The sequence below is a fragment of the Microcaecilia unicolor genome, chromosome 3 (genome assembly GCF_901765095.1).
Source record: "Microcaecilia unicolor chromosome 3, aMicUni1.1, whole genome shotgun sequence".
NCBI classification, from domain to species: Eukaryota; Metazoa; Chordata; class Amphibia; order Gymnophiona; family Siphonopidae; genus Microcaecilia; species Microcaecilia unicolor.
The window spans coordinates 252,560,406-252,631,872 of NC_044033.1; the positions used below are offsets into that span (position 1 = coordinate 252,560,406).

A 71,467-nucleotide genomic window follows, 5' to 3' on the forward strand; every position below is an offset into this window, starting at 1 on the left:
GGATGCACGGTTTGTGTCTTGGCATGTCAGGGGGACCAGTGCACTACGAATGCTGCCTCCTCCCACGACCAAATGGCTTGGATTTGGTCGTTTTTGAGATGGGCGTCCTCGGTTTCCATTATCGCCGAAAACCGGGGACGACCATCTCAAAAACGACCTAAGCACGACCATCTCTAAGGTCAACCTAAATTTCCAGATTTGGGCATCCCTGACGGTATTATGGAAACAAAAGATGGCCGCCCATCTTGTTTCGATAATACAGGTTGCCCCGCCCCTTTACGGGTTGTCCTGCGAGGACGCCCTCATGACAACTTGGGCGTCCCGTTTGATTATGCCCCTCTTAGTGTCACCAAGCAAGGCATACGACTTATAGGGCCCGATATTCAGACCATGGGAGTTAGCTGAACTTCCTACTGCGGTCAGCACTGAGCAGGGATTGAATATCTGGTTTACTTTTGGCTGCCGAGTCCGAGGTTTGGTGCTGGCCGGCTAAGTTCATAGCAGCCAGAGCTAGACCTGCTATCGATGCGGCCAGATTTGGCTGCCGAACTTAGCCAGCGATGCACTGAAAATCGGCGAATAGCTGCTTATATCGCGCAATATAACTGGCTAAGTGCTAACCGGGAATATTCAGCAGGAGGCATCCGGCTATCTTCTGCTGAGTATCGGTGGATAGTCGGCTAAGTACCATTTAAACGGCCAGGTTATATGGTTTTGAAATCAGCCAGATACAATCCAATCAGTTGTGTGCAATGCGTGCTAAATTTGTCCAGCCATTGGCATGTTCTAAGCGAGCACATCTAAATTTTGGAGCATCAGTGTGGCTTTCTGCTAGTAATTCTATGAAGGCCCTGAAGCCTTTATACAATTGATGCTAACACAGCCTATTGTTGCGCCTACATAGGTGCCAGTACTCAACTGCGAGGCCACCCTTCAGGGGTGGTGTGATCACTGAGGGACCCACCCCACAATAGCCAAGCCCCCTGCAACCACAGAATCTATGACAAGGCAGAATTGGTGTGTAGAGCCTGAGCTCTTTCAATTAAAACTTGGGGTCCATGGGTCAATTTTAGCAGACAATGGAAAAGGTGCCGGTACTCAGTACCCCTAAGTACCCTCTCAAAAAAAGTTGTCATAAAATTACGTGTTCTAGAGTATATGTGCGGTACATGTGACTTGCCTTAGTGTCTTCACATGTGCCTCTCTCTGGTTTGATGTGGGGTATGGAGGGTTTATCCCCACTGTTCCCCATATCAAACGAGACTGCCAACAGCCAGGCAACTGAGAGCCAGAGAGAAGTGTTCCCTCCTCCCAATTGCTTTGCTCAGAGCGTTCTTTCTGCGTGGAGATCAGGAAGACTGACATCTAGATGTGGGAGGTAACACCCTTCACATGTTCCCTCATGTCTGACATGATCAAGGAAAGGGGCGGAGCAGAACATGGATTGAGCTATCGGTGGAACAGAGGTGGGAGCACAGGTATCCCCTGCCTGCTGGGTGCTCTTTCTAACAGAGAGACGTCAGGAGGACCTCTTCTGGGAGGTGAATCGTGGCCTTCTGGGAGTGGATTCAAACAAAGGCAAAAAAATAATTCACACAGTCGTCACCCCTCTACAGATGCTGTAACTTGTGGGTGGGGGTCAGGATATAACTCCAGTGACAATCGAGGACTTGGGACTTTTATCCAAGAATGTACGCACTTTTTACTGGTTACGTTCATGGATTGTCACCTTCTACATATGGAACACGTCTGCTTTGATTTCTTCTGTCCACCCAATTTTGGAATTAATTTTTTTGAAATCACTTGTGGATTTTGCAAGAATCATGTGACACGGAGACAGCAGCCTGCACACCGTTCCACCTGTCCTTTCCTTTCCCCCTGTTCGATCCTTCAAGGCAGAGACTATAATTTCCTTACATGCTTTAAAGAAGGAGTGAAAAGGTCCAAGGCATCAGAACCGTAGGTTATAATGGGCCATCTCTCTCCCCCACCCCTAGATGCAGTCAGCAGAACTGAGTATGGACCATCTGCCTTCCGAGGTGTCATGGAGCACATCCCTAACCGTATTGTCATCACCCGTAACCTTTCTACCAAACAAGCAAGGGCATAGATGGGGAAATGAATGCCACCCTCGGCCCAGTTCCTTCTGTTTCAACCAACGGCAAATGGATGTACAAGCAGGCCAGGCGAGCTGATCCATGGCTGGCTCGGATTACTTTTGGGACTTATGAGAACCAAGGTTTGGAGGCTGGCACTGTAACGGAAGTTAAACAGGGTTGATATGTTGAGAAAAAGACATGATTGGGGGGAGAGGGGGAGCTAGTCTTGGCGTAGAAATAGACATTTTTAGAGGCTCACATACTGAGAGTGGTGAAGGGCCAGAGAGGAAGAGAACTGGGGCCTTTCCGATCATCAAACAGCAATAAACTGGACATCATATAAAGCCTGAGAAAGGACACTGCATGGGGGAGAGCTACACAAAGCTTAAATATGTACATAAAACAGAGAACCAAGGGCCAACGCTCTGCCAATTACAGGGAAGTGTGCCAAAAAAACAGGGTGGGGGGAGGGGGAAGGGAGTTGCTGTGATTTTTTTTTAATGCATTTTTGTACAGAAACAGAATAAGAGCCTCTGGGGTGATCAAAAAGCCTGAAAATCACGGCGTTGGGGACCGTTTTCCCCAGCCCGCGGGACACACACATTAGCACAGCGAGGCGGGGATGCATTAAGAGGGTGAGAGAATGGCTGTAGTCAACGATTCTCTGCCCACTCTTGCTTATTTTTTACATGGTCGAAGCCGGATGTATTTTGCCAACGTTGCCTGTACATATGAAAAAAAAAATTTACATTTTGCTGTGCTAAAGCGCAAATTAAAGTTAAAAAAAATAAAACCCACACTAACAGTTTTTCATTAAAAACAAAATGGTGTGTACCAGTGCCAAAAGACTTGTCTGCCAGAAAATAAAAAAAATATATAAACAACTGGATCTGAATAATTGAAGTGAGAACTCTTTTTCAGAATTGTGATGTCTCTAAAGTTCTGCTAATTGTGTTGTGTTATGTTATACCTCTTGCCTGGGTAGAGCGCCTCCTGCTAGTAACAGGGGGAAGCTCCATGTTCTGGGATTCCCGCTATCAATTACTCCCCCAGTCCAGTGAGAATGACTTCTCCCAGTCTCAGGGACACACCTCCCACTGCCTTGTCAGTGTTTCTTCCCACCCCCCTCCCCACAGCAGAACGTCACCCTCAGGTTTTGGGGGGATATTTCCATTCTTCGACAGGCAGCGTGAATTAACCAACTAAGTGTAAGGCATTACCCGACAGCCACGCCACAGACCGGTTCTCAGAGCTCAGATCTAGAAAATCTTTTTGGGTGGCGGAGTAGCATAATGGTTAGTGTAACAGCCGGGGAACCGGGTTCAATTCCTACTGCGGCTTCTTGAGACCCTTGGCAAGTCACAACCCTCCGTTGTCCCAGATACAAAATAAGTACCTGTATATAATATGTAAACCACTTTGATTATAACCACAGAAAGGCACTATATCAAATCCCATCCTCTCTACCCAGTGATATCTCGCTGCCTTTTCTCTCAGAAACCATTTTAGACATTTTCTGTTTAAAAATAAATCTGTGCCAATTACATCCACAAGTTCAATCTTGTTGGTTTTCATTCCTGAGACTGACAAATCATCACCTTCATCTGCACAGCCAAAAAACGCACCCAGGAAAGACTGACTTCATGAAGAAGGTTTTTGCCCTTTGGCTGTTGTAGTCAATTTTGGAGGAATATTCCTTTTGTATACAAATCAGATTCCTTCAAAAGAACTTCCCCTAGAAAGGTTTAACCGGTGTTGGTTCTTGTTAACAGTAAGGTATCTCGGTCAGAGGAGCAGCCTCAAGTTGCATTTTCCATCTGGTGATACATCGTTTTCCTCAGATGGAGACTTGAATGAGGAGAGATCATGGGTCTACCGTCTTATCCATTACCAACTCCAGAAAGAAGCATCTCCCCCAGAAAAGGTTTCTCTCGTTCTTATTGCTGAACCTTGCCCCGACATCTTCAGCTTATTAAAATGCATTGACGTTCGTAAAGACTCCTACAAGAACTGCAACCCAAGATTACCGTTAAAGTCCTCTCACTTGAAGACTTCATTTGAAATAAAAAGTCCAGCAGTCAAGGGGATTCAAGAAAGTTCAGCGACCGCATCAATCAGTGATGAGAGAGCCTACTCTTCCAAGGAGTGTTCCGCAGACCTGTGGAGGAAGGACAAGACCCTGGACCATATGGGTAGAAGAGTTTGCAGAGTACCATGCTATCCATCCAAACTCCTTCCCTTCAACACAATATGGTTCAGGACATGCCTGACTGCATACAATTCAACCAGTTTGCAGAGTCTGCCTCTTCCACACCCCCAGATGATTACTTCATCACTACGGTGGCAAATCTATCAATTGGTGCCTCCTTTTCGGCACCACATAGGGGTGTGCTTACTGTTAATTCTATAATACCTTTACGAGCATTATAAACTACTATCACAAAGCTAGTTAGGCATGCCAACATATATGACAGGTGAGTGGTTGGTGTTAAGTAGACATGCCTAACTGCTCCGTGTAACGTGCATAACTCATAGTATTCTATAAGTTGTGCACGTCGCTTGGCGACAGATCAATAACACCACATGTATGTCCTCTGACAATTTGGTCAGGCACACATTGAGGTGTATTTTCAAAGCACTTAGACTTACATCCATAGAAACCTATGGAACTTTGTAAGTGTAAGTGCTTTGAAAATGAGCCCCTGACTATCAATTACACACATAAAAGTTACTATTTTATAAACTAAGTGCATTACTGGTGCCGCCGCTGGCTTCTAGAATTGCCCTTCACAATTTAATTTATCTTTCACTCTGGAATGGCGATCGCCATGACGGATTAATGTAAGCCACATTGAGCCTGCAAATAGGTGGGAAAATGTGGGATACAAATGCAACAAATAAATAAATAAAATGAGACTGGTTTATGACACATCTCTACTAGGGTTTCATTGACGAGCAATGGGAGGAAGCTGAGTGGCTTCCCTCTCTCTAGCAAGAAGATAATCATGGATGTGCCTTGTTCTAGACATAACAGCGGACATTAACAGGAACCAGCATACAACGATATAGACTTTATCTGCAGTAACATAACAACCAACCAAAAAGATTCATATCGTAGTGATTGAGACCTCTTTAGTGCCAGCCTTGGAAGCACAGCCATTATAAATGCTAATATCATCTCCCTGAACAAGTTTGTTCAAAATGGTTTCCACAATCACAATCACAATCACAGATTGAAATACAAGAAAATGGACAAGAAAAAGAAAGATAAAAACTAAACAGAAAAAAAATTTACAATATGAAGAGAACCTCTTCTGAGGACAGACCTCATAAAAGTTTCGATCTCTCCAGGCAATATAGTAAGTCCTGTAGCTCACATTTCTCCAGATCTATCTTTGGGGAAAGTCTACCCCATTGCAGCAAATGCTAGACTGGGTTCTGAAAGGATGTTCCAGAAATAGCTGTGTTTCATCACGTCCCTCTCTACCCCCATTCACCCCTTAGGACATGCAGTCAACAATTCTGTTTGCCAAATCTGCTTCTTCAAGAAATTCAAGTGTTGGTGACAGGTGTCATTGCAGGAATGCACTAAGGGCTTTTATTCAGCGTTGCATGATTTTTTATGTGCTGATGTACTGTTTTAGTTGGTGGGATAAAAATGAATTAATAAAAGTACTTCCTCATCCCCAAAATTCAGGAGTCTATCAAGCCATTTTGGTTCTCAACCAATCTCTGAAAAAGAGTTCAAGATTAATTCATTGAGTACTTTACTTCTGTTTTTCAACATGAGCTCGTTGTGCTCACTAGAACTGAAAGGATTGATCCCACGCACAGGAAACAGTATCATCTTATTTTCTTTTTATGTTTTATTTCTATTCATTGCTCGTAAAATTAAGAAACAGAAGAATCGTGATTCTCCGAGTCCCTTCTGCTTGCATGCACACATTATCGGGAAAGACTGCTTACTCTTATCGGTGAACATTTCATCGCAAATGTTCATAAGGAATGGGAATAGGTACCCTGTTCCTGCAGTTCACTCAGTCTTCTGGCTGAAATGTCTGCCATGAGAAATGCAGCTTCCTGTAATAAAATCTGATGAGATCGGTGGCTCCCAAATAACTTCATGAGATGAATGGCAACAAAATTCAGATCCCAGGAGACTGCGAAGGCTTGAGATGGAGTAGACTCTTCATGAATTGAGATGCCAGGTGATGCAGCGTGACTGGGTGACCTTCTAGCTGGATGTGACAGACAGATATTGCATTCAAGAACACTGTGGCAAAATTAATTTTCAACCCAGAATTGGACAGGGCAGAGAATACTGTAAAAGAGATGTGGGTGCCCATGTGAAAGCCGAGGATTTTCTCATACATTGTTTTCTAGAAGCCAGAAAACCCCTCAAGACTTCAAGACATAGCTGTAACACTCCAATTAGAGAACCTTTGACATTTGAGCTGAGAGCAGGAATGTCCGAAGTGATGACAATGTCTTCATTCTCTGCCGTTCTGTCAGGGTCGTGAGCCCAGTGTTTTCATTTTAATTTTAGCCTCTAGCGTTTGAGTACTTCTACCTTATTGTACCTTTCTGTTTTCAACTCAGCAGCGAGATACACAACTGCTTCTGATTCTATGCAGCGGAATCCGTATTTATCTCTTGTCCTGGTTTCCTCTGTGCCATCATGTTCGTAATCTCATGTCCTGTGCTTCATCAGGCTCTCATCTTTCGATTTAAATTCACCTCTCTTTGAGCATTTCCTGCAGAGGATAAAACCTCATCATGTATCGGCCATTTGTAAATTTGCACCCGAATAAGTGAGGCAGGCCAGTAGTGAAGTCTATGAAAGTGGACTGCAGGCTAGTCAGAACAACCCATTAAGTAAACTCTCCCCACATGAAAGAACAGCGGCCGCAGTACCTCATCTTCATCCTGCATCTGCAAAGCAATTCCTGGTCGCAAGGTCCCACTTTCACATTCCAGGCGCTTCGTCCAGAAGGAACAGTAACTTGGATCACTCTGTCTTAATAAAATCTTTTTACTTTTTAATCCAGTTCCTTCCCCAATCCTTCTCTCAATGGTGAGTTATTGATAGCAGTGATGGTTCCCCAGTTCTTAAGAACATAAGAATAGCCATACTGGGTCAGACCAATGGTCCATCTAGCCCAGTACCCTGTTTTCCAAACAGTGGCCAAGCCAGGTCACAAGTACCTGGCAGAAACCCAAATCGTGGCAACATTCCAGAACCCCAAAGAGTAACAAGATTCCATATAGAATCTCAAAGAGTAGCAACATTCCAGAACCAAAAAGAGTAACAAGATTCCGGAATCACAACGAATAGAAAGATTCCATGAAGAATCTCAAAGAGTAACAAGATTCCGGAATCATAACGTATAGCAAGATTCCATGAAGAATCTCAAAGAGTAGCAACATTCCAGAACCAAAAAGAGTAGCAAGATTCCAGAATCATAATGAATAGCAAGATTCCGTGAAGAATCTCAAAGAGTAGCAAGATTCTGGAATCATAACGAATAGCAAGATTCCATGAAGGATCTCAAAGAGAAGCAACATTCCATACTACAAATCCTAGGGCAAACAGTTGCTTCCCATGTCTGTCTCCTTAGTTTAAAACACTTGATATACTAGTCTTCTAATACAAGCCAGAGTGGTTCATGACCCAAATATAAAGAGCAGAAAGGACCACCAAAACATCATGGGATGGTACCCATTCATCAACTCATCCATCAAAGAATGAGCAAATACCAGCAAACCATCACACTCCTCAGTAATCCTGCGGGTCTCTAGTGATAAATACTTCAGTTAGCTACCATCCAAACGCTTGCCAAAAAAGAAATAAGTTGTCAACTTTATTTTAAATTGATTAAAAGAAGCTTCCCCACCATAACTCCAGCGGGAGTCGATTCCATAAAGAAAGAGCACACCAAAAAAACCCGCACTCTCTCGTGCTACCGTAAGGCGAGCCTGCGATGTCTCAGGAAGTGTCGATAATAGAGTATTGGTAGACCTCAAAACTCTTGTAGGAACATATTAGAGGAACCAAATACGATGGACTCCCCCTATATAATACCTTATGTGTCAAAATCGAAACCTTATGCAATGACTTATTCTCCACTGGCAACCAGTGATAATGAATATACAGTGAAGTCACATGATCTCTCGACTGTCCACCCCCAATCATCTAATTCCTGCATTCAGCAAAGTCCTTAATCTCCTCCAGAGATAACGAGCAATTCCCAAATATACGTTTTTCAGTGAACAGCCCTCAGGATGGGATCCCCTAGTGTGTCTAATTGGTTCTGTGTGTCGATGGAGAAAGCAGTGTTGCTTACCTGTAATTGGGGTTCTCCGTAGACAACAGGATAAATCAGCTACATGTTCCCTTGCTGTTCCCCCCCCCCCCTTTCAGGAGCTGGAATCCTAAATTTCCCCTTCTTGGGCACAGTGAAGAAGCTTCCTCAATATTGGGGATGCTCAGCACCTACTGGCTCCTATAGTAACATAGTAAATGATGGCAGATAAAGACCTGTACGGTCCATCCAGTCTGCCCAACAAGATAAGCTCATTTTACTTGGTATGTGATACTTTATATGTATACCCGAGTTTGATTTGTCCTTGCCTTTCTCAGGGCACAGACCGTAGAAGTCTGCCCAGCACTGTTCTTGTACTAAACGTTCTGAAGCTAACGTTGAAGCCCCTTAAAATTTACACTCCAGCCCATCCCTATCTATTCAGTTATGATCATGGTGTAGACTGAAGAAGTCTGCCCAGCTCCCATTTTGTTTCCCAATTACTGGCTTCACCACTAATCTCCGCTATGATTCCGTAGATCCATTCCTTCTAAACAGGATTCCTTTGTGTTTATCCCATGCATATTTGAATTCCATTACCGTTTTCATCTCCACCACCCTCTCCATGAAAAAATATTTCCTAACATTAATCCTGAGTCTGCCCCCCTTCAACCTCAATTCATGTCCTCTAATTCTACTGCCTTCCCATCTCCAAAAAAGTTTGTTTGCGGATTAATACCTTTCAAATATTTGAACGTCTATATCATGTCACCCCTGTTTCTCCTTTTCTCCAAGGTATACATGTTCAGGTCAGCAAGTCTCTCCTCGTACGGTTTGCAACGCAAATCCCATACCATTTTCGTAGCTTTTCTTTGCACGACTTCATTCTTTTTACATCTTTAGCAAGATATGGCCTCCAAAACTGAGCACTCCAAGTGGGGCCTCACCAATGTAGAGGGGCATCAACATATGCTGGTTATGCCCCTCTCTATGCAGCCTAGCATCCTTGTACTGTGTGAATGGAGTTTGCCTGAAAATGCTAGCGATTCATAGAAACATTTTCTAGATCTTTCTGAGTTCGGAGAGAGCTGGTCTGTGTCGGTGCCATCAGAAGACATCACCTAGTTGTGTGAGTGTTTTATCCTCTCTACAGAGAACCCCTGCTTTAGGTAAGCAACTTCACTCTCCCTGTTCCCAGCTCTGGGCCCTCCCCACCAATCTGTGCCTCTCTCAGCTTGGTGTGAGCGCCTCCTACTGGTTCCAAACACTCAAAACACAAATGACCTCTTGGCAAGGACTGTGACTGAAAAAGAATGTACTTTAAATTAGACATTTATTAAAAGTTTGGCTCAGGAGATGAGTGGGGAGTCACACGTATGCAATACAATTCTTTTTAGTACTTCAGGGAGGGCTGGCTTTCCCCAAAGGTGCAAGAAGAAGAAAAATGTTAATCTCTGGAATGTCACCCAGTATTTGAAGCTGTATTTGATCAGTTCACATGTTTACATCTAGACACATATATGGTGATACGCAGGCTGGATCCTGTACACATGCTGAAAATGAGAGCAGCAGAAACTGAAAGAAAAACCAGGCGTGATAGTCTGTCAGTCTGACTTGATTTCTGGAGAAGGAATTTGTATTTCAGGGTTTTAACATGTTCTCTTGGTTAAGGGGGCTCACTAATGAGTGTAAAGCCTGAATACAGCATGGACAGCTAAAAAAAACAGGTGTATCACAGAGCCTCATGCAGGCATGACATTGAAACATGTAAAGCGTGAATACAGCACGGACAGCTGAAGTGTGGATGTCCATCGGAGCTTCTTCTGTGTGCTGTCAGTCGTTTCTAGACTCTTCTCTCTGTAGGTTAATAGATGATTTCCTGCCCCAGAGTCTGCTGGGTCCTGAGGATCTCTTTGTGTCCCATCCTGTGTGATCATACAATCATTGGGCCCTGGGAACCTCCTGATCCACCTTCCTGGGTAATTATACCATCAGTGGACCCTGGGGACTTGATGCTTCATGGGATAATACTGTTGCCGGACCCTATGAAATTCCTAATTCCCCACCTTATCCCCGTTTGGTTACATTAGGACTAGGTTTCGGGGACCCCATGATCCCCCTCCCTTCATCCTGTGTGCTAACACTGTAACTGAGTCTTTGGGACCTCTAGGTCCCCCTGTCCCCACACCCAACCCCATCCTGTGTGATAATATTGTGACTGGGGCCTGGGAACTTTTTGATTCCTTTCCTCTTCCTCCTGTCTTCTCTACCCCATCCTTCTCCCCTCCTCTTCTTCCCTATGTCTCCTCTCTCTTCTCATTCCCTGCCTCTTCCCCTTTCTTCCCTCTATCGCTATTTCTCTGTTTCCCTAATTTCTCTCCTCATTCTCTTTCATTCTTCATCTCTCTTACCCCCTTCCCTTCTCCACACCGTAAGCTGCAGCAGACAGATGAGAAATGTCTGGGACTTTCTGAGGAGGTGCAAGTCTCACCCTCCCTTGCTTTCCATGCCAGCATTGCTAGCTTTCTTCAACATTGCTCCAAGTCCATCTGTTCCAGTTCATTTCTTTTCTACTAGTAAGTAGCAGCCTACTGGTGTCGTCCGTGTCTTTCTTCTACCCTCCTCTACTCTCTGTCTGCCTAATCTTCTCCCTCTCTGTAACATTTCACCGCATTCCTACTTACTTTCCTTCTCCCTTCTTCCCTCTCCGTATACCCTTTCCTCTGTCTCTCTTCCACTTCCCCTTACCTGCTTCATCATATTTACTTTCGTTGACTTGAGGTGTCCTCTCTCCCTCCCCCCCACCCCTTCCCAGTTGCACCCATGCAGTTAGGGCTAATCCTCTAAAGTTATGTGCTGGGATGATGCATGCTATGCACAGAGCCTATATCCACTGTTATGCACACAATCATTGTTAATAGAACACTGGTGTAACTCCGCAGTCACGCACCTAACTTCAGGCGAGAGCACTTACGTCAGCTCCATGGCTGGTGTCAATACTCGCGCATAGGTGCTGGACACACCCATGACCCTCCCAAGCCCCTCGCAGCTGCAAGCTATGGATTTTGCGCAGTCAATTTGTAGAATACTGCTAATTAGCATTCTAATTAGTAGAATAGAAATTCTACCAAATAGAATACTGTATTCTACTAATTTGGGAAATTAATTCTGCTAATTAATTAGTTCCAATTAACAGTTAATTGTTCAATTAAGTTACACACATAACTGACAGTGTTTTGTAACTTGCACGTGCAACATTGCACACTGACCCCTAATTCTGTATAGGTAGCCCAACGTTGGGCGCTGAGGCCAGATGCGTGTGTAAACTAATTAGTCAGTTGGGTGCTGTCAACCAATTATCGCCGTTCATTGGAGTTGATTGGCACTAATTTGGGTTTATGCATGCAGCTGTCTTGGGCACAATCCAAAAGGGGGAAGGGGCATGGGTGGGTCAGAGGCATTGCAAAAATGTAGGCGCAGTGTTATAGAATACCCGGGTTATGCGCCAAATTTTCACACCACGATTTACACCAAGTGTCAGCACGCATAAGGAATCCACTGTCGGCGCTATTCTACAAAGGGCGTTCAGCCCGGAGTACCCATTATAGAATTTACCCCTCAGGGTGGAATTGTATTAAGGGGTCACTGTTTCCTTCCATCTCAGCTTCGTCAGATGGTGGGTGGAGGAGGAGACACGGTCATGAAACATGGTTAGAAAAACATTCGTTCCTCCTATGCTAAGAAATGGCAGGGGGGGGGGGGGGTATGCTGCAAACCCCAGGTAGTGTATCAGAAATATGGGCAAAGGCTTCAGGTGCTGGAAACACACAGCCCACTGGTCCCTGACTGATATAAACATCCAGCAGCTTCAGCTGATCCAAAAGGTAACTGAGTCCTTTCCTGCTTCACCGATGCACCAGAGAGTAGAGAGGGGATTGTTAAGGCACACAGAAAGGCTTCCCCAGATCTCACCCCCAGTGCAGGGTCCTCCGGGATGGGCGGTTCAGGGGACAGTGGTCACTAGATCACAGGAGCGGAGCGATCGTTGGTGACAGTCCGTTTCAGCCTGATGTGAGCGAAAGGGTTGTTTCTGAGAAAAAGATAGAATACTGAAAATCAAAGGGGGGTTTGGTGTTGTAGAGGTGCCATGGGGGTTGAGCCTAGGAACACGATTTGGTGCTGAGTGAAGTGCGACAGCTGTTCCCCTGTCTGCTTAGGTCCAGTGGCTGCACCTATCCTTCCTCACTTGAGCTCAGTGTTTCACTTAGAGGGGCATAATTGAACGAAAACGCCTATCTCCATGGGCGTTTATCTCCGAGAACGGGTCAGTGAAGGGGCGGACCGAACCGTATTTTCAAAAAAAATAGACGCCCATGTTTTATTCAACAATGTGTGAGCTGGGCGTTTTCAGCGATAATAGAAAATGAAAGCGCCCAGCTCAAAAACGAATAAATCCAAGACATTTATTCGTGGGAGGGGCCAGGATTCGTAGTGCACTGGTCCCCCTCACATGCCAGGACATCAACCGGGCACCCTAGGGGGCACTTTTACAAAAACAAAAAAAAAGGTCAAAGAGCTCCCAGGTGCATAGCACCCTTCCCTTGTGTGTTGGGCCCCCCAAATCCCCCTCAAAACCCACTGCACACAAGTCTACACCATTACTATAGCCCTAAGGGGTGAAGGGGGGCACCTACATGTGGGTACAGTGGGTTTGGGGGGGTTGGACGACTAATAAGCATTAAGCAGCACAATTGTAACAGGTAGGGGGGGATGGGCCTGGGTCCACCTGCCTGAAGTCCACTGCACCCCCTAACAACTCCTCCAGTGACCTGCATACTGCTGCCAGGGAGCTGGGTATGACATTTGAGGGTGAAAATAAAAATGTGTGAAACATCATTTTTTTGTGGTGGGAGGGGGTTAGGTACCACTGGGGGAGTCAGGGGAGGTCATCCCCGATTCCCTCCAGTTGTCATCTGGTCATTTAGGGCACTTTTTGGGGCCTTATTCGTGAAAAAACAGGGTCCAGGAAAAGTGTCCTAAATTCTAGCTAAAAACGCATACTTTCTTCCCATTATCGCTGAAATGCGCCCATCTTTGTTCGGCAGATAACCACGCCCCAGTTCCGCCTTCGCCACACCTCTGACACGCCCCCATAAACTTTGTCCGCATCCGCGACGGAGTGCAGTTGAAAACGCCCAAAAATCGGCTTTCGATTATACCGCTTTATTCGTTTTTGTGAGATAAACGTCCATCTCCCGATTTAGGTCGGAACTTGGGCGTTTTTCTCGTTCGATTATAAGCTGGTTAGTGTGCTAAATTTCAAAGCCCAGAGTGGAACACCTATCCCGGCAGGTGCCGTGGCTCAGAGCGAGACCTCTTGCTGTGACACCTGTCCTGGCAAAAGCTGTAACTCAGAGCAACACACCTATCGTGGCATGTGCTGAGACTGAGTGTGAGAATGCTGTTTCTGTGCAGCCAGGCTTGGGTGTGTGGATGGTATTAAAGCAGTGGCTCCTTTCTATCTCACACTTTCACACATTCAGCTCACCTCTCCAGTGCCCCCCCCCCCCCCCCCCCCCGAGCCTTCTCTTAATGAATTTGGCCATTGGAATCAAAGCCGAGGAGCTGCAAAGTTCCTCTCACCTGGAAGGAGATGATGCCGGACTCCCAAACTCATTCACTAACTGGGAAAAAGAAAAAGAATGAATAATGTATAGACAACTTGGTAAAGCGAATTTTATAATGACAGATTTCACAGACAAACACTACGTGCTCTCCGGGGACCCCTGTGCCCTTAACACCCTGTTACAAGCAAATAACCAAAGGATCGCTGACTCTCAGGGATGCAAACCTACCTCCTCGACTCTCACCTCTGAGAAAGGAATATTTTCAGTCAAAATGTAGCATTAAATGTACAGACCCCAAAGAAGGCCTGAAGAAAGCAGGGAGGCAATACTGCACTGTTATACTCCTCAAGACCCTCCTCAGCCTCCTCCCCAAAATAAACCTCGCATCAAACGTACCCCCATCCATCCCCAATGGCCCCCATTACACATCCTCCTTCCTCCTTGCAATTACGGTGTTTAGAATATCTCCCATATTTGCTTATGCTGGTGCTCCAGAGGATGTCAATTATCTCGTGAATATTCAGTGCTAAATCCCAAAATTCTGAGCCCGGGGTCTGCTTGAGCAAACTCACAGAATAGCACACCACACACATACATCACCTCAACACACCCTCCCCGACATAACCCCCAAACCACCCTTAGAATTTGAGACTTGTTTTGTTCTGGCCTACAGTCTTATCTTGCACTAACACTAGCCATTGAATATTCCTGTGGTGTATTAACACTAGCCGATGACTGTTCCTGTGGTGTATTAACACTATGACTTCCCCCATGGAGCACCCTGCACTAACCTTTCCCACAGGTTCTCCTGGAATTCACACTGCCTGATGAATCCCCTCAGAACATATCCTAGACTATGACGTCCCAGTTAACAGGTCACACCAGTAAGACCACTCACCTGTGACAGGTCAGGGTTGATCATGCTGTAGGGGCGCTGGCGGAAGGTGCTGGTGTGTGGTGAGGGTGTATATCGTGAGCTGTCATTGCGGGTTGCCTCAGATCCAGCCGGGAGCACTCCCACATTCACCAGATTCCCTGTGCTGCTGCTGTTCAGTTTGCTTAGCTGGAAGAAACTGATCAAAAAATTATGATTTGGGGTGGGGGCAGGGTGCCAGTGGTTCGTGCATCCCAGGCCCTCCTCTAAAGTTCCCAACTAGCTCCAGATTTGCCTCACAGGGATGACCCAGTCCTGGGTTTACCCCATTGTACGCAGGGACCTGTAGTCTTGCTGAAAGGATTGGCTGCAAAGGTTAAGACTGAATCAGGCATGGACGTTGTTTAAAAATGCCATTATGGAAGCCCAGACTAGATGTATTCCATGTATTAACAAAAGTGGAAAAAAGAGCAAACGACAGACAGCATGGTTAAAAGGTGAAGTGAAAGAGGCTATTAGAGCCAAAAGAACATCCTTCAAAGAATGGAAAAAGGATCCAAATAAAGAAAAGAAACAACATAAGCACAGTCAAGCCAAATGCAAAGCACTGATAAAGAAGGCTAAAAGAGAATATGAAGAAAAACTTGATGCGGAGATGAAAACTCATAGTAACATATTTTTTCAGGTATTACAGAAGCAGGAAGCCTGCGAGGGAATCTGTGGGACTGTTACACCAGGAAGGATTAAAGGAGCACTCAGGGAGGACAAGGCCATAGCGGAGAGATTGAATGAATTCTTTGCTTCGATCTTTATGGAAGAAGCTGTAAGAGATCTACCTGTACTGGAAATGGTTTTCAGGGGTGACAATGTGGAGGAACTGAAAGAAATCCAAGTGAACCTGGAAGATGTACTGAGCCAAATCGACAAGTTAAAGAGTGATAAAGCACCTGGAACAGATGGTATACACCCCAGAGTATTGAAAGAACTCAAACATAAAATTGCTGATCTGCTGCTAGTGATCTGTAACCTGTCGTTAAAGTCACTGTCACGACTGTGGCCATGACCCCTCTTTTGACTCACCTTTTCTGCCGGTCAGCTCATGAGCTGGCTTCTTATCTGCATGGTTGTGTTTGTGTTCCAAGCCTCACTTCGATGTTGAGTGTGTATTTCCTGTCACTGTCCTGTAGAGTTCCACTTCCTCTGTGGTTCAAGCCTCACTTTGGGTTCTCTGTGTATTTCCTGTCTCTGTCCTGTTATAAGGAAAAGGAAGTGGTTCACTTGCATTCAGGGCTTTGCAAAGCCAAAGGTCTCCAGGTTAGTCTGTGTGCTTCAGAGCACTTCTGCCTAGATCCTTGTTGCCTTGTTCTAGTCTTTGTGTCTGTGGGCATTTCTATGTCTTGTCTTCTTTATTGTGGTGCCTGTGTGCACTTCTGCCTTTAGCCTTAGTTCTGCTGTTTGTTTGTCTGTTTGTTTGCTTTGTGTCCTGTCTAGTCTGCCTTGCTAGTTCTTGTCCCTTCTACTTGAGCTTCAGCCATTGTTCTGTTGTTTGTCTGTGTTTGTCAGCTTGTTTCCTGCCTAGTCTGCCTTGCTAGTTCTAGTCCCTTCTACCTGAGCTTCAGCCATTGCTCTGTTGTTTGTCAACTTTGTATCCTGCCTAGTTTGCCTTGCTAGTTCTAGTCCCTTCTTCCTGAGCTTCAGCCATTGCTCTGTTGTTTGTCAACTTTGTATCCTGCCTAGTTTGCCTTGCTAGTTCTAGTCCCTTCTTCCTGAGCTTCAGCCATTGCTCTGTTGTTTGTCAGCTTTGTATCCTGTCTAGTCTGCCTTGCTAGTTCTAGTCCCTTCTTCCTGAGCTTCAGCCATTGCTCTGTTGTTTGTCAGCTTTGTATCCTGTCTAGTCTGCCTTGCTAGTTCTAGTCCCTTCTTCCTGAGCTTCAGCCATTGCTCTGTTGTTTGTCAGCTTTGTATCCTGTCTAGTCTGCCTTGCTAGTTCTAGTCCCTTCTACCTGAGCTTCAGCCATTGCTCTGTTGTTTGTCAGCTTTGTATCCTGTCTAGTCTGCCTTGCTAGTTCTAGTCCCTTCTACCTGAGCTTCAGCCATTGCTCTGTTGTTTGTCAACTTTGTATCCTGCCTAGTTTGCCTTGCTAGTTCTAGTCCCTTCTTCCTGAGCTTCAGCCATTGCTCTGTTGTTTGTCAGCTTTGTATCCTGCCTAGTTTGCCTTGCTAGTTCTAGTCCCTTCTTCCTGAGCTTCAGCCATTGCTCTGTTGTTTGTCAGCTTTGTATCCTGTCTAGTCTGCCTTGCTAGTTCTAGTCCCTTCTTCCTGAGCTTCAGCCATTGCTCTGTTGTTTGTCAGCTTTGTATCCTGTCTAGTCTGCCTTGCTAGTTCTAGTCCCTTCTTCCTGAGCTTCAGCCATTGCTCTGTTGTTTGTCAGCTTTGTATCCTGTCTAGTCTGCCTTGCTAGTTCTAGTCCCTTCTACCTGAGCTTCAGCCATTGCTCTGTTGTTTGTCTATGTTTGTCAGCTTTGTATCCTGCCTAGCCTGCCTTGTTTGTTCTTTTCCCCCCTGACCTTCAGTCCCTGTTCAGTCAAGCTTGTTTCAGTATCCTATACCCTGAGTGAGAATCCTGAGTTCTGAATCCTGTTTTAGTCAAGCTTATTTTGTATCTAGTGTCCGGTGTGAGAATCCTGCTGTTCCAGTCAGTCTGGTCCAGCATTTCTTGTCTACCAGCTCCGTCCTGTAAGTCCTGCAGGCCGCCCGCACCTAGGGGCTCAACCTCTGGGGAACGGTGATCAGCGCAGGTGAAGTCCGGTTGCTCCAGTCCTGTTATTCCAGTCTAGTCCGTTTCAGTATTTGGGTCCAGCTGAGCCAAGTCTGTTCCAGATTCCAGCCCCTTCCTTGCTCGTTTGTCCAGTCCTGGTTGGGGGATTTTGTCTGCTGCTGCCGTTCCTCGACAGTAGCCCAAGGGCTCATGTTGTTCCAGTGTCCGAGAGCCTGAGACCATGACAGTCATCTGTAGTACCTGAGGACTGGAGGGTGGCCAATGTGACGCCGATTTTAAAAAGGGTTCCGGTGTGATCCGAATAATTACAGACTGGTAAACCCGACTTCAGGGCCGGGCAAAATAGTGGAAACTATTATAAAGAGCAAAATAGTGGAAACTATTATAAAGAATAAAATTACAGAACACGTAGACAAATGTGGTTTAATGGGACAGAGTCAGCACAGATTCAGCCATGGGAGGTCTTGCCGCACAAATTTCCTTAATTTCTTTGAAGACTTGAACCAACATGTGGATAAAGATGAGCCAGTTGAAGTAGTGTATCTAGATTTTCAGAAAGCTTTTGACAAAGTTCCTCATGAGAGACTCCTGAGAAAATTAAAGAGTCATGGGATAGGAGGCAATGTTCTGGTGTGGATTACGAATTGGGACAGAAAACAGAGGGTAGGGTTAAATGTCCATTTCTCTCAGTGGAGGAGGGTGAACAGTGGAGTGCCACAGGGATCTGTACTGGGACCAGTGCTATTTAACATATTTATAAATGATCTGGAAATCGGAACAACAAGTGAGGTGATTAAATTTTGCAGATGACACGAAACTATTCAAAGTTGTCAAAACGCTTGTGGATTGAGAAGAATTGCAGAAAGACTTTAGGAAACTGGAAGACTGGGCATCCAAATTGCAGATGAAATTTAATGTGGACAAATGCAAGGTGATGCACATTGGAATGAATAATCCAAGTTTTTTAATACTGGGGTCCACTTTAGGAGTCAGTACTCAAGAAGACGATATAGGTGTCATTGTAGTCAATATGCTAAAATCTTCTACCCAGTGTGCGGCAGTGGACAAAAAAAAACCAAACAGGATGCTAGGAATTATTAGGAAAGGGATGCAAAATATGGCCAAGAATATTATAATGCTTCTGTATTACTCCAATGTGTGACTACACCTTGAGTATTGCATTCAGTTCTGGTCGCAGTATCTCAAAAAAGATATAGCGGAATTAGAAAAGGTTCAAAGAAGAGCGACCAAAATGATAAAGGGGATGGAACTCCTCTCATATGAGGTTAGGACTCTTAAGTCTGGAAAAGAGACGGATGAGAGGGGATATGATTGAGGTCTATAAAATCCTCAGTGGAGTGGAATAGGTGGAGGTGAATCGGTTTTTCTGCCATTTAAAACTTACAAAGATTAGGGGACACTAAATGAAATTGCATGGCAATATTTTTAAAACAAATAGGAGAAAATATTTGTTCACTCAAAGAATAGTTAAGCTCTGAAACTCTTTGCCAGAGGATGTAGTAACAGCAGTTAGTGTATATGGATTTTTAAAAAGTTTGGACAAGTTCCTGGAGGAAAAGTCCATAGTCTGTTATTGAGATGGACATGGGGAAGCAACTGCTTGCCCCTGGATTAGTAGCACGGAATGTTGCTACTAATTGGGTTTCTGCCAGGTACTTGTGACCTGGCTTGGCCACTGTTTGAAACAGGTTACTGGGCTGGATGGACCATTGGTCTGACCCAGTATGGCTGTTCTTATGTTTTCTTAGGGAATACAGTGGGGTAAAGCCAGGACTGGATCAACCACATCAGGCAAATCTGGAGCCAGTTGGCAGCCCTGCCCTCCTCCATATCTGAGGTTTAAGCAGAACGCCCGGCAGTCCCCCAGTTCCAAATGATTGGATTCTTACCCCGTGTTGTGCTTGTCTGGGGGCTGCGCTGGTGGGAGGGGCCGGGTGTAGGAGAACGGGAACCATCCTTTGCTGGAAATGGATAAAAAAGCAGAGAGAAATGTGAAGTCACACTGGAGGTCGCTTTAAGGGCAAATCCATACGTTGGACCCTACAGTAGACGCCAGTAGTGCTTAGATTGGTACATTTCTTTACACAGTGCGCCCAAATCGTTTAGAGCATAACTGTCAGGTCAGTGTACACGTGGCCCGAGTCAACAGGCGATGCTCACAATGAGAAGAATACCGTCAGCTGCACACACTGCATGACGCTCATTTATGTCAGCCACAGCCAACTTCTGCTGCACCACTGTGACTTTGCGTGGAATGACTTAGGTGTGCCTTTACGGTGTTACGGTATTGGTATTAAGTTCGTCCCCTTGTGCCTATTTGTAGAATTGCATCTTAGGTTCTCAACGCTTCTCCCTTGACCTTTAACCCCCCCTCCCCTTTGATATTCAGTGCTATTTAACCGTCCAGAACAGCTGCTGACCGCTTAAATAACGTTTAACCCATTATCCGCCGATTTTCAGCTATCCCCCACTGAATATCCCCAGTTACCTGGCTATCTGCCTATTTTTAAAGCCATTTTTTTTTGGCTGCATGAAAACATGGGAAATCTTTGGCTAAGTCTGTATATCAACTTAGCCGGTGATCTTTAAACCGGCCAAAAATAAATCGGATATTCAAAGCCGCTCACTGGCCTGGCATTGAATATCCAGGCTCAGGGCCGACCGCAAGAGTTAGCCAGTCTAACTCCCACTGTCTGAATATCGGCCCTTAAGTTCTCTTTTAGTAGCAAATTTAAAATGAATCATTGCCAGCGAATATGGTAAAGGCGGTTAGCTTAGTGGGGTTTAAGAAAGGTCTGGACAGCTTCCTAAAGGAAAAGTCCATAGACCATTATTAAATTGGACTTGGGGAAAATCCACTATTTCTGAGATAAGCGATATAAATTGTTTTGTACTTTTTTGGCATCTTGCCAGGTATTTGTGACCTGGATTGGCCACTGTTGGAAACAGGATGCTGGGCTTGATGGACCTTTGGTCTGTCCCAGTATGGCAATACTTATGTACTTAAGGTTTATTAGGGGTTTACTATCCCACCCATCATAAAAACTTCTTCAGTGGCTTACAACCTAAAATTCATAGAAAGGAGAAATAACAAAACATAACTGAGGAATTGTGGATAGAACTACAATCCATGTTATACCTCCCTGAAAGCCTGTGGAACAAGGGAGCCTTTCCTGTGCAAGAAAGAGAGCCCACCCTGATTAACGGAACGCTGCTCTCACTCACGTGCCAGTCCTTTCGTTCTCGCCGTAGTGCCAGCCGTCCCGAGCCTGGGGTACAAGCAGGAGAATGGTGTCACCTTCCTGGAAATCCAGCAGGGTGGGGCTGTCACCGGCGGCGTGCGAGAAGAGAGCCTGGACCCGGCGGCGTTCGATCCGGGGAGGCAGCACAGACAAGGGGCTGATTCGTGGTAAAGTCTTGTTCTCTACTACAGGGGAGAAGAGAAGGAGAGAGGAGTTAGCGAAAGGGTTCCAGGTTCACTGATGACAGACAGGCTAGTGCCAGTCCTGGTTTTCTGTCCTGTTTCCTGCTGATCTTACAGAGCGTCGTTTTCAAAGTGCTTTACCCATATTAACTAGTCATCTGAAAAGTGTCTTTTCTAGGGTTGCCAACTGGCTCCAGATTTTCCTGACAGGATTCATCCAGTCCAGGTTTTACCAAATTGCATGCTGGGACTTGCAGTTCTGATTTCCATTTGGCAAGCCTAGTCTTCCTGTCAGCCACACTGGCATCCCTGAGGACGTGATACGAATACGTGGACCCCCTTTACCTTTGTGTGCACTGGATTCTTAAATCCATCTGGTTTTATTTATTTGTTCTTATATCCAGGGCCGCTGAGAGACTGGGCCGGGCCCGGGGCAAGACCGCCCCCGCCGCCCCCCCCAAGGTCGTCGTCATTGCCACCCGCCCCCCTCCATCCACCACCGGGCCGGGCCCCCCTGAATTCAAATCATAGCGCCTCACCTCGACCTCGCTCCGTGTGAAAGAAACGCAGCAGCGGCAGTCTGCAGATCGCCTCCCTTCGGGCCTTCCCTCCCTGTGTCCCGCCCTCGCGCAAGTTACGTCAGATGAGGGCAGGACACAGGGAGGGAAGGCCCGAAGGGAGACGATCTGCAGACTGCCGCTGCTGCGCTTCTTTCACATGGAGCGAGGTCGAGGTGAGGCGCTATGATTTGAATTCAGGAGGGCCCGGCCCGGTGGTGGACGGAGGGGGGCGGGTGGAGGGGACTGCGGCGCTGGGCCCCCCTTGGAGGCCCGGGCCCGGGGAATTTTGTCCCCCCTGCCCCCCCCCTCTCGGCGGCCCTGCTTATATCTCATATTATCCAAAAAATTAATTTCAGTTCAATGTGGCCTATGGTTATCACAAAGATGCTATTTAGCTTACATTTAACGATAAGATTCTATTAAAAAAGATATTGTTATTGTCACAAAGATACGGGTTATTTTCAGTAAGTGGTAATTATGCGTAAATAATGGAGGACAAAGCCTCTGTATCCCCGGTCAAAAATGTTTTAATTATATAACCCATGGGGTAAATTCTTCCATTGGCTAAAAAACCTCCAGTTCTTTTGATATTTACAATTTAAATTCGTATTTTATGCAAATGATGTTTCATTCATATGTAGCTTTTGTAAGTAAGCATAAAGCACTTACCTTGGTTGTCCGGCAGGGTTCCGTTTCGCCGTTTCGGCTTTATCAAGGAACCAGACCTCGTGCTTATGCTGATATTTCTGATTCAGCGTATCTCCTCTCCGTCAGACAACCAAGATAAGTGCTTTATGCTTAATTATAAAAGCTACATATGAATGAAACATCATTTGCATAAAATATGAATTCAAATTGTAAATATCAAAAGAACTGGAGGTTTTTTAGCCAATGAAGAATCTACCCCGCGGGTCATATAAATTTTGGCCAGGGATACAGAGGCTTTTTCCTCCATTATTTACGCATAATTAACTCGTTGACCCCAAACCACTTTCTGAGTATTAAGTAATCTTTTTTAATCAAATATTGTGGTTGTCCTTTCTTGAATTAAAAAGGTACTTAATACGCTGCCATTTTCAAAGGAAACAATCTGCACATGCTGTCCCTTTAAGGCCTGCTGTATCCCAAGACAAATGGTTTGAAAATTGCATCTCTGCCCCCTCCTAGAAACTGGAAGGATAAGTCCAAGGATACGTTCAATGGTTTTGTATTTTATGAAGATAATAGAGTTATATGCTGATTATGTTTTTGTATGTGATTTTGTCATTTTCTTGTAACCTGCCTAGTTAATAGGCGGGCTATAAATATTTTAAATAAATAAATAAAACCAGGACCAGATCAGACTGTCCTTGAGGACATGAAGCACCCTCAACCCACCCCACAACAGACCATCTCTGCTGTAGGTTTTACAATCTTCCTTGAATAAGATTCCACAGTTTGGGATCAGAGTCTCTTCTCCTCCCTTCCAGTCTCTATACTTGCCGATATCAGCATTCATCATTCTCAGTTCCCCTGTGGCTGCATCCAACTTGATAGCAAAATATCTATAATCATATGACCTTAAGCAGAGGCAGGTCTCCTTTACACAACACACAGGGTCACATCTCAAACACAGGGCAGGTCTCCTTCACACAATGCACAGGGTCACATCTCAACCACAGGGCAGGTCTCCTTTACACAACACACAGGGTCACATCTCAAACACAGGGCAGGTCTCCTTTACACACAGGATCACATCTCAACCACAGGGCAGGTCTACTTTACACAACACACAGGGTCACATCTCAAACACAGGCAGGTCTCCTTTACGCAACGCACAGGATCACATCTTAACCATAGGGCAGGTCTCCTTTACACAATGCACAGGGTCACATACTACTACTACTGTTACTACTACTACTATTTAGCTTTTATATAGCGCTACAAAGAGTACGCAGCGCTGCACAATCATATAAGAAAGACAGTCCATGCTCAAAGAGCTTACAATCTAATAGACAAAAATAAAGCAAGCAAAGCAATTAATTTGTAGAGGAAAGAGGAGAGGAGGGTAGGTGGAGGCAAGTGGTTACACGTCAAAATCAATATCAAAGAGGTGGGCTTTTAAACTAGATTTAAAGATGGTCAAGGATGAGGTAAGATGTAGGGGCTCAGGAAGTCTATTCCAGGCATAGGGTGCAGCAAGACAGAAGGAGCAAAGCCTGGAGTTGGCAGTAGTGGAGAAGGGAACAGATAAGAAGGGTCACATCTCAAACACAGAGCAGGTCTCCTTTACACAACGCTCAGGGTCAAATCTCAAACACAAGGTTCAGGATCACACCTCAAGCACAGGGCAGGTCTCCTTTACACAAAGCACAGGGTCACACCTCAAGTACAGGGCAGGTCTCCTTTACACAACACTCGGGGTCACATCTGAACCACAGGGCAGGTCTCCTTTACACAATGCACAGGGTCACATCTCAAACACAGGGCAGGTCTCCTTTACACAACGCAAAGAGTCACATCTGAAACACAAGTTTCAGGATCACACCTCAAGCACAGGGCAGGTCTCCTCTCAGGATGGTGAAAAGATCAGAGCATTAGAGTTTGAGTTGCAGATGGTACAGACACCACAGGCTGAGAGCAGATACTGTACCTAGGGTTGCCAGCCGCGTCTCAGAGGCAGGCTTGCGAGGGATGGGCAGAGTTGAAGCATACATCTCAATGGCCTTTGTGATGGGGGGTGTGAGAGACGCTGAGAGTGCTGGCTGTGGGGAGCACTGGATGGCTAGCGGAGACGGCTCACTGGCACCTGAAGTCCCCATATCACCTGAGACCAGGGACTGGTGGGAGTCCCCATTGGCGAGAGGGCCAAGCTCTGAAATATTCACAATCTGGGGAAGGTGAAAGCAGAGCACGAAAAAGAAAAATTTACAAATACTTATTTATTTACTAGGATTTGTTAACCACCTTTATGAAGAGATTCACCCAAGGTGGTGGGCAGCAGGTACAGTTGAATATGAAACTTACAATTTTGTTAACAGCAGAACAATAGTAAAATAACCAAGAATAAACATAAATACAATAAATGAGGTAAACTTGAAAACAGTAAATTGAATCCTAATAATAGAACTACAGTGAAACAGCACCAAAAATATATACGGTTAACAGCACTGGAATTCAAATACCAGACATATAATACAATGCTAGCATAATTACCAATCAAATATCTATTAAGCACACATTAGAACATTCAAATAACATAGATATGATGCTAATGCTTTTCAACAATACATCTTACATGTAGCTGAGGGGCCATGTGCAGATATACAGATGGGGACAAGATGGGTCTAAGTTACAGTGTGTGTAGGAAGCTAGTCCAGGTTAGGGTTACCATATGTCCGATTTTACCTGGACATGTCCTCTTTTTGAGGACATGGTCGGGCAACCGGGCAGGTTTTGCCATCCTGCCCGTTTGTCCAGATTTCCGGACAAACGGGCAGGCTGGCGAGCGGGCCTAGTGGTCTCCTATCCTGGTCCCATCCCATTACCTTACTATACTGCCCTGGTGGTCTAGTGACCTCTTCGGGGCAGGAAAAAGTCCCCAATTTCCTGCCTGGAGCACTGCCCTGCATACTGTTGCAGCATTGCAAGCAACAGTGGGCAGGAAAGAGGGGGCTCTTTCCTGTTCCAAAGAGGTCATTAGACCACCAGGGTAGTACAATAAGGGGAGGGAAGGATAGAACACCCTTAGGGGGGTGTGGCGGGGGGTGTGGCAGGGGCAGGGCATGTGGCCTCTTTTTGGAGGGAGAAATATGGTAACCCTAGTCCAGGTGCAAAGGCTTGGGAGAAGAGCCAGGCTTGCACAATAGGGGGTCTGCCTCTCCCCCCCCCAAAACCCAAACAAGATCTGCATCTCAACATACAGAACCTGGTCCCCAACCCCCATAACTGGGTGTGTTAACGCTCTCTGTCCTGTTCCTAATAGCTCCCCTCCCCCTCGCCCCATCCCTGGGAAACTTACGTGGTTGAGAGCGAGCCCCCCACCTCCCAGAAGTGGGGCGAGCTCTGGTGGGACCTCCAGGACTTTGGTGCTGGGTATGGGGTCTGAGATGATGGTCCCAGCGGAGCTGCTGTTCGCCATCTGTTTCACCAGGTTCAGGGCCCGCTCCGGCAGCTTGGTGGGCTGTGTGCAGGACTGTTCCCATGCTGGGAGTTTAACACTCAGTAATTCCTTCACCTGGGTTGAAGAGCGAGGAGGGAGATGCAGTTAGCCAAGAGCCTGGAAGTTAATGGTGAGTTCGGCACCGCGGCCTGGCCCTGCCGCTAGATAAAGCAGGCATCAGCTTCGGGCGGCAGAAATTAGGAGAGCAGAATTTTGAAGGTGCTTTGGAACAACGTGGGACTTAGCACAGGCCCTGCTGCATCCTGTGTTCTATTCTCCTCCAGAGCAAACCAGGGGTGGAAGAATACCAAATGCAAATGATCAGTCCAAACAAGGGACTAAGAGCTTCAAAACAAGTTTATTGGTATTCTTCCACTCCCGGTTTGCTCCGCTTGCATTGTTGTGGAAGGTGTGAACCCTCTTTCTTCCTGTTTCTATTCTCCAACAGGGTGGGCCTGTGTTGAAAAGCCACGTGTTTCCTGTGGTACAGTCTCAGGGTGGCCACAGTGGCAGGCCTGGGATGGAGAATTTAAGAGGGAAGAGATACTGGACACAGAGGATGGGGGAAGGGAAGGAGAGATGAGATATCTTGGAGATTGGGAATGCTGGTCATCTTGTGAGGTAGGGAGGGATAAGAGATGTTGGGGGCAGTAGGAATAGGAAGGGGCGATGCTGGCTACATGTGGGGCTAGAGAAGGGAAGGGGAGATGCTGGACTGTGGGGGCTTGAACGTTCACAGCCGTAGGTTCCACCTAAGGCATCAAGATACCCCTGTGCTGGCCCTGCCTGGCACAGAGGTAGGGATCAGGGTTATCACAGTCCTTCAGCCTCCTTCTGTGGTCTTACCTTGGCATGATAACTGCTGAAATGCTTGGAGATGGCACATTGCCGGTCCACAAGGAAGGAGTAGCGGCGGCGTTCCTCCGTCAGTGCAGCCTTGTACCCGTCCGCCACAAACTGGTCCAGTTCGCACTGCCTTGTGCTCATCACCTCCACGTACTGGAGAAAGAGAGGGAGGAGGTGGGAAAGGGTCAGAGCTGAGGCTGCCTGACTGGTTCTTCCATCACTTACCAGACCGTCCAGTTTAAGGTCCACAGGACAACCCTTCCCCACTCTCACCAGCAAGCAATATCCCAGCCCAGTTCTCCTTCCCTGACAGCTCTAAGGTTTCTCCTGTTCCCAATTCTGTCTCTTCTCTTGTGGTTCCCATCCCCTCCCCCCCTTTACATTTTCTCTTTCCCTCTCTCCCTATCTCACTTTTTCTCTTTTCTGAAGTCACGATGAGATTATACATCCAAGTCTAGCCACCCCAACAAAACCATAAATATTACAGGGAACAAATTTTAAGCTCTTACCACAGAAAGCTTCCTCATGCTTTAAGTATTTCACTTTGAGATGGGTTCTGTGGTTACTGTAGGGCGTAATCCCCCTAGATTCTGGCAGGAATGCTGGCTGTAGGGCTGCTTACGGCTCCTGTAGTCCCAGCCTCTGCCAGCAGGAGGCAAGGTAAGAATAGTGAAGGGGAGTTTACAGCACCCCCACCTGCACTTCCAGCCTATCCCAGCTGGAGGCAGTGTAGGTAATGTACTAAAAGTGCTTTGATGATACTTAAGTAAACACATATTTTTTAAAATAATGTAGAAAAAAATCAGTGCAAAACATTTGGAATGCTTCTTGATTTTGTGTTATTCCCGAGGTCTTCAGCCATGGATCTGCGCCTTGGTGTTTCCTGGCAGGAAGCGAGGTCACATTACCTCTTCCTAGGGGAGCAGATTCCAACAGGATGGAGGAAGGATTTCATTGTTCTTGGACCCTGAATGGCAGGGCAGGAAATTCTCTCTCCGTGTGTACAGGGACAAAGTTTCCAAGGATAAGGAAGAGCAGGCGAAGGCTTGGACAGAACCTCTGTCCTGTTCTTGTAAGCACAGGCTCTGCTCACTGAATTGTTCTCACAAATACGTGAGAGGATTCACATTCACGCCTTTAGGGGATCCCAAAGTACTGGGTAGACAGTGTCACCTCCCTGTTATGAATCACTCTAGGAGAAGCCTAGTGTAAGCAGCACAGAATCTGGGGCAGACCTGGGGATTAGAACTAATTTACAGAGAGATAGTGACTGTCCCCAGGGTCAAACACATGAATCAGTGACAGAACTGGGGATTAGAGCTAAAACATAGAGAGATAAAGTGACTAACCCCAGGTCATACACAGAGAGCGAGTGACAGAGATTCTCCCCAGAGTCTCATACACAAAGTCAGGGACAGAGCCGAGGACTAGAGCTGAGATACTGGGAGATAAAGTGACACCCCAGGTCAAACACAGAGTGAGTGACAGAGGGCCAGATGCACTAAACCTAATGAGCCAGCAACATGGGTTTTAAACTGGTTCTAGCCAGTTTAGCGCACAAGTAGTAAACCGGGCACATGCACAAAAGGCCATTTTCCTGTCACGGTAGCAGCTAAGGAAAATGGAATGCAAATGATCCAAAGGCTATTATAATGAGATGCACTACCGTTTTCCGATCCCCTTACAGTGGAAAACCTAACAGGAGGTCTACACCTCTCGTTGGGGCAAAGGAACAAATCGGAAGAAAAAAAATGTCCTTTTTGGACGTCCTTCACTCAAAAAAAAAACCCCTCTAAAAAGACGTCCTTTTTAGACGTCCTTCACCTGTAACAAAAAAAAAAACACTCCAAAAAGACGTTCTTTTTGGAAGTCCTTCACTTATTATAATAAAAAACTCACTCCAAAAAGACATTCTTTTTGGACGTCCTTCACTCGTAGGACCCCCCCCCCCCCAAAAGACGTCCTTTTTGGACATCCTTCACTGTGTGATCCCGTTTAGCTCAGCTGAGAGAGACCTAGGGGCGGAAGATGGATGGGTGTCGAAGACTTGGACGATGGATGTCCTCAACTGCCCTCTCCTGCTAGGATCATGGAAGGGAGGAACCCGAGCCGCATCAGAGCCTTCCTGCGGCAGGCCATGGAGGGGGTGAGCGGCATGGCGTCTTCCTTTCCCGGGCGGCACAAGGAGGCACAGGGATGGCCACAAGCAAAGCAGAAAAGGTGGACGTCATCAGGGATGTCCTTTTTGGACGTACTTGGCATGCGCAGAGCAGCCAGCATAACGCTTGGCTGCTCTGCGCATGCTCGACCGGCCGACCGGCTTCCGAGGGAATACAGAATGCAAGTGAGCTACAACGAGCAGCTCATTTGCATTCCATTTCCTTGATGCATGGCCGTTCCCTACCGATTCGCTATGGAATCGGTAAGGGAAGGGCTCTTCCGAGGACCTTAGTGCATCTGGCCCAGAGTCTCATACACAAAGTCAGTGACAGAGCCGGAGATTAGAGCTGAGACACAGGGAGTTAGTGTCGGTGTTTTTCCTCTGAAGGGTGGGTGCAGACTGAATAAACATTCAGTGACTTTAATCCCCTTGGACACTAGCAGGAAGAGGGGTCTTCCCTCTGGGACTGAGATGCCAGATGACCTCTCTTAGGTACCCAATTGCTTCCTAGTGAGATCTGCTTTGATTCCCAACCCCCAGCTTCAGGGACAACAGGGGAAGCATAAACTGCATTTGTTATTTATTTATTAGAATTTATTTACCGCCTTTTTGAAGGAATTCACTCATAAGTACATAAGTATTGCCACAATGGGACAGGCCAAAGGTCCATCAAGCCCAGCATCCTGTTTCCAACAGTGGCCAATCCAGGTCACAAACACCTGGCAAGATCCCGAAAAAGTTCAATACAGTTTATGCTGCTTATCCAAGAAATAAGCAGTGGATTTTCCCCAAGTCAATTTAATAATGGTCTATGGACTTTTCCTTTAGGAAGCCGTCCAGACCTTTTTAAACCCCGCTAAGATATCCGCCTTTACCACGTTCTCTGGCAATGAATTCTAGAGTTTAATTACACGTTGAGTGAAGAAAAATTTTCTATGATTCGTATTAAATTTACTACTTTGTAGCTTCATCGCATGCCCCCTAGTCCTAGTATTTTGGGAAAGAGTAAACAAATGATTCACGTCTACCCGTTCCACTCCACTCATTATTTTATAGACCTCTATCATATCTCCCCTCAAGGCAGTGTACAGCTAGAACAACTCAAACATAAGTTATAGACAATAACAGCAGTAAAAATATTCAAATAACAAAACAAAGTATGGCATATTATACTACTTACTATGTCTACACAATAAAACATTTTAATAGCGTAGAGTGTAAGCAAAGATAGATAAGAGAGAATAACAGGAGTAAGAAAACAAAGGACTAATTTAAAGAAAGTTGCAATATTGTGTTTTTCCCCACTTTTGAAATTAATAAAAAGATCTCATGTGCCCTTCTTTGCACAAAATAACCAGGAGAGAACTAGAAATCCCAGAATGTTCCTTGTCCTAGTTCGGACCTGGCTTCTCTTTGCTGGAGACAGGTCCAGACAGGATTTTACAGTGTCCACGTCATGGGTGGGGGTGGGGGGGGGGGCAGGTAAGTAGGTTGGCTCTCTCCATCTCAACATTTCTGGATCGAGGGAAACCTTCCTCACTCTCTGGGCCACTCTGTGCTTTCTCAGGTCACGTGCTTAGGAATTGAGGAGTCTCCTACCTGCACCTCCTTGTCGCCGTATTTCTGGGGGTTCTTGCTGCTTTGTACCTTCTTCCGCAATTTCCTCAGCTCAGACTGACACCTCTCGACGGACTCGTGTCTTGAGCGATGCTCCGTCTGGTATTTTTTCAGCGTTGCCTTTAGGAGGAGAATTGGGGAAGGACATGAAAAGGATGAGTGAAGGAGAGGAACTACGGCTACATCCTGATCAAGTAAAGCTAAAAAGATAGAGATTCCTCCTCCCCCCACCCTCAGCTTTACTTACATCGGATTGGGGCCTGTAACTCATTCTAGGGCCTCAGCAAGGCCAGACTTAATTTAATGCTCTGTAAGGGACAAGACTGTCAGTGCCTTCCCCTTGCCAAGGGGAGGATGAGAGAAAGGATCCCGTAAATGTGATAACCATAGATACCCTTTTAATATGATCATTGACTTGTTGTTAATTTTTAAAATAAGTTTACAAACCCCCACGTAACCCAGGCATTTATGCTGTGGGCAGGGGCGGCCCAAGGCAATATTCCGCCTGAGGCAGGGATCAAATGTCACCCTGGCACCACAGCATCGTGCCCCACCTCCACCAACTCCTTCCTGCCCCAGCCACGATCTAGCATCTCTCCTAACCTCCCCCCCCCCCCCCAAGCCTACCTTCTTTTTTGTTGTTTTTAAAAGTCAGAGGCAGCATTGATCCCCATAAGCTACCTTGCTACCGGCATTGGTGTCGCCTCTGTACTGTGGCCCGCCTCCAAGGAAACAAGGTTACTTATGGGGATTGCTGCTGTTGCCGCCAACTTTTGAAAAACAAAAAAGAAGGTAGGCTGTGGAGGAAGGAAAGGGGAAAGATGCCACTCCATAATTAGTGCCGCCTGAACCTCTGCCTCAGTTGGCCTAATGGTAGAGCCGCCACTGGCTGTGGGACTTCCAGCCTTGCTCATGCAACATCTTCTTTGGCAGGTCTTGTGATAGAAGGCAATAGGTAGGGGGTTCTAATGGGGGGGGGGGGGAGGTGGGGGATGAGTCAGTGTGGGGGTGCTGGGAGTGAAGGAATAGTGTAATAGTTAGATCAGCAGGCTGAGAATCGGGGAAGGCAGGGCTGAAATCCCATTGCACCTCCTTGTGATCTTGGGCAAGTCACTTAACCATCCATTACCTCGAGGTACAAACTCAGACTGTGAAAATACCTGCCATAGCTGAATGTACATCACTTCCATAGCTTATGAGCTTGTAGGTGGTATATAAGAAATGTAATAACTTGTCTGGTCTCTGGAGACCCAAAGATGTTCAGTTTTTAATACTCTAAGCTTAGCAACTTTACATTGAATATAGGGAGATACCGGTAGTTAATTTGTCAAGAGTTACCAAAGAGTTGGATTTAGCAAAGGCCTTTCTCTAGTAGTTCAAGGCAAGTTACATTCAGGTACCAGAGGGCAGTGGAGGGCTGCCCAAGAACCTAAGGAACCACAATGGGATTTGAACCCTGGCTTCCCTGGTTCTCAGTCCGTAGCTCCTCCACTCCAAAACTACTACTACTACTACTTAACATTTCTAGAGCGCTACTAGGGTTACGCAGCGCTGTACAAATTAACAAGAAGGAGAACCCTCAAGCCTGCCAGGAGTTGAGCCTAGAATCTTCTGATCCATAGTCAGATGCATTAAACATTGCACCACTGGCCCTATAAAGAATGGGATTTCATTACTTACGGTCAGATATTTTATATCTAGTTCCAGTTTGTGCTCGAGCTGGGCCAAGAGCTCCGATTGGAAGAGCTTCAGCTGTAAAACCAACAAGGAAAAGCAAAGATATATGAATCTTTTCTCAGGCTGAAGGTCTCCTCCTTTTCATCTCTCCTGTTTAGCCATTCTAAGCTGTCTCATCCTCTCCAGCACCCTCTAACATCAGAGGGTTCTTTTTCCCACCAATTGTCAACAAGCCAGAGACTGTCATCTTTTCTGAGCCCCTACTGTCGCCAGCACCCAATCACTCATCATCTCCAGCGCTTCCTTCGTTCATATCATTCCCAACACCACCGCTATCACCCTATTCTCCAAAAGCCTGCCCAATACAGTTTATTAAATACAGTATCACTGTTGCAACAACACTGATCACAGTAGTGTACAAACTAAGAATACAAACAAGTATAAAAGAAAAGAATGCCATAATTCAAAAGGATAGAACCAAACACACCAAAGGGGAAGGGGGAGGAGGGACACTGCTGGGGTCTGTGCACACAGGACACCAAGCTCAAGGCTTAAACAACAACAGGGTCATGGCCAAAGGCCAGACAGTAGAAATGAGTTTTAAGAAGAGTCTTAAATGTAGCAAATGAAGGTTCACCCCTAATATTAGAAGGCAGACCATTCCAGAGACATGGAGCCAAAAGAAGAACGCAGAACACCAAGTAGACTCATAATGAGCCAATCACGGTGAAGACAAAACAAGATGATTTGCGTCAAGAGACCTAAGAGCACGATTGGGAGTATAGGGTATAGTCAGGGACGATAAATAGGAAGGAGAACCTGTATGAAAAACTTTATATCATAACCAATAATGAAAGCTCCACTATCTTCTCCAACACCCCAACCAACAGCAGTATGATTAATCCTTCACGGATGCTCTCATCATGAAAATCATCTCCAGTGCCTCAATAATAAGCATGATCTCCAGTATCCCATCATCTCCAGTATCCCAATCACCACTGCAATCAGCATCTCCATATTAGCATCATTGTGAGTACCATCAACATCCCAGTTGCCATCTACACCTTTGCCATCTCCAGTAACCCAACCATTTCTAACTTCCCAACTACCATCATCTCCATCAGCCCAGACAACCTAACAACCCCGCCATCAGCATTGTGTCCAGAAATCTAATCAACATCATCACCACCACCACTACCATCACCATCGATCAACATCATAATCAGCGTCATCATCTCCAGTGTCCCCACATTAAGGGAGATAGAGCTAGTCTGTCTAGCCAGGAGGACAGGACTTGGGTAAAATCCCTAGAGTGAGAACAAAACCGAGAGGCACAGAACAGGGAGGAAGGGTTCTCAGTGGTTTCCCATAAAGGGCTGCAGTGTCTAAAAAGGGCCCAGAAGGGAACTGCCCCTCCACATAGGCCTTCACTACATGTGTATAAGAGAATAAAAGACTGCCAAGGTAGGAACAGTCTTTTCATGGGAGTCTTGATCCTTTATGTCCAGGCCAAAGTTTGGCTTGGACTTTGCAAGGCTGCACACCTGGTTTCAGCACAGCCAAATGCCAACCCGAGGGAAGACTTTTCACTGAACCACAGGAGGTTTTAATTGAAGCAATAAAGAGTTTTGGTTTACCTTTATTCCTTTGTCTGGCTATTTCTGTAGAGGCTCAGTTCGCCAACACGCCCAACAACACCACACTCAACCATCAAAAATACTACCATCGGCATCATGTCCACCATCCTTATCACCACCACCGTAATCATCGCAAGTGCAGACCCAGCACTACCATCATTATGAACACCTCCACGATTTCCATCATCTCCAGCATTCTACCATCAACACCATCTATAGCACCCCAACTATTATTGGTGCTTCCACCCATCAACATCATCTCCACCATCAAGCCATCATTATAATCAAAATCTCAATCATTATTTTAGTTCTCTCCAACACCCAGCTTTCATTATCATGTCTTCTCCAATAACCCAACCATTATCAACATTGAAAGGGGACAAGGAAGAGCAGATCGAGAAAAAAATCAAACAGGGGAAATTGGCAAAAAAGGCGAAGGTAAATGCATAAGGAAACATCATAATAGTAATAAAGTTATAAGTTCTCTTCACCATTTCCTCATCCAGCCAGACATCATTACCCTCCCTCCACTCATCACCAGCTCCGTCCCAGCTCAGCTCTTCTGACCATTACCATCCTATGGGATTCTCAGACACTCACCACCTCTTCCAGCTGCACCTGGACCTGTCGGTGGACCTCGGCCATTTGGAATAAAGTATCACCTGCAGTGAGACATGAGGGAGGAGGTAGAACAGAAAAGGGTTGGAGGGAAGAAAGCACAAAAACGGAGAATACAGATAGAAGAGGGTGAAGGTAAGGGAGAAATTTAGAAGTGGAGAATCAGAGATCTTAATGATATTTACAGTTTCTTGTAAAAGTCTTCACACTCTTCTACATTTCTCACATTCGACTGTCTAAAAAAGTAGGAGTTTGTTTTACTTGAGCTACACAATGTACTCTACACTTTCAATCTGAAAGAACAATTATAGACATTCTCAAAAAGTAATTACGAATCGGAAATCAAAAAGGTCTTGATTACATAAGTCTTCACACCCACTGCATAGTAAACCCAAATTAGGCCAAGTTTCTGGTAACTGCCTTAACAAAGTCTATGATCAGTTAAACAGAGGCCACCTGTGTCCAATGACACATAGTTGAGTTGGTTTGAATACTCCAGGATGAAGAATATAGCTGTTTCTGTTGTATGACGTGAATTTGAAGCAAAGGTCTAAACTTGCGGAACACCAAGCTGCTGAAAGAACTCTGGGATAAAGTTATTCAAAGATACAGATTGGGGGAAAGCTAGAATAATACATTTTCACTATGTTTGAATATCTCTTGGGACATTGTCAGATCCATTATCATAAAGTGGATATAGTTGCACACCACCAAGACACTGACTCGATCAGGAGCCGGGAATGAAAGCATTGGTGAGGTACGATTACTTTAAAACAATTGAGGTCTTCAGCTGAGATTAGGGAAAATGTTGACTGTTCAACAATTTCAAGATTACCCTATATTAGAGGTTCTCGGGCCACACCTAACCAGTGAGGTTTTCAGAATATACACCATGAATATGCATGACTTATTTTTGCATGTAGAACCCGGGTCTCACTCTCATGCTAGCTCCCGCCCTGGGCCACAAAACAGATCTCAGCTCAATTTCACTTTCAGGGCCAATCTCACCTCACTCATCCATTCCAGTTCGCTTGCAGTCGATGGTCCGGAATAGCGATCCAAGGGTTTGAGAGGTCAGATTCACTCAGCTCCTCAGTCCAGGAACCACATAACATTCCAAAGGCTTAATAATGAAACGTAATTTTTATTTGCAAACCACTGCAACAAGCAAGCTTCAACTTCTTTTCCAGTACAGTCACTTGATAAACTCCAAAGCAACCTTGACTTCCATCTTCTGTTATTCCCAGAGGGAACACCTTTGCCACGATCCTCCTCAGGTCTATCTACAGGGACTTTCTCACTCAGGGTTATTTATATATATACAGTTTCTCCTGTCCATGCCCGTCCTGTAGAGCGATATCATCCCCAAAGGCTGTACTTTATTCAACACTGGAGTGGAGGAGTGGCCTAGTGATTAGAGCACTGGTCTTGCAATCCAGAGGTGGCCAGTTCAAATCCCACTGCTGTTCCTTGTGATCTTGGGCAAGTCACTTAACCCTCCATTGCCTCAGGTACAAACTTAGATTGTGAGCCCTCCTAGGACAGAGAAATATCCAGTGTACCTGAATGTAACTCACCTTGAGCTACTACTGAAAAAGGTGTGAGCAAAATCTAAATAAATAACTTTAGCAGGCCCGGACCCCCTATGATCTGATCCTCCTCTAGCAGTGACCCCACCTTGGTTGTGGGACGAGCTCTCCCTGGCTCCGGATTCTGGACTGGGATTTCCTCTACCCAGCTGTAGCACAAGGGGTGTAGCCAGACTTCAAGGTGGGAAGGGGCCAGAGCCCAAGGTAGGGGGCACATTTTGGTCACCACCCTGCCGCCGCCCCCTCCGCTGCCTCCCACTGCCGGGCTAGTGGGGGTCCCCAACCCCCACCAGCTGAAGACTACATCCAGCGCTGGTCTCCAGTGCTGCCGCATCGCCTGCCCTGCTCTCTCTTCCCCTCAGGTCTGGCATGCTCCTTTTAGTGAAACCAACCAGGGGCCCAGTGCAAATTTGAGGGGGCCTAGGCCCCTGTGGCCCCAGCTAGCTACGCCACTGCGTAGCACACAGAAGCACAGCCAGGTTGAGACATTGGGAGGAGTGGAGAGCGGATTTTGCAGGTATGCGTAGGCGAGATGGACCGGTGGGACCGTGTAAAAAAATAGGTGCCGGTGCCATCAGAAGTCCATTTGGGGGGGGGAGGGGCCACACCACTGTCTCCCAGTTGCCACTTATTAGAGCCACAACCTGCCTCTCACAGCCAGTGGATCTCTTCTCTCTCCTCCTGGCAGGGGATATTAGACCTACAGGCAATCAAGGGCATAACTTGAGCTTTACCTCTCCCAAACTCCTCCCCCTCCCCCATCACTCTTCATTCTGAGGGTACTATTTCTCTGCATTCTATTTCAAAACTACTCTCTGTAAGCCAGGCTTCCTCCCCCCCCCCCCCCCAGGGACTTCCCGCCCCCCCCCCCCAGGGCTCTGGGAAAATCTACCATTCTAGTACTACGTATTCCATGGGGTATTACACCTACAATGCAAATTTTTATCTCAGGGCCTGTACGGGAGGGTGAAAAGAAGGAAGCCAGTGCTGAAAAAAAACCATGTGCTCTATGCCACGTGCATGTGGGGGAAAGTTTTAAAATGGAGCTTCTTGATTTCAATGTTGAACAGTACGTGTGGCGTAGAGTGACCGTGGCACACGCCCCTGCTAACACCGTCCTCTACAGTACAATGTTGTGCTGGCCTGCAGCGTTGTGTTATGGAGACACTTTGTGTAAATGGGGGTAGGGAGGTCGAGGGAGAAATGAGTGGTGAAAAGTACAGGCAGATCCTGGAGGGAAACCTGTGCCAGAGACCTGGGTAGGACGATGATTTTACGAGGTCAAATCTTTTTTTTTTAATTAATTTTTGATGATTTACAGTGGAGTGGCTCAGTGTGAAGGACTCAGTCGCTAAAGAAGATGGTTTCACAAGAACTAAGCCTGGGGGGTGTGAAGACTTCCGCAGTGAAAACCCCACGCTCCCAGTTCACCGTATGACTTCTAATACATTTATTTATTTAGATTTTGCTCACACCTTTTTCAGTAGTAGCTCAAGGTGAGTTACATTCAGGTACACTGGATATTTTTCTGTCCCAGGAGAGCTCACAATCTAAGTCTGTACCTGAGGCAATGGAGGGTTAAGTGACTTGCCCAAGATCACAAGGAGCAGTGGTGGGATTTAAACTGGCCACCCCTGGATTGCAAGACCAGTGCTCTAACCACTAGGCCACTCCTCCACTAATACATGGATGCAGAGCAGGACACAATCCCCTTCCAACTCACCATAGAAAATGTACATTCAAATTCTGGTGTCACTTCAGTAACAGCAACACAAACCCTGCAGAAAACACACTGAGGAGCAAACCTTCCACACCATAAAATTACTAAGGGTCGGAATTTTCACAGCAGCAACCCTGCCCAAAGAAAAGCCAGAGCTGCAAATATTACCTCAGACACTAGAACCCCAGAACCAGCTAGACTGTGACACATCCCTACACAGAGACTACATGCTAACAGATCTCTTAACTTCGGTTACACACTCAAAAGACAGGCAGAGCCTCACCACACACAGAATAGGGGACCGTGAATTAGAGACAAGGAAATGTGAAGACACAAATTGAAGTGGAAATCCTGAGATGTCAGAGTCTATCTACAGTGCAAGCACAGAGGAAGAGAAGGAGAAATGCATTTCCTCTTGTCCTAAGCAAAATTCAAAGAGATCAGAGACATTTCCCAAAGAGAAGAGAGAAAAACAGAGAATAAGAGAACAGAAATTAGAAAGAAACATGCAGACATAAACTGAGCTAGAAACCCTGAGATGTCAGAGTCTGTCTGCTGTGCAAGAGCAGAGAAAGAGAAGCAGAAATGCATTTCCTCCTGTACTGAACAAAATCCAGAGAGAAGCAACACATTTCCAAAAGAGAACAGAGAAAAAAAACATAGAATAAGAGGCCACAAATTAGTTACAAAAACCCTGAGATGTCAGAGTCTGTCTGCAGCACAAGAGCAGAGAAAGAGAAGTAGAAATGTATTTCCTCCTGAGAAAAACACAGATAGATCAGAGACACATTTCCCAAAGAGAAGAGAAAGAAACAGAGAATATGAGACCACAAATTAGAAACAGAAACGTGCAGACAAAAATTGAGCTGGAAACCCTGAGATGTCAGAGTCTGTCTGCAGTGCAAGAGCAGAGAAAGGGAATCAGAAATGCATTTTCTCCTGCAATGAGGAAAAATCAGAGAGAAAAATCAAAGAAGGAACAGGAAAAATTGTTTCTAATCTTGATGAAAGAAAACAAAGAACAGCCAGGGCCACAGAATCTGTGATGTCCTGCCACCCGGCCAGAAACGTGACCATCGAACTGGCACCACAACCCCCCTCTTTCTGCACTATATCATTTTATTTATGTTATTATTACTACTATATATTTTTTTTCTCTTATTTTATCTATTACATTTCACACTACAGATCATCAGGCCGGGAAAGTTTCCTGAATGGGAATGTGAGAAGGAAAGAGAGGAAAAGGTGAAGATAAAGAGGGAAAAGAGTGAAGGGAAGGGGGGAGGAGGTGCTCTGGCTCTCAGCCCAGAGACAAGACGCTCTGAGTGATGGCGAGCAGGCGGCTGTGTGAGAGGAATACAGAGAGGGGAAGGAGGTGGGTCTCCATGGCAGCTCTAAGTTCATATCCCAGATCCCTGGGACGCAGCCTCCTTGGTTCCACATGCCCCGTACGCTGGAAGGTGGTCAGGGTGGCAGCGCCAGGGGCAAGTAAAGCAGATCTGAATCCTCGTCTTTGGAGTTCTCTCTATGGACCAGCAATTCTTGCTGACAATGGTGGTGGGGGATGGGGGGGTGTAAGGAAGTCGCCTCACGTTTCGGGAAGGGAGGGCAGGAGCCCCGCTGCTGGAATCTCAGGGTTTGTCCAGGAAAGATCAGCCTGTGGTGGTGGCACCTTCTCTTCTCTCTCCCAGCCCGATCAGCCATGAAAATTCCTAGGATATGAGTTCAAATTCTCCTTCTATTAACGGCCCTGGGCCTGCGTTCTAATCCCCAACTCTTTCGCTGTGTATATAACCCCAGGATAAACCATTTCTAATCCCCGGCTCTGTCACTGACTCTCTGTGTGTAACCCTGGAGTGAGTCGCTTTATCTCCCTATGTCTCAGTTCTAATCCCCAGCTCTGCCACTTAAGTACATAAATGTTGCCAAACTGGGACTGACCAAAGGTCCATCAAGCTCAGTATCCTGTTTCCAACAGTGGCCAATCCAGTTACTATGTTACCCGGCAAGATCCCAAAACAGTACAATACATTTATGCTGATTATCCTAGAAATAAGCAGTGAATTTTCCCCAAGTCCATCTTAATAATGGCTTATGGACTTGTCTTTTAGGAAGCTATCCAAACCTTTTTTAAACCCCGCTAAGCTAACTGCTTTTACTACATTCTCTGGCAACGAATTCCATTGAGTGAAGAAATATTTTCTCCCATTCGTTTTAACTTTACTACTTTGTAGCTTCATTGTGTGCCCCCTAGTCCTAGTATTTTTGGAAAGAGTAAACAAGCGATTCACGTCTACCCATTGCACTCCACTCATTATTTTATAAACCTCTATAATATCTACCCTCAGTCGTCTTTTCTCCATGCTGAAGAGCCCTAGCCGCTGTAGCCTTTCCTCATAGGGAAGTCGCCCATCCCCTTTATCATTTTCATCGCCCTTCTCTGTACCGTTTCTAATTGCACTATTGTGTGTGAGCACGGGGAAAGTCTCTTTACCTCCCTGGACCTTAGGTCTAATCCCTGGCTCTGCCCCTGATTTTCTGTGTGTAACCCAAAATGACAGTATCTCTATGCTTCACTTTATTGAACTCAGGCTGGGTAATAAAGGTGTGTCTTCTCTTGAAGTACTCTGATGCAGACTGGGAATCATGAATATACTCCCAGGCCCTACACCAGAATCCTGTTTGGAAGTAAAGCACTATATAATCCCCCAAAATGTGAGTGTTATGCATAAGAGAAGCCAGATGAAAGAAAGCAGTATTTTAGTCTCACCTCCCAGTTCCCTAGGAGGGACCAGATCCCATCAGGGGGCCGTATTGGCCAGTGAGAGAAAGCCTAGGGGGTCCTTTTACTAAGGTGCACTGAAAAATGGCTTGCGGGAGTGTAGATGCGTGTTTAGGGCGCGCGCAGAATCGTTTTTCAGCTCACCTGTAAAAAAATGCCTTTTAAAAATTTTTTGACGAAAATGGACCTGCGGCAAAATGAAAATTGTTGCGCGTCCATTTTGGGTCCGAGACCTTACTGCCAGCCATCGACCTAGCGGTAAAGTATCATGCGGTAACCAGGCGCTAATGACCTATGCGCGCAGCAGACACGCTCCAAAAATGAAATTACCGCTAGGGCCACTCAGTAGCCGGGCGGTAACTTGGAACTGGTTCGCGTTGGGCGTGAGTAGGTGCTTATGCGGCTTAGTAAAAAGGGCCCCCTAATCTCCGAGGATGTTTCCAGCTGTACCTATCCTGGGTCATTATTGGGGCTTTCAAATCCTGAACCCCCCAGTCCCCCAAATCATCTGTTTTCCTGTTGGAAGAACTGAAGGTCCGTGAGCCAGAGTGGTTTTTAACTTTTTGATTATTGTAACCCACTTGGGCACTGATGTAGTTAGCGATATATCATTATTATATTCAGTCCCACTCCAGCCTCCGTGTTAATCAAACCTCGTTGGGTATCGTTAACCTACCCAGCTCCTTGGACCCCTGGCTGTCGCTGGCCAATTCTCCCAGCTTCACCAAAGCGTCAAAAAAACCTTTTGCTGCTACAGTGACACCTGTAAGAGAGACCAGGCATCAGCATGACCCAGGAACCCACCAGGGTGAAGAGAAAGCCTGTTTGCAGAAGGAGCTTGCATTACCTGACAGGGCTTTCTGGTAGTGCTTTCCCATGGTGACAAAGCTCTTCAGACTGGGATTGAACTGGTCCAGGATGGCCTAGGAGAGAGGAGGAAGAGAAAGAGGGTTGGTGAGAAGGAAGTGGCACCATGCTCTGTTCATGGTCCAGGAGGCTCCTGCAGAGTTAATCTACCTTCCATATTAAGAGACATCCCTCACCCCAATACCCACTTAATCCTGTCCAAGCACAGGATAACATGACAGTTCTGGTTCTAGTTGAATCCTCTCCCATTTCCAGTCACCTCTGCTTCCCCAAAGGTGTATCATGTTTTTCCTCTATGGACATAGGCACATGCAGATAAACACACGTGTTTATATCACATACATCTGAAGCCCCGCTCTGCTAAATAAGACCATGATGGGCACCCAGAAACCTCTCCTTGACCTCTCAGTGGTGCCCAACATCAGACAAAGGGGATTTTTGGTCTATGTTCCTTTGCATTTATAAAGGGAACCTGAGAGAGGAAAATTCATAGAAAAATCCACACGTAATTATATTATCCATGTCCACACATCAGAAGAAACCTTGTAGGATTATTACAAAAGTGAGGGTGGAAAGCGAGGAGGGATGCCCACTATGGAACACCTTGTCCCAAACAATATTTTAAGGAAGGTCAGAAAGAGGAGGGTGCCTGTCACAGGATCCGTGTCCCAGAGTGCCAAGCGGAGACATACAAAAGTATGTGTAGAACGGGTAGAAGTCAATCGATTTTTCACTGTTTCAAAAAGTAGAAAGACCAGGGAAAACTCATTGAAATTACATGGAAATACTTTAAAAACAAATAGTAGGAAATATATTTTCACTCAAGGAATAGTTAAGCTCTGGAACTCTCTGCCGGAGGATGTAGTAACAGCGGTTAGCTTATCTGGGTTTAAAAAAATGTTTAGACAAGTTCCTGGAGGAAAAGTCCATAATCTGTTATTGAGACGGACATGGGGAAGCCACTTCTTGCCATGGAATTGGTAGCATGAAATGTTGCTACTATTTGGGTTTCTGCCAGGTACTTGTGACCTGAATCAGCCACTGCTGGAAGCAGGATACTGGGCTAGATGGACCATTGGTCTGACCCAGTATGGCTATTCTTATGTTCTTATGTACCGTACAGGGTTGCAAGGGATGAGAGCTTCACGGAAGTTGTATTTGATCTCTGGGTAGAAATAATTCTTTTTCTGCTTGAGACAGGGTCAGTGATAATGATAGAGTTTAGGGTTAATTCAATGTGACAAATGAAACAGGAGCCCCCTACCCCCTACCCCAGAGATTTTTTCTAATTCAGGTTTGTACTTAGCATTATTTTATTCAGATGCAGCCTGGAAATTTCTTCACACAACCCCTTCCCAATTTCTATCTTTGGGGGAAATGCTTAGTTCAGAAATCTCATTACAAAAGAAAGTGCAGAAAGAAATGTTATGTAGGGCATTTCCCAGGTTCTGGTGCCGGTCCAGAGTCTACTGTTTCTGTCCCGGTGGAAGGACACCACAGACTCCGTGGCTGTAGCTGCTCTTTCCCCCAGGATGAGACACGGTGTCTCCTGCTTGTTCTTTATTTGGAAGTTTTAAAAAAATGTTCTTTATTCTCTTGGGAAAATATGTCTCCTCTTTTTTTGGATTTTGCAGTACAGGAGGACATGCATTTCGGCTTCTCTTTCTCTGCTATCTCAGGGTTTCCAGCTCAGTTTGTGCCTGCAGGTGTCTCTTTCTAATTTGTGGTTTCTTATTCTATGTTTTTCTCTCTTCTCTTTGTGAAACATGTCTCTTCTGTTTGGATTTTATTCAGTACAAGAAGAAATACATTTCTGCTTCTCTTTTTCTGCTCTTGCACTGTAGACAGACTCTGATATCTCAGAGTTTTTGTCTCTAATTTGTGGTCTCTTATTCTCTGTTTTTCTCACTTCTCTTTGGGAAATGTGTCTCTGATCTCTTTGGATTTTGCTCAGGAGGAAATGCATTTCTGCTTCTCTTTTTCTGCTCTTGCACTGTAGACAGACTCTGACATCTCAGGGTTTTTGTCTCTAATTTGTGGCCTCTTATTCTCTGTTTTTCTCTCTACTCTTTGGGAAATGTGTCTCTTCTCTCTTTGGATTTTGCTCAGTACATGAGGAAATGCATTTCTGCTTCTCTTTCTCTGCTCTTGCACTGCAGACAGACTCTGACATCTCAGGGTTTCCAGCTCAATTTGTGTGGTCTCTTATTCTGTATTTCTCTCTCCTCTCTTTGGGAAATGTGTCTCTAATCTCTTTGGATTTTGCTCAGTTCAGGAGGAAATGCATTTCTGCTTCTTTTTCTCTGGTCTTGTATTGCACACAGACTGACATCTTGAGGTTTTCAGCTCAGTTTGTGTCTGCTTGTTTCTGTTTCTAGTTTGTGGTCTCTTATTCTATGTTTCTTTCTCTTCTCTTTGGGAAATGTGTCTCTTCTGTCTTTGGATTTTGCTCAGTACAGGAGGAAATGCATTTCTGCTTCTCTTTCTCTGCTCTTGCACTGCAGACAGACTCTGACATCTCAGGGTTTCCAGCTCAGTTTGTGTCTGCAAATTTCTGTTTCTAATTTGTGGTCCCTTATCCTGTGTTTCTGACTCTGATCTCTTTGGATTTTGCTCAGTACAGGAGGAAATGCATTTCTGCTTCTCTTTCTGGCACTACAGGCATATTCTGACATCTCGCGGTTTCCAGCTCAGTTTTTATATTGGGGGGTGGGGGTGGGTGGGAGCATTACAGATTTTTGTGTTTCTTTCACTGGTATCTCTCCATGTCTGTTTCCCCTGCTTTACTGAGGCTGTGAGGAGAGGATATTAGTTTTACAAAAGGCCGTTAAATAAAGGGAAAGAAAAATAGACCTGGGGAAGAAGCAGATATAGGGGCGAAGATCACAGGAAAATGGAAAAAGAGGAAAAATGAAACAGCGATGGGGCCTGGTGGAGGGGAAAGAGGGGAGGGATGCAGAGAGATAGAGGGGGGGAGGAGAGGAGGTTTGGAGATGCTTTACTTACCCGGTAGACATTCTCGGTCAGGCGGTTCACCTCTTCTGATCTGGTCATCTTTGCCCTGCCAGTCTTTGCAGGGGACCCTGAGGGCAAGCAGAAGGAAGCCAGGGCTGGGGTGGGGATGTGCGGGGAGGAAAAGAGGGGAGACCCCTGGGCTTGTCTCTGAGGCTGGGCACAGGACCAGTGTCAGAAGAAAAGTGCAGGGAGGGAAAAGGGAGGGGATCAAGGAGGGGGTGCAGACAGGCGAACAAAAGTTTTTTTTTTATTGGATTTTTTTTTTATTTCTGTCTTTGGCCTGGGTGTGATAACTTCTATCCAATCGCAGCAGCCTTGCCTCCTCCCCTCTCCCAAAAGGATCTGCATGGAAGGGAGGGGCCTCAGGAAAAGGGACCGTTTCTAGACTGGAAGGAACGTCTACACTGTACAGGGCAGGGCACATCCTCCTCTCCTCTGGAAAGACAGGACATGGGATGGGGGCTGATTTGGGTGGAAATGTGTGCCTGCCGCCCCCAGCCCTCCAGGTGGGCCTCAGGATGGGATTTTAGTTTCCCCGATCCTTTGCCGAAAAGCAAAGTGCAGCTCTGTGGCCTGCGCAGTGATCATTTTCATCACAGCAATGCACAACACCAGATGGAATTACGCTCTCTGTGCGCCAGAAACCTTACGAGAGATTAAGGGGCCTCATGCGCTGGACATCCATCTTCCCCATAGGCACAAAAATGCACCTATGCAAGGCTACGTGACCTTCTGAAGGTCACACGATATGGAATGAGGGCAGGTGATGGGTGTGAAAGTAGGTACTCAGGCGTCCGAGGCGTGGAAACATAGAAGCTCCATCACTTTAAGGGAAGTGAAACTGCTACTTCTTGTGATTTTGGGCAAGTCACTTAACCTTCCAGTGCCTTAGATTGTAGGTTAATACCTACTGTGTCTGAACGTAACTCACCTTGAGCTACTGCTGAAAAGGTGGAAGCTAAATCCAAATCCCAAATTGTAGGACTGGGAGCTGTATAAATTGTGTGAAATAAAACACAGTTCCTTCCGGCTGAACATTTCGTTGCTCGCAGCCAGGGAAACGGATCAGTCCCAGCTGCAGGATAACTCTTATGTCTATGTGCGGGAGTGCCACGGTGTTGCACATGGAAGATTAGGAGTTAACGAGGCTACAAGAGAGAGGGAGGGCCCAAAACCCCACTGAGGTGGAAAAGTGGGCCAGGGACTCTCTATCCCACAGCTTCAACTGTGACCCAGGCCTGGTGCTGCCCCTGTTGCATGTCTGGAGCTCTAGTTTTGATTTCCCCTGAAAAGTAGGGATGACCTTTCCCCGCATGTAGTGCAGGAGCAACATCGGACCTCATTTCAATGGTGACCCAAAGGCGAGGACCATCAGGAACCAGAAAGCTATGATACAATCTACCAATGCACTTCACTCCTGCCCTGCAGCACCCCCTGCTATTGCAGTACTGAGGTCCTCACACACAGCTCTACCAATGCAATCTCACTCCTTCTACCCAACACCTCCTAAGTACATAAGTATTGCCATACTGGGACAGACCAAAGGTCCATCAAGCCCACCAGCATCCTGTTTCCAACAGTGGCCAATCCAGGTCACAAGTACCTGGCAAGATCCTGAAAAAGTTCAATACATTTTATGCTGCTTATCCTAGAAATAAGCAGTGGATTTTCCCCCAGTCCATTTTAATAATGATCTATGGACTTTTCCTTTAGGAAGCCGTCCAACCCTTTTTTAAACCCTGCTAAGCTAACTGCCTTTACCACATTCTCTGGCAACGAATTCCAGAGTTTACTTACACGTTGAGTGAAGAAAAAATTTCTCTGATCCGTTTTAAATTTACTACGAATCAGGGGTCTCAGTACTGCTATTCCAGTACTGAGACTCCCCCCCCCCCCCCCACATCTCTACAAATGCACCTCACTCCTGCCCTGCAGCACCCTCTGCTATTCCATTTGTCTGATCTGTAGATGCTGGTAACACTGTGCCTTTTCTGGGGGTACCAGGTAACTCCACATGACCTGCGACAGGCTGAACCAGTCATGGGATCGCGCTGTCATATGCAGAAAGATATAGATTAAGGTTTCAACTGTCATGGGAGTAAAAACCACTGTCTGTCCTGAGTGCCTTATGATCACTGTTTATTGGGATTTATTAACCGTCTTTATGAAAAGATTCACCCAAGGCGATGTACAGTTTAATATCAAACTTACAATTTTGTTAATAGTAAAATGACCAAATATAAACATAAATACAATAAATGAGGTAAACCTGAAAATGGCAAATTTAAACCTAATTATAGGACTAACATGAATCAGTATCAAAAATATACACATTTAACAGCACAATAGAACCACCATGTAACAGATGTCAGTACAATTCAAACAATACCATAATAGACAGCACTGAATAGGAGTGGCCTAGTGGTTAGGGTGGTGGACTTTGGTCCTGGGGAACTGAGGAACTGATTCCCACTTCAGGCACAGGCAGCTCCTTGTGACTCTGGGCAAGACACTTAACTCTCCATTGCCCCATGTAAGCCGCATTGAGCCTGCCATGAGTGGGAAAGCGCGGGGTACAAATGTAACAACAACAAAAAAAACCCAAAAACATAAATATAATGTGATGCCAGCATAATACCAATGATACTGTTAACACAATGAATTCAAATTTAGAGCATTAAGTTGCTGCAAAATATCAGAAGAAAGCCTGGAAAAAAACGGCCGGAGATAAGTGACCTGCCTTGGTACTATTATATGAAAAAAATATATAAACCTGTGAAACCTGTCAGACCCAGCGATTTCTGGTGTTCTGCTGCCACCTGATGGATTCTTGCTGTGCCTGCGCCCAGAACCCCCCTCTCCTCCCAGTTCCACACATACTGGGCGTGCATGCATGCATTTAGGGCCAGTGCAGGAGTCACAGCGAGAGGTCCAACTTTCACGCAAGGAGGGCTGAGGAGAGGCCACATGGAGTTCTTGCAGTCGGAGTAAGGGAGCTGTTGAGATCAGTGAGATCTAATCCCTGCCTGTCGGTGGCTAAGTTGCTTTATCTTGCCATGTTCGCCTGCATCTCTGAATTTCCAGTGACTCTAACAGAGCAAAATACCACAAAATGCAGAGAGTTGCTGAGCAAAGCCAGGACTAATTCATTCCATCTTGGACAAGCTATAATTATTGCTGTAATTGTCTATTGCTCATGTTTGATCTGTTCTTACTGTACACCGCCTTGAGTGAATTCCTTCAAAAAGGCAGTAAATAAATCCTAATAAATAAGTAAAATAAGCTGGACTTATTTTGTGGCTGTCCTAAGTCTAGGCTGTTTGTTAAGGTGTTTGAATGTGTATTGTGTTGACTTTGTAAGTGGCATAGTCAGAATTGCCAACTGGATCCAGTCCTGGGTTTACCCCACTGCATGCTGGAAATTATAGGTCTGATTTCCCCATTGCATTCCCTAAGAACAGCAAAGCTAGCAATCCCAGCATGCAATGGGGTAAAGCCAGGACTGGATCAACCCTGTCAGACAAATCTGGACAATGTCTTACAGATATTGAGCACATGGTGCCTGGGAAAATCGGCGTCCAGCACTATTCTGTACGGGCCGTCTGGGATGAGTAGGCCTCTATAAAGCACGCAGCACCGATTCCTGTGACTTAACGCCTGCTGTAGTGGGAGGGAAAGAGGGGGAGGTGACAAGAAGTGAGGAAAGAGTCTTGCAGGTGGAGTAAAGACCTGATGTGAAAGATCTAGAGGTTGGAAAGGCAGAAAGAGAATGAGAGAGTATAAAGAGCCTCGAATCTCTTCCCTACCTCCTCCCTTCTTCCAAAACAAGAAGTTCAGATGGGGCAAGACTTGATGAGCCTTGAGCACGCACAGATACAGCAGAGGAGGTAAGGAAAAGATGGGAGGATGGAGAGATGCTGAACAAAGACATGTTGATTTACATGAGCTGCCCTGGGCAGATGCCTTGGCCACCTGATGGTCAGGACAGCCCTGGACAAAAGTGGGAGATTGAAAGCTGCTGGGTGAAAGGTGAAAAGAGGGAGCCCGAAGCCCGAAAAGGGGAAATGAGGGATAAAAGCCTAACTATGGAGAAGCAGAGAAGAGAGAAACTGAGAAAAAAAGATGAGGGAAGATAAAGCATCAGACAGATGTGGAGAAAGAAGAAATGGAAAGGATAAACCAATGACCAAAGAAAGTGTAAAAAGAGACTGGAACGGGCAGGATTAGAAAAATAAAATGCCAAAGACAGCAAAGGAAGAAAAGAAAAACTTCTTTGAAATGTGTAGGGATTGGGGATGCGTCATCTCTGGGAAATGTGCATCCTTTCTATTTTTGTATTCTGCAGAGTAGAGAAGAAAATACATGTCGGTTTCTGCTTTCTTCTGGACTTCCGTTTCCCTTTTTGTCTGCATGTTTTTCTTTCTTAGTTGAGGTCCTATATTCTCTATTAAGTGAAAGTCAGTACATGTCGCAGATGTGAAGGATGCTGTGTAGAGAATCTGAAGTAGCTTGTTCTGTTTTACCTGTAGCTGGTGCTCTGAGGCCTGCTGTAATGTTTACGGTGCTGCCTTTTTCTAGGTAGCATTGCTGCAGTTTGAGTCCTGATAGAGCTGTTAAGGTGTGGGAAGTTTGCTACGCAGGTCCTGTGAGTCTTTTGTTTTATTTTGCAATGTGTCTGGCTATGGAAGGAGCGTGTGCTGTTCCTCAGGTGTCATCATTATCTGAATTGTAAAGAGGTCACCACCTTGTTGGGTAGGACTGTGCAATTAGTTCATATGTGTGTAGATCACTTGATATGCGCATAAGGGGCACAATGACAATGAATGTGCTGATTTAAAAAAATCTGAGAAAAATGCATAATGATCTGGGAAAATCTGCAAACCATAAGTACATAAGTATTGCCACACTAGGACAGACCAAAGGTCCATAAAGCCTAGCATCCTGTTTCCAACAGTGGCCAACCCAGGTCACAAATACCTGGTAAGATCCCGAAAAAGTTCAATACATGTTATGCTGCTTATCCCAGAAATAAGCAGTGGATTTTCCCCAAGTCAATTTATGTTTAAATATTTTTATTGGTGCAAAAATAAACAAACACAATGTTGTCCTTGTAAAAACACTCCATACACCACTAAAGTCATGTCATATTGGTAGAATACAACTCAGTACAAATACATTTTTACTTCCCCCCCCCCCCCGCCTCCCTCCCCGTCCCCTTGAACTACTCAACTCCCCCCACCCCACCCCAGATCCCCTCCCCGCTATGTCACACTTAAGAATTCAAAATTCTACTACGCGCTACTGCAGTCAATGAGTCCCAGAAGGGAGACTAGACTTGGCAAAGCCGGTCTCCTTGTGGCGAGGATAGGTCTTCCACTCCCCTGCACTCCAAAGCGCAGAGGTGAATCATATTGGATCGCCAATGTTGCAGTGTGGGCGGATCTCCGGTTATCCACTGTTGAAGAATCGATTTCTTTCCAACCAAGATTGTTTTTTCAAGAAGCATCTAAGGCCCCGAGGAGCAAACGGGGACACCCTGAACACCTTAAATAGCTGAGATGGAGTTGGTCCCCAAACAACCCCCCAGAGCCCAGACACATGCTGACAAACCTGGCGCCAAAAACCAAGGATCCGCGGGCACCTCCAAAACATGTGTCCTAGGTCAGCTGGGGATTGGGCACACTTCTTACACTTATCTTCCGTCCCCATGGATGCCCTATATGCTCTATGAGGTGAAATATACATCCGCATCAAAAATTTATAATGTGTTTCTTGCAACGTCACATTCTCCGTCAGTCTTTGGGTTCCCAAGAGATAGACCTTTACTGTTTCCGTCTGGAGGTTTAGCGCTAGCTCTTTATTCCAGCAATTGGTTAATTTACCATATTCCACCTCACCCAGATGCTCCCGCAGGGAAGCATGATAGTATTTGAGTGGGACCCTTAATTGTGCGTCTAACCCCAATATAGTGACTAATTGTTCCCACACCTGTGCTATCATAGTGGGGGCTGGCAGGGATCTCAGATAATGGCGCAGTTGGAACATAGAAAAGAAATTTAGTCCCCTAGTTCCATATTCCAACTGCAGGTCCGCCTGAGATTTTAGTGTGCCATCCTCATTATATAGCTGGTATAAATACTGTAAATTTTTTGTACCCCACGTGGCAAAATCTGCCGAGGTGGAACCAGGCATGAAGTCTCTGTTACCCTGGATTGGCAGCAACGGAGAGGATTCTGCGGATAGGCCATAAAACCTACAGACCCACTGCCATGCTTTCCTCATAGGCATAAATATTGGTGCATAAGCCGGAGGTGTCCGCAGCTTCCCCCGCGCCGCGTGCAACCAGGCACTAAAGTGCTCTGGGGCAAACAGCCTCGTCTCAGCCCCGGTGCATGAGAAATAGGACGATCCCCGGAACCAATCCGTGAGGTGACGCATGTTACTGGCAATTGAAAGGAGCCTGATACCCAACAGTCCCAACCCCCCCCCCCCCCCCCCCCCAGATCTCGGTAAAAAGAGCTGAGATGCTCGTATCCGAGATTTCTTACCCTGCCATATGAACCTCGCTACCAACCGTGTCACACAATGGTCGTCTTTTTGCGACAGGCACAGCGGCACCATTTGTAGCACGTAAGTCCACTTAGGCACCAATATCATGTTATAAAGTGCAATTCTTCCTGAGAGGGACAACGGAAGCGAGTGCCAACTCTGCAGTGCGTGCCGTGTACTTTGTCGAAGCGGTTCAATATTCACGTCGTACAGATCAGATAAATCAGCAGGGATTAACACTCCCAGATATTTTAAGGGCCCCGTAGACCACATAAGGGGAAACTCTCCCTCCCATGTCTCCCTAATCGAGCTCTGCACTGGAAACGCCACTGACGTCTGTAGATTAAGGGTAAACCCCAAAAAGTAGCTAAATTCTCCTATAGTATCAAGGAGGTGTGTCAACGACAGGCAGGGGTGTGTCAAGGTCAGCAGAATATCGTCTGCGAATGCCAAAGTTTTTATCGGAAGCGAGGGCATCTCAACTCCCGCAATTTCAGGGTCCCTTTGAATCGTACACAATAGAGGTTCCAGATAGAGCAAAAACAACAACAGCGAAAGTGGACACCCCTGCCTCGTCCCCCTCGCTATCGGGAACGTGGCGGAACAAATTCCATTTACTAATATAGCGGCCTGGGGGCGAAAATACAGAGCCGCAATCACGTGCGCAAACCAGCCCTTTAAGCCCAAGTAGTCGAGAACTCCAAACAACTAATCCCAGCGTACTTTGTCAAACGCCTTTTCGGCGTCGAGGCTCACCAAAAGCAAGAGTTCTTGTGACAGCTGACTATAGGCCACAGCCATGCAAACTTTACGGACATTAATAGAGGAATGCCTGCCCCTCACAAATCCCACCTGTCCCTCTCCCACCAATGTGGTCATATGTGGACTTAGCCTCTCCGCTAACGCCCTAGCTAAGATTTTGAGATCCACATTAAGGAGAGAGATAGGCCCGTATGACTCCGGACATTCTGGGTCTTTCCCTGGTTTCGGTATCAGTGTAATACACGCCTCATTGGAGTTCCGTGGAAACCCACCTCCCTCCACCGAGGCGTCAAAAAAGGAAACCAGGGCGCCACAAAGTTGTGGCAACATACACTGATAGTATTCCGTCGTGTACCCATCTGGGCCCGGGGCCGTACCTCTTTTCAGCGCTTTCTGAATTTCCTTAGCTCTCAAAGGGTAGTTCAACTGATCTATTACCTCCGCTGTTAATCGTGGGATACCCGAGTCTTCTAAATAGTCTACCAAAGCGGGTCCACTCCACTCGCCTGGGTTGCTATAAAGGGATGCATAGAAATCATGTAGAATCTGTACTATCCCCTCAGGCCGGGCCTCATGCGAGCCATCTGGCTTTATCAAAGATGGGACGAACCTATTACCCCCCCCCCCCCCCCCCCAATTCCTTACTACTCTTGCCAACAATTTCCCTGATTTATTGCCAAATCTATGGAAGGTGAATGATCGGTGAAAAAGCTGTTTTTTAGTGCGCTCGTGGATGAGAGAATTCAGTACCGCGAGCGTCGACACCATCTCTTCCCTACTCCTAAGTGAGGGGGCTGCTAAATGTTTACATTTTGCTGTCTTAAATTTATGCTCCAGCTGGACAATACCCTGTGCTAACCTCTTTGCCCGGGCACACATGTAAGAGATTACCTCCCCCTCATAACTGCTTTTGACGTTTCCCAATAGAGAAGGGCCTCACCCTCATGCTGTACGTTGGTGTCCGCAAACAATTGCCATTTCTGTCTAAGATGTTCTTGAAAATGTACATCCCCCGCTAGATGTGATGGGAATTTCCACTGGTGTCCTCTAAGTCTACCCGCTCCTAGATCTTCATTGGCCCCATCTCTGCTTTCACGATCTGTGGGAAAAGTGTACCCTCCGCTAAAATATAGTCTAACCTAGACCACGTGCCGTGCGCTCGGGAGAGATGGGTATAGTCGTGCGCAGTAGGATTGACCAAGCGCCATGGGTCAACTAAGTTCAGTGCCCTGCACAGGTGTTGTATGCCCTTACCCCTACCCAGTGCCATCCCCGCTGAAGGCGCCGACCGATCTAATTGCCCATCCATCACCTGGTTGAAATCTCCCACTAAGAGCCAGGGGGCAGTTGTATGTTGGAGACCCAAACGAATTATGTGCTGAAAAAATGTATGATCATATACATTTGGCCCATAGATATTAAGCAAGAATACTTCCTGTCCCATTATATTCAAGTGCAAAAGTATATACCTCCCCTGCGCATCCCGGGTTACTACTCGGGCCTTACATTGTAGAGTTTTGTGAATCAGGATTGCCACTCCCCCCCTTCGTCCCTGTGCTGGTGAGAAAAAACATTCCCCCACCCACCTTTGCTTGAGCTTTTGACTTTCCTCCTCAGACAATTTTGTCTCCTGTAGACATGCTATGGAGGCTTTGAGACGCTGCAAGGCTGTTAAAATTTTTGCTCTTTTTATTGGCGATCCAATCCCAGCCACATTCCATGAGATTAATCTAGGCGGATGCATCTAACCCGGGTTCCAGAACTCCATCTCAGCTTCCTTCAAATTCAATGGTGTTGTTAAGGCCCCAGGGTGCCCAGCCCCCACCCCGAAGCCATCCTCTCCTGACCACTCAACACAGTGCGTAGTTTCCCCTTCCACCAAATACAAGCTTCTGTGCGACACTCTCATCCTCCATGATCCCCAAATAAAACCCTCCTTCCCAGCCCACCCGCCCCCCTCCCCCCCTCCTTCCTCTCCCCCTCCATTAACCCACAACTGAGAAACCCCCATGGTAACTGAGTCACAACATGCTGCGATCCCCACCCCACCCCACCCCTCACCCATCAACCGCACTTTTTAACCATACAGAATTTTCCTGAACTCAAACTTACAACACAGTACATACTTGCCCCTGCTTTCTGCAATTATGTAATTTCTTTTATGCCCGACTGACCCAACAGTCCAATGCTTTTCTTTCAAGTAGGGGTCTCAGTTATTTTCAGTTCCCTATTGATAAACTGCATGGCTGCTTGATCTGATACAAAAGGGATCCATTTCCCCTCATGCTGGATCTTTAGAGTAGCTGGATACAGCAACATAAAGCGCTGATTTCTTTCCACCAGCGAGGTGCAGACTGGATGAAACTTCCGTCTCCTCTCTTGCAAGCTGGTTGAATAGTCCTGAAAGGTTCGTATTTGTACTCCAGCATATGTCAGTGACTCCCTTTTTAAGCGATATCCCCTAAGGATCTTTTCTTTATGTATATAGTTCAGTACTTTAATGATAACAACTCTGGGGCGCTGGCTGTTCTGGTGTTGTCTCCCGATCCTGTGTGCTCTCTCTAAACAGAGCGGCCCACGGCTGTCTGACAAAGCAAATTCTTTCATGAGCCACTCCTCCAGAACCGTGCTCAAATTCTTATCCGGGATAGTTTCTGGCAACCCCACTAACCGGAGATTACTCCTTCTAGCCTGGTTTTCAAGCTCGTCCAGCTTCTCTGCCTGCTGGTTCAGTTTTTCTTTAAGGCTCTTCATCTCCGGGTCACATTGCTGCCATGCGTCCTCCAATGCGGACACCCTCGTTTCCACCTCTGTTGCGTGGCTCACGAGTGTTGCCATCAGCCCATCCACCTTTCCCAGGCGGTCATTCAGCGATGTGAACCTGGGTTCCAGCGCCGTTTCCACCGCCGCTACCAGCTGTGACAGTTGGCGGGCCGAGAACTCCGCTTCGCTTCTCGGCGTTCCGGGTGCCATCTTGGATTCGCCGCTAGCGCCAGCCATTTTTTCTTTCTCTGGCTTTGCACTTTTACGCGATGTTCCCGGCAACATGGACACCAGATATTGGTCCATGCACTCTCAGCCAGCTATAGTTGACCAGGTCAGTCGATTTCGGGGCTATTTGCAGGCAGTATCGGGCGGGAATCGGGCAGGGATCCCGGAGCAGTGCTAAAGCGTGGGTACTGCTCCCTCAGCATCGCGTGACCCCTTTTCCCAAGTCAATTTAATAATGGTCTATGGGCTTTTCCTTTAGGAAGCTATCCAGACTTTTTTTAAACCCCGCTAAGCTGACCGCCTTTACCACATTCTCTGGCAATGAATTCCAGAGTTTAATCACACGTTGAGTGAAGAAATGTTTTCTCTGATTCGTCTTAAATTTACTACTTTTTAGCTTCATTGCGTGCCCCCTAGTCCTAGTATTTTTGGAAAGAGTAAACAAACAATTCACATCTACCCGTTCCACTCCACTCATTATTTTATAGACCTCTATCATATCTCCCCTCAGCTGCCTTTTCTCCAAGCTGAAGAGCCCTAGCCGCTTTAGCCTTTCCTCATAGGGAAGTCGTCCCATCCCCCCCTTTATCATTTTCGTCGCCCTTCTCTGCACCTTTTCTAATTCCACTATATCTTTTATTTGGCTGTGCACATGCCGATTCCTGGGTACTATGGAGGATGTGTTACAGAGGTGGAGGTTTTTATTGAGATCCAAACACCAGTGCCCCATAAAAGAATTTGTTGATTAAAGCTATTAATTATAATGGCAGTTTTAATGGCTGCTGAAACCGACTGGGAAGGGTTAGGCATAGAAGGCCCTGGAAACTTTTTCTTGTGGTACCTTATAGAGCTAATTTAACGGCAGGGGGAGTAGGTTGTGATGTGCTAAAATGTTACATTGGCTTGCTCCCTGTTGCCTCCCCACAGTGGCTGGCAAATGTCACTGGGCAGCCCCCTTCTCGGACACACAGACTGACTCTGAAGTGACTTCATTACACTTCTGCCAGGGTCTAGCCCTGGCACCATCCTTCTTGCATCAGAGCCTGGAAGGGCGGAGAGGAAACTGGTTCCCCTTAGAGGAAATGTGATGACTTTTATTCTCAGCAAGGCACTCCCGCTCTGCGATTTGAGGAACTTAGAAGGGGCTAAAAGCCTGGGAGAGCAGGGGGCAAAGCAGGGGTGTAGAGCTCCATTGGCTGAAGGTAAGAAGGCAGCTCGTATGAGGAAGGAAGGGTGGCAGGCAAGGAAAGGGTTAGGTACGCATTGGTGCCTTCTGCACCTTGTAGCCAAGCTAAAATCTTTTGCATGCGCATATTTTTATTTATTTTATTTATTTGTTACATTTATATCCTACATTTCCCCACCCATTTGTAGGCTCAATGTGGCTTACATATACCGGAGAGGCGTTACAGACTCCGGTGTAAACAAATACATAGTGATGTTGTGGTAAGATAAAGTTCATGTGGCACAGCCACACTAGGGAATTGTACAGTGGAAGAGTTGTGTTATGTCCATTACGTTCTTTAGTTTTGTTGTGTTGCAAAGATCAGGCATTTATGTTGGATCGGTAGGGTATGCCTTTTTAAACAGGTTGGTTTTTAGTGTTTTCCGGAAGTTTAGGTGGTCGTTCGTAGTTTTCAAGGCTTTTGGTAATGCGTTCCACAGTTGTGTGCTTATGTAGGAAAAACTGGGCGCGTAAATTGATTTGTATTTGAGTCCTTTGCAGCTTGGGTAGTGCAGATTTAGGTACGTTCTTGTTGATTTGGATATCAAGTGATTTACACACAGAACATTTTACAGGGTGCCCATATGAACACAATGCACAGCTCCTACCCATAAGGCGGTACAAAAAAAAATATGCACACATCGAAAAACAGGCCTGTCTTTTTATGCACTAAGTTGTATTCACCACTGTTCTGAAGAGATTCACCCCAGGTGCTGTATAACAATTATATTCATGCACCTTTGCTCCTGTCCCTACAGCAGCTATACATTCCACTACACACTCCAGTGTCTATACGTGTCTATAGCAGCTATACATTCCACAATCAATACACACTCTCCTACCTACAGCATTTATGTATTATTAATATACACTTGGGTAGCTATAGAATCTGTACATTCCATTATTTACACACACACAGCCTGCTACAGTATCACATATACATGCTGAAAATACACGTGGTGTTGCATATACCCATATGCACTGGCCTGGATATTGATACTTGAGTGAATATAGATTCTACAGGTACTTGAGTGTACAGTTAGCGTAGACAGTAGAATGCGTAGATACGGTAGGGACTGGTGGAGTGTATAGATGCTATAGGTACAGGAGTGTATTGATAGTAGAAAGTAAAAATACTATAGGTAACCGAGTGGCTATTGATTCTGGGGCTTATACAGTAGATGTGTATATTGATAGTAGAATGTGCATATAGTTCGGTCACTGGAGAGTGTATTGGTACGAGGGTTATAGAGGTGTGTCCTGATAGTGGAATGTATAGCTGCTGTAGGTACATGAAGGTTTAGATAAGTGTGAACACTGGAGTATATATTGATAGTGGAATGTATAAGTACTATAGGAACCTGAATATATAGTTTGGGCACTGCAGTGTGTATTGATATTGGAATACATACAGGAGTGTGTAGATCATGTGGGCACTGGAGTTTATATTCATAATGGAAAGTATAGATGCTATAGGTGCAGGAGTATAGTGTAGATACTGGAGTATGGAATAATTTTTTAAAATTTATTTTCAGCACTTGATATAAGTACATAAGTATTGCGATACTGGGAAAGACCAAAGGTCCATCAAGCCCAGCATCCTGTTTCCAACAGTGGCCAATCCAGGTCACAAGTACCTGGCAAGATCTGAAAAAAGTACAAAGCATTCTATACTGCTTATCCCAGAAATAGTGGAAATTTCCCCAAGTCCATTTAATAATGGACTTTTTCTTTAGGAAGCCGTCCAAACCTTTTTAAAACTCTGCTAAGCTAACCGCCTTTACCTCATTCTCTGGCAATGAATTCCAGAGTTTAATTACACGTTGAGTGAAGAAAAATATTCTCTGATTCATTTTAAATTTAGTACTTTGTAGCTTCATCACTTGCTCCCTAGTCCTAGTATTTTTGGAAAGAGTAAACAAACAATTCACGTCTACCCGTTCCACTCCACTCTACTCATTATTTTATAGACCTCTATCATATCTCCCCTCAGCCGCCTTTTCTCCATGCTGAAGAGCCCCAGCCACTTTAGCCTTTCCTCATAGGGAAGTTGTCCCATCCCCTTTATCATTTTCATCGCAGGTGATTTCCTGAGGTGACTATCCAGCTCATTTTCGAAAGAGAAGAGCACCCATCTTTCGACACAAATTGGGAGATGGGCACCCTTCTCTCAGGGGCGCCAGAATCAGCATAATCGAAAGCCGATTTTGGGCGCCCCCAATTGCTTTCCGTCGCCAGGACGGCCGAAGTTCCCGGGGGCATGTCGGCGTGCCGGGGCGTGGTTAAGAGATGGCCGGCTTTGGACGATAATGGAAAAAAAATGGGCGTCCCTGGCGAGAATTTGGTCCGCTTTTTTTGATCCCTTTTTATTTTAGGTCCAAGTCCCAAAAAAGTGCCCAAACTGCCCAGATGACCATTGGAGGGAATCGGGGATGACCTCCACTGACTCCCCCAGTGGTCACTAACCCCCACCCACCCTCAAAAAAACAACTTTAAAAACTTTTTTTTCCAGCCTCTATGCCACCCTCAAATGTCATGCTCCAGTCCATCACAGCAGTATGCAGGTCCCTGGAGCAGTTTTAGTGGGTTCAGTACACCTCAGGCAGGCGGACCCAGTCCCATCCCCCCCCTACCTGTTATACTTGTGGTGGAAAATGGGAGCCCTTCAAAACCCACCAGAAACCCACTGTACCCACATGTGGGTGCCCCCCTTCATCCCTTAGGGCTATGGTAATGGTGTATAGTTGTGGGGAGTGGGTTTGGGGGGGACTCAGCACCCAAGGTAAGGGAGCTATGCACCCGGGAGCAATTTTTTTTTAATTTGTAGAAGTTGGTGTCCTGGCATGTGAGGGGGACCAGTGCACTACGAATCCTGGCCCCTCCCACACCAAATGCCTTGGAGTTGTTCGTTTTTTAGATGGGCGCCCTCGGTTTCCATTATGGCTGAAAACCGAGGGTGCCCATCTCTATAGCCCATCTTTGGGCACCCCCAACCGTATTTTCAAAACGAAAGATGGACGCCCATCTCTTTTCGAAAATACGGTTGGTCCCGCCCCTTCACGGCGCCGTCCTTGGAGATGGGCGCCCTTAGAGATGGCCGGTCCCGTTTGAAAATGCCCCTCCACGAGGTTTACAATTTCTGTTACAGGTACTTTGCACTGTTGCTAATGGACTCAAGATCTATGTTATATATTGTACCTGGGGCAACAGAGGAAATCAAACCTGGTTCCCCAGGATCAAGGCCTGCTGCACTATCCATTAGGACACAACCCCCCCCCCCCCCCCCCCCCGAGTCCCTTCTAGAAAAATAAGTCAAATGTATTTTTAATTAGAGCAGTCTGTCACCTTTTCCTGGCAGTGGGCACCGGGTCTTGTCTGCTACTGTGTGCAGGTTTTTATTCTAAGATCTCTCGTACTTGACAGAACTGTGTTTGAGCGTCTATTTTTCCTCTCTTTGCAGTCACCTACCACAGAGATAAGGCTCTCAGTGTGTGCCACTTTCTGTCATCCATGGAGTGAATCACGGCCCTTCGTTTCTACAAGAAAAGGCAGAGGGTGGCATGAAGAGTTCTTATACAAGGTGCCACCTTGTCAACTCTTGGGGTCTCCTGTTGATCCTGTGGGCCCCGCTCCTAGACTGCTATGGGTACTCTAAGTGTCTCCTCAGAGACGGGAACCCAAATTATGCTGACTGTTTTGGACGTGAGATTGCCAACTTGACAACAGCCATCCAGAACCTTCCAAGCAGGACTCAATGGCTGAATGCATCCCAGAATATGGTGAGCAGTCTAGAGGCTGGGGCTTTCACCCACCTGCCAGGCCTACAGGCATTGAGGCTCAGTAGGAACCGGATTGAGAGTCTAGCAGATGGGATGTTCAGAGGCCTGGGCAACCTCAGCTTTCTGGACCTCAGCTTCAACCGACTCTCCTATCTGTCTCCGTATGCCCTCACAGAGCTCCAGGGCCTGCATATTCTGGACGTCAGCAGCAACAACATTGTCTATCTCCAGGCAGGGCCTTGGTGGACCTTTCTGTGGTTGTGGAAAGTGGACCTGTCCCTCAATGCCCTCACAGATTTTGGAATGGTGGCCCGGGTTTTTCAGGGCTTGCCATCGCTCCATGAGCTGGACCTAAGCACCAACAGGATCTCCCATTTGTGCTTCAAAGAGAATCCAGTTTCCCTACCAGTCCTTCAGCACTTGAATCTGCGAGGTAATGTCCTGTTTGTGCTGGACTTGACTCACTGCTCCCTCCCGGGCCTGCAGTCTTTAAACCTCACCAGGAATAACATGTCAGAGGTGAACGTCACCTCTTTCCTGAGCACCCCCAGCCTGATGGAGGTGACCTTAGATGAAAACGCGCTGAACATCTCCCAGCTCCTAGGGAGTCCTCTTTCCAACCTTACCGCCCTCCACTGGTCCAGCATGAGGCCTGCCCTACATCAGGATTCCTCCATAGCCTGCCAAGTTTTTCAGACTTTGCCAAGACTGACGCTGCTGGACATCAAACACTCCAAGCTCTCAGGCCCTGACTTGGAAGCCATTGGCAACTGCACCAACTTGACCACCCTTTACCTTTCCACCAGCCCCTTGGAAAGGCTGAAACATAAGGAGCTTCAGCCTTTCAGATCCCTGCAAACTCTCTTCTTGAACAAGTGCAAACTAAAAGAACTCCGCAACAGTACCTGGGCCACACTAGTGTCTTTACACACCTTGATTCTAGAACGAAACCAGCTCACCTACCTGGAGGAATGCCTTTTCAAGCCTTTGAAAAACCTACGCTATCTCGATCTCTCAAAGAACTACCTGACCTTCCTCAACAATTCAGCATTCTATGGCCAGAAGAACCTACGCTACCTACGATTCAAGGGATGTAAGATTGTCACCCTGAATAGGGATACCTTCAAGTATATTAAGCGACTCAAGCTCTTGGATGTAGAGGACAACAGCTTATTCTTCATAAAGGCCTACACTTTTGTAAAACTGAATGACCTGGAAACACTCTTGCTATCTGGTAACAGAATCTTGACCATACAGAAGAAGGGCTTTCATGGCCTCCACTCCCTCCGTTACCTCACTCTCTCCAGAAACAGCATCTATAAGTTATCCCAGGACACCTTCCAATCTTTAAAATCTCTCATCTCACTGGACTTGAGCAAGAACCAGTTGATGACTTATAACAAGTACCAGTCTCCCAGCCCTTTCCTCCACCTCAAGTTCCTGAGGGAACTAGATCTGAGCTCTCAAATGCAGACAGATCCACAGAGTGCCCCCAGCAGATTGTTTCAGGGTTTGGAGAAACTCAAGAGGCTTCATTTGAGTAACAACCCCAGCATCTTCTTCCACAATCTCTCCTTGGATTCCCTCACCATGCTCTCAGAACTAGACATTTCCAACATCTACTCCAGGAGAGAGGGTTCCCTGCATTTTGGGCCAGAGATGTTCAAAGGCCTTGGACAGCTCAAACGTCTTAGGCTAGACAACAGCGATATGAAAGATCCTCCAGAAGATACTTTTGCCCATCTAACCTCCTTGGAGAGCCTGTCCCTGAGATACAATGGGCTCAGAAACATCAGCAGGAAGTTGGTGAAAAAACTGGCCTCTCTGAATTACTTTGATATCTACATGAACCCTCTTCTCTGCTCCTGTGAGAACTACTGGTTCCAAAACTGGTCCACCTTTAATCAGCAGGTTCAAATCCCCTTGCTAGGTTCCTACAACTGTTTTGGTCCGGGGGTGACAGATGTCAGTTTCACAGAGCTGGACATGACCTTCTGTGTCTTTGACACTGGTTTGCCCTTCTTTATCAGCACATTCCTGCTCACCACATTGACCTTGGTCACCTCACTGCTGGCCTCCAAACTGAGGTGGACGTTGAGGTTTGGTTACTACATGCTGCATGCCTGGTGGCAGAGGAAACCTCAACGAGAGAACAAGGCGTATCAGTATGACGCCTTTGTGTCTTGCTGCTCAGAGGATGAGAGCTGGGTGGTGGAGAAACTCCTACCTCGCCTGGAAAAGCAAAGTCCACGTAAGTACAAGCTCTGCTTCAGCCACAGGGACTTTATGCCAGGCTACATCTACATTGACAATGTTCAGAATGCCATCGCCAACAGCCGCAAGACCCTGTGCATTGTTAGTAACAGGTATCTAGAGAGTGAATGGTGCCGGATGGAGGTGGAGCTGGCCAGTTCCAGAATCTTCTACCAGCAGGACGATGTGCTCATCGTAGTCTTCCTTGAAGAAGTCCCCAACTATAGGTGAGTTCAGTCTGAGGGAATGATGTCCTGTCAACCCCTATCTTGTCTAGCTTAGGGCTTGAGGGTGTCCCAGGGATTTGGCCCCCTCCCCTGAGGTCTCTTTGCAGCTGTCTGTGCAGTGTGCTTTATTTACACTTTGGATGTCTCTGGGCATTACTGTCTCCTACTCTGAAGTCTCTCTTCTTGCTGTCTTCATACTTTGGTATCTCATGTACATGTCTTGTCCTACCTGATTCTCTGTCTTCATCTGTCCAGGACAGTCACATTTGGGCTTGGTGGCGATAGCACAGCAGCAGCCCTGCTTCCTGTGTCCCATCACAGTCACTTGGAGTAGAAGTGGTGAAAATACTTCTTTTTAAAGCCACAAATGTAATTCGCTCCTTGGAAATAAAGAGACAGCAGGCTAACCTAGGGATGTGCATTCTTTTGAAATAACTCAGCAGCATTCCTCACCGCCATTTTAAATTCAGCAGTCGATATTCAATGTTTAAACACATTTAACCACATAAAGACAGGACTGTGTTTTTTGTGGTCCTGTTTATTCGGTTAAGTTCTGAATATTGGCACTTAACTGCGTGACAGCTCCGCCCCTGGACCACCCACAAAATAGCCAGTTCTGTGTTTGATGGTTTGTACCAATATTTTTTTTAGGGTTGGTTCTGTGTGAATGCTTGTCTTAAAACGAAATAAAATGCTTGTCTTAAACCGAAATACGAAAGCGCCAAACCCCTAAGAGAAAAACTACAGTGGCTCCCACTTAAGGAACATATTGCTTTCAAAATTTGCACCCTGGTTCATAAAATTATTCACGGCGAGTCCCTGGTCTACATGACAGACCTCACAGACTTACTAACCAGGAACACAAAAAGGTCAGCGCGCACATTCCTGAATCTCCACTACCCAAGCTGCAAAGGACTAAAATATAAATCAACATATGCATCCAGCTTCTTCTACATAAGCACGCAACTATGGAATGCACTACCAAACGTCATAAAAACAATGCACGACCGAACAAACGAAACTTATACCAGAACTGGACAAAACCGAACCCACTATACTCGATTGCTTAACTTACTCTGTCACCACTGAACTTTAACGCAATACCACTTTATTTCTCATTCCGGAAATGAACTCTCTATACCTGACTGCTTAAATTACTCTGTCACTTATGAACTTTAATGCAATACCACTCTGTACTTCTCAATCTGGCAATGGCGATCGCCATTACGGCATAGTGTAAGCCACATTGAGCCTGCATATAGGTGGGAAAATGTGGGATACAAATTCAACAAATAATAATAATAATGGTGTTCCTTTCCATTTTTATTATATTTGTGGGGTTTTCTTAGATTGTAAACCACTTAGACCGAAAGTCAGTATTGAATTCCAAAAGCTCTCAGAAATTCAAACATCTGTGCCCGATGTGGCCATGTTTTGCCTGAGAAACGGCTACATTGGAGCAATAGTTACCAGCTGCTGGTAAAATACAGACTAAACCATATCATCAGGGTGTGTTTGTACAATTGATAAAACAAAGAATGCAAGATCTTTTTAAAAACATAATTCTTACTGTAAAATGTATTTGTTCTCTTATATATTGATTGCCATTATCCACTCTTATGAAGAGATTTCGCCCAATCAATACGTACAGTTTTGAGCGCATCCCTGTGACTTTGTGAAACACATTTAGAAGGTTTCATACTCCTGATGCAGTTTGAAAATAATTTGCTTTGGACGGGTGGGATCTTTTGAGGTACGATGGTTTTGCTGCTGTTTGGAGAGCTTATGGTAAAGAATGACACGGGGGATAAAAGTTTGTCCCCGTCAGTTCCGTCTCCATCCTCACCCCGTCCCCGCAGGCCCCATCCCATCACCACAGATTCTGTTCTTATCTGCAGAAGCCTCAAACACTTATGATTTTATATTTAAATCTTTTTATTAAAGTATAAAAAGGAACAATATGCTGTGCAACTGTTGTGTATAAATTACAAATAGAAAACAATAACAATGAGCAGCTATAATAACCTTTCTCACCACCACCCTCTACCCTTCCAACCCGAACAATAGCTGATTTCTACTACCCCATGGAATCCTAATCCACCCTGTTAAAATGTCCAGGATTACAAAATACAACCCGTTCTGTATGCCCTGGAGGGAAGGAATATGCCCTATGAAGCACAGTTATGGTTTTTTAATCTGTGGACGAATAAGAAGTCATCAACAATTCAGTCTAGCTCTCCTGTCTTCCACAGTCCCTCCTGGAATAGAAGATGTCTTCTTAGAAGATGTGCTGGTAGCAGGAATGTACAGCATCCCCCATGCAAATTTTGCTAGTTGTGCCCAGCATGTTTGCTTATTTTTCCAAAAAATCAAAATATTGTCGTCTGCATCAAACATAAATAACAGTCCAGTTCATTAACAGGCTTCAAAGTAGAAAGTGACACGAGGACAAAGTTTATCCCCGCCCCCATGGGCTGTCCCTGCCCCATCCCTGCAGTTACTGCGGGTCCCGTCCCATTCTCTAGCTTATAGAAAAGCTTCCCCAAATGGAGCCACACAACGTGCTCTCCATAGGTGCATCATTATTCTGCACAGCCTGGGGTCACACAGTTTTATTTGGTCCCAATCATGGGGTCACAGACTAAAAAAGATTGGGAAGCACTGAGCTGTAGGGTAGGCTTTTCTATTAGCGTCAATGCTTATATTAATGCAGTAGCCACACCAGCTAAAATCTAGCCAGTATCTTTCTGAAATTTTTAATGCACAATTATTTATTTGCAGTTTTTTTTACAGATTAAAAACAAGGAAACTGTGAATATGGCAGATGCAAAAAGCTTGTACACCAGTCCATTGAGGCACCCCTTTTGGCCAGAATAAAGATTTTTCATGTTTCCTGTATCCAGCTAACAGTCTTCCTGTTCTTGCCTTTTGGATTTCGCCCTCCCTCCCTCCCAGACCGCTTATAGCTCAGAAACATTCATAGGTCTCCTTTTATGCTCCTCTGTTTGAGATCTCTCCACAGATGTTCAAGTCTGGGGCCTGTGAAGCCCATTGCAAAACCTTCCTCTTTCTTTCCTGAAAGTTCTTCATGGTTTCAGATCATCGTCTGGTGGAAATAATTCAACCGCTTTTCAGCTTCAGTTTCTTCATTGACTGTATGAGACGTTAGCTTCTAGGACATGTTGATATTTAGTCGAATCCATTCCTTCTTCCACCTTCATCATATTTGCTGTGCCGCTGGCGAGGTGTTCTTTTCTTCAAATGTTTCACCCCATTTTCTCCAAGTGTATCTGGTATGGTTGTGGTTGAACAAAACAATTTTCTTTCCATCAGTCCATTTGTTCTGAAAAATTCTGCAGACTTTTTTTTTATTTCCCGTACTTGATATACAGCCATTCAAAATCCCAGGGGAACAACAAAGCGGTTTACAATCCTTTAGTAAAACGCATATCCATGTACTTAACCTAGAGGAGACAACATAGGGCCTGATATGCAGCTGGTGACAATCAGCGTTTTGCTGACCACTGCTGGTGGTTAAAGCCAGATGTTCAATACTGGGCCATGTCCCGGCACTTGCGCTGAATTTCCAGAGCTGGCTAATGAGTAGCCGGTTAAGTCCAATACTCAGCACTTAACCAACTATGGGTTACCGTGTAAAGATAAACCTGTGCTAAATATCGGACAACAGTGTTAGCTTGACCCTGCCCCCAACACCCCCCCCCCCAGCACTTACACGAGAGTATCTAGTCATCTAGTGGAACAGGGTGGGAGCGATTCCCCTTCCACTTCCACCCCATCTAGCTCAGGCTTTCCAGTGACCCCACTGTTGGTAGTCTCATGGTCAGCCTTCCATATAAGGTACAATTCTATGCACAATTCAATGCTACTGTATGTGCTAAGGACCTGGCCTGCCTATTAAATGAGTCTTTGACAATATTATTATATATGCCATGAAATTTGCATGCAAGTGCATATGAATAAAGACATGTCAGGTACAGACTTTCATGGATATGTGTGTGTTGTGCTCTGCCTATGTTTACAATAAAACATTATATTGCCAAATACAAAAAAAGGGTCTAAGCAGTTTACAATAAAAAGATGTACCATAAAATAAATAAAAATGAAAAGAACTCTATTGTTGATAGGACAGAAAACAACCAATCTCACAAGATCAAACTGTCACCAGGATCACATCGTCGGGTGAGAGCGAAAGCTTGCTGAAAACAAGAATAAAATGGCCCCCTACTTGCGTATGGGTGTAGAGAAGAGATGTGATAGCTATAAGGAATGCACAAGAGGGAAAACTTTTTCCAGAACTAATGGCCGAGAAGTTCTCAAATACTTCTCCAGGGAAAGGGTAGTGGGTGCAGGTGAAAAGCCGTATAAGTTAAGAAAAGCTAAGCACAGATCTATAGCTGCGAAGAAGTGAGAGGAGAGCCAGAGATGAACTGGCTTTAGGGTTGGTAGCTGCTGTCCATAGTTCTGTATCTTCTTTGACACTTTCTTTTTCTTCTCTTTCACGCTTCATTAACTTTTGAACAGAAGCTTTTCATTGTGTGGAATGGGAGCAGTGGGTCTACTACATGTGGACACTAGAGGTTTATAGATGAATTAAGGATAGTTATCCTGCTCTGCAATAAAAGTTCGGTTTACCTTCATTTCTCCTTGATTCTTTCTGCATGCCTCACTCCCCCTTCTGGCAGGTTCTTACTGAGATTTTGGCTCACGTCCTTGTCTTTTCTCAGGCTCTCTGCGTACCATCGACTGAGGAAACTCGTGCGAAAAAACACATACCTGAGCTGGCCTGAGGATCGCGCTGGGCAGCCTCTTTTCTGGGCGAAGCTCAGGAACGTACTGGACATGGCAGAGAGTAAGGAAGACATCGCACAGCTGTGCATCACCAGAGACTGATGTGTCTACAGCTGCGAGGCCATTGATCTCAAAGTTTACATTGCCTTTCCATGTGCCTTGCACTACCTTTCTGTATCTTCCCAGTGGTGAGACAGAGTGTATGTACGTGTGAAGCTTAAGAATAGGCAGCTCGGGAATTTTCGTTTTGAGATAGTCATTACAGGCGCAAACAGTGTACACTTTTATTGGCACATGTAAAAACCACAAAATATAATATCTCTTTTTGCTTGTTTGCATATCTTTAAAGACATGCAATGGCATGAGATTTGTCATTGATATGGAATGGCTCAGCTGAGTCAATTGTCCTAGTCTCCGCGACAATCCTTGCTACTTAATGATTCATTCCATCTTTTGCAGATGCCAAGCTACTCAATTCCAGGCTGGAGAGTTAAGACCAGTCCTGGGTTTCTGACCACCACATGCTGGTGCATTATGGGATTTGCAGTTCTGATTTCAATGGGCAGCATCAGGCACTGCAACTTGCACACTGTTTTGGGATGTAAGTTCAAAACACAGAAAAGAAAATAAGTTAAAAAAAAAGGTATCTTTTGATTAGCTTTTCGAAGATAACCCTTCTTTTTTAATCAGGATGTAAGTTCAAAACCAGGACTGGTCAAACAAGTCTTCAGCCTGAAACCCCTGAGCTCCTCTTAACATAACTAGCTGGATGGTGTCATCTTCTCAAATTCCATGATTTTGGGTCCCTGGTACAAGAGCTGGATCCATTTGTGTAAACGCCTTCTCTCACGCACTGAGATATCCGGAAAGGCCCACTGCAGTTTCCAGAGTCTGTTCTCAGAAATGATAGAAAGGAGTAGCTTCAGACTCACTTCCCAGCTCCCAGAGATAACGAAGGTTAATTCTATAGATGATGCTTGAAGACATTGGAATTTGCACTTGATACATAGCATCCGAGCAGCCAGATTCCATTACAGAAAGACTAGCTGTGAAGAAACAGTGTGTTTTAAGCATGTAAAATGTACTAGATATGTATTTCTCCTGTTTGGCTAGCAGATGGTTCATGTTTATCCTTAAAGCTGTTACAGAGGACTGACTTCCCTTTCTTTATTTGGCACACAGATAATAGGAAGTGTCTATAGTGATGTAACCATTTTTTATTTGAAACTTGACTGTTCTGGGCCCTGATTGGCCTGGAGTTTTGAAAATTACCCAGCAGATGCTGGCTGTTGCTTCAGTTTTAGCCTGGAAGAAAAAAGAGGCATCTTTTTCCTAAGGCTGTGTGAACAATTATATGTCCTGATCTTCCCAGGTACTGTTTAGACAGTATGAAAATGTTTTAATTAGTTTTCTAATTGATCCACATTTCAGTTACCTGTTATTGATTGCCAGTTCCACATTTTTGTCCACTGTTCCAAGTTCTGAGAATAAACACATTTGTTCATTCTGCCTGTCTGGACTGATGAAGAACCCTGGTGGTTTGTGTTGGGTCTGTGAGTGCTTTCAGGGAACTGTGGGACCACTGGGAGTGTGGCTTCAGTAACCTAGAAATCACTGGGGATAATTGGACAATGGGAGACTCACCCAATGAATAGTTAAGCTTTGGAACTCTTTGCCAGAGGATGTGGCAACAGTGGTTTGTGTATCTGGGTTTTAAAAAGGTTTGGACAAATTCCTGGAGGAAAATTCCATAGTCTGCTATTGAGACAGACATGGGAAATAACTGCTTGCCCTGGGATTTGTAGTATGGCATGTTGCCATGATTTGGATTTCTGCCAGGTACTTGTGACCTGGCTTGGCCACTGTTTGGAAGACAGGATACTGGGCTAGATGGACCAGGAGGAGGGAGAAGGGAAATAGGATAGAGATATTTAAATACCTCTGTGGTATAAATGCAGAGGAGGTGGAGGCGGCGAAAGGGAGGAATGATAGAGGTATCTAAATTCCTCTGTGGTACAAGAAACATTTAAATACCTCTATAGTATAATCTCTGGAATGAGGGGGCATAAGAGGGGGCGTAATCTTAGAAAATATTTCATAATGGAAAGGGTGGTAGATGTGTGGAATGGCCTCTCAATGGAGGTGATGGATACAAGGTCTGAATTCAAGGAAGCACAATGTCTGAAGTACAGGGAGGGATTGTAGAGATTAGTAGTAATTGTGGACAGACTGGACAAGCTGTATACATAAGAACTACCAAAATTGGACAGACCAAAAGTCCATCAAGCCCAGCATCCAGTTTCTAACAGCGGCCAATCCAGGTTATAAGCACTTGGCAAGATCCCAAAACAGTATAATACATTTTATGCTGCTTAAATAAACAGCGGATTGGACTTTTATTTTAGGAAGCTATCCAAACCTTTTTTTACACCCCGCTAACTGCTTTTACAACATTCTCTGGCAATGAATTCTAGAGTTTAGTAAATCAAAAGAAAAAAAGCAGATCAAAAAAGACAAAAAAATAGAACAGGAGGGTAACAGAAGAAGTGGTTTATTACAAGTTACCCGACGTGGCCACGTTTCGCCCTCAGGCTGCGTCAGGGGTAAAAAAACTAATAGGGGTAAAAAGCAAAGTGAACCCCTAAAAGTAGTCCTACAACCACCTTACATAAGTGCTTCCCAAGCTTACTCAGCAAACTTCACAATGCTATGTTGACTGGCAGCTTTCTAGAGTTTAGTTACACATTGAGTGAAGAAATATTTTCTCTGATTTGTTTTAAATGTACTACTTTGGATCCAAGATGGCGGCGAAATAGGAAGGCTGTGAGAACGCTCTTCCACTAAGAATAGAAATTACCTCTGAATTGTTACCTGTTTTCTGAACGAGCATGCTAAAGAAGAAAGGGAAGCCTAAGTGACCTCCTCTCCCGAGGCCAGAAGCCCTTTCATCTCGCCAAGCTTCTTTCACAGCCTTTTTGGTATCAATCCCGATTTTGGGCGCTTCCGTTTCCGGGGCTAGGAAGAGTCCCGGATTAGAGAGCGATTTATCGTTCAGCCTGGCGGGACCAGCTATTCCTCCACTACCAAAACCAGATGAGGCAATTGTGTCGAGACTACCTGTAAGTGTAGCTTCGAAGGGGGGGGGGGGGGGGGCGTGCCTCGATCGGGGAAGTGGCTAATGAGAATATCTCTGAGGTTTTGCATCCTCAGTTACTAGTGGAAGACAGCCAGCGGTCTTTGAATTTGGTGACAGGTGAGGCAACGCTGGAAGTTGTTTCAGCTAATTATACCCAAGAGGAGATTTCATTGTGTGACTCAGCGATCCAGCCACTGAAAAGACCACAAGAAATATCGCTGGAATCTATTTGGACTGCCCTTGAAACCCTGCACAAGGTTTATTCTTCTTTTGTATCAGTCTCCATAAATAACTCTGTACAAGTAAGAGAAGTTAAGAGAAATAGTGAAGTTTTTTCCACTAGACAATCTAAACTGGAAACGGACATGGTTAAAATTCAAGAGACTCAAGCTCTGGTTGCAGGAGATAGACTACTTCTACACCGTAAAATTGAAAATTTAGAGAACATAACGAGGAATTTAAATCTTCGAATGCTCAATTTTCCATACTCAAAATTTATATCACCAAGAAAAATGTTTCATAAATTTCTAAAAGAAAACTTTAAGTATCAAGAGCATTCTTTTCCACCTGTCCAGAAACTATACTATTTGTCTACTATCTTCAATCTACAGGATAATCGATTGAGACAGGAAGATCACATGCAACATGAAACATCTGTGGATGTATTAGATATTTCTACTTTTCTGGAACATCTAAAGAAGAAGTTAAAACTAGAGCTACACTTCTGCTCACTTTTGTTTTTCTACAGGACAAAGAAGCCTTATTGAGACTATCCAGCTTATTTTTGAAAGAGCCGGACGCCCATCTTCTGACACAAATCGGGAGATGGACGTCTGTCTCAAAAACAGGTATAATCGAAAGCTGAATTTGGACGGCCCCAACTGCTTTCCGTCACGGGGATGGGCGAATTTCTCGGGGGTGTGGCCAAACGGTAGCGAAGGTGGGACGGGGCGTTCCAGGGTGTGGTTAACAGATGGACCTCTGTGCCTGATAATGGAAAGAAGCAAGACGTCCCAGACGAGCATTTAGTCCACACGTTGGTCCTGTTTTTTTTCACGACCAAGCTTCCGAAAAGTGCCCAAACTGACCAGATGACCACCGGAGGGAATCGGGGATGATCTCCCCTGTCTCCCCCAGTGGTCACTAACCAGCCACCTTCTGATTACAAGACTATTACTCTAACCACTGCACCACTTATTCAGTTGCTTAGATATTCCTTCCCTTTCCATTGTCCCTCCAAGTTTCTGTCAGCCAATCACAGCTCATTTACCTGACATCCGTGTCAGCTAAATGAGCTGTGATTGGCTGACAGAAACTTGGAGGGACTTAATGGAAAGGGAAGGAGGTCTAGGCAGCTGAATAAGTGGTGCAGTGGTTAGA

General features: G+C 45.7%; 2 protein-coding genes across 4 annotated transcripts; one reads left to right on the forward strand and one right to left on the reverse strand.

Moving 5' to 3' along the window:
• Positions 1-9,699: 9,699 nt before the first annotated feature.
• LOC115466504 (brain-specific angiogenesis inhibitor 1-associated protein 2-like) lies at positions 9,700-44,579 on the reverse strand. 3 transcript variants are annotated; one of them, XM_030197779.1, is made up of 14 exons: positions 44,348-44,579; positions 41,322-41,397; positions 41,151-41,237; positions 34,366-34,427; positions 32,132-32,203; positions 30,434-30,571; positions 26,674-26,826; positions 25,687-25,902; positions 24,319-24,556; positions 20,928-21,129; positions 19,592-19,663; positions 14,927-15,101; positions 14,045-14,085; positions 9,700-12,491 (listed from the first exon to the last, which is right to left on the reverse strand). In XM_030197779.1, the coding sequence occupies exons 1-14, from the start codon at positions 44,393-44,395 to the stop codon at positions 12,422-12,424; spliced, it is 1,650 nt and encodes a 549-aa protein (XP_030053639.1). In that variant the 5' UTR covers positions 44,396-44,579; the 3' UTR covers positions 9,700-12,421. The 3 variants fall into 3 exon arrangements, with proteins under 3 accessions (XP_030053639.1, XP_030053640.1, XP_030053641.1); XM_030197780.1 differs by lacking the exon at positions 41,151-41,237; XM_030197781.1 differs by lacking the exons at positions 41,151-41,237; positions 41,322-41,397; positions 44,348-44,579 and adding an exon at positions 35,392-35,493.
• An 11,223-nt stretch (positions 44,580-55,802) lies between these two features.
• On the forward strand, positions 55,803-68,158 carry LOC115466534 (toll-like receptor 13). Its single transcript, XM_030197830.1, has 3 exons — positions 55,803-55,860; positions 59,344-62,142; positions 66,888-68,158. Exons 2-3 carry the CDS (start codon positions 59,444-59,446, stop codon positions 67,051-67,053), a joined length of 2,865 nt encoding a protein of 954 aa, XP_030053690.1. The 5' UTR covers positions 55,803-55,860; positions 59,344-59,443; the 3' UTR covers positions 67,054-68,158.
• Positions 68,159-71,467: the final 3,309 nt, after the last annotated feature.

Coding starts and splice junctions, on each gene's coding strand:
- LOC115466504 (XM_030197779.1), bottom strand. CDS start 44,395: ATGACCAGATCAGAAGAGGTGAACCGCCTGACCGAGAATGTCTACCGG. Junction 41,238..41,321: donor CTACCAGAAAGCCCTGTCAG/GTAATGCAAGCT, acceptor TCTCTCTTACAG/GTGTCACTGTAGCAGCAAAA. Junction 14,086..14,926: donor TCAACCCTGACCTGTCACAG/GTGAGTGGTCTT, acceptor TCTTTTTCCCAG/TTAGTGAATGAGTTTGGGAG.
- LOC115466534 (XM_030197830.1), top strand. CDS start 59,444: ATGAAGAGTTCTTATACAAGGTGCCACCTTGTCAACTCTTGGGGTCTC. Junction 62,143..66,887: donor GAAGAAGTCCCCAACTATAG/GTGAGTTCAGTC, acceptor GTCTTTTCTCAG/GCTCTCTGCGTACCATCGAC.